The sequence below is a fragment of the Leptodactylus fuscus genome, chromosome 7 (assembly GCF_031893055.1).
Source record: "Leptodactylus fuscus isolate aLepFus1 chromosome 7, aLepFus1.hap2, whole genome shotgun sequence".
Lineage (NCBI taxonomy): Eukaryota > Metazoa > Chordata > Amphibia > Anura > Leptodactylidae > Leptodactylus > Leptodactylus fuscus.
In genome coordinates this window covers 132501837-132573925 of record NC_134271.1, presented here as the reverse complement: position 1 = coordinate 132573925, position 72089 = coordinate 132501837, and the positions used below count along the sequence as shown (strand labels likewise).

At 43.6% G+C, this 72089-nt stretch overlaps 1 protein-coding gene across 1 annotated transcript; it reads right to left on the bottom strand.

The window, feature by feature from the left end:
- Window positions 1–25052: 25052 nt before the first annotated feature.
- LOC142213358 (olfactory receptor 10A2-like) lies at window positions 25053–49508 on the bottom strand. Its single transcript, XM_075281674.1, has 3 exons — window positions 49502–49508; window positions 47187–47280; window positions 25053–25818 (listed from the first exon to the last, which is right to left on the bottom strand). The coding sequence occupies exons 1-3, from the start codon at window positions 49506–49508 to the stop codon at window positions 25053–25055; spliced, it is 867 nt and encodes a 288-aa protein (XP_075137775.1).
- Window positions 49509–72089: the final 22581 nt, after the last annotated feature.

Here is a 72089-nt window from a genome sequence, read left to right as displayed (position 1 = left end):
TCAGACAATGGCACTATATACCAGTAGCAAGAAATGAGGGTATTTGTAACTCCAATATATTCTTTGAATTCCCAGTCAGACAATGGCACTATATACCAGTAGCAAAAATTGTGGGTGCACGTAACCCCAATATATTCTTTGAATTACCAGTCAGAAACTGGCACTATATGGCAGTAGCAAGAAATGAGGGTATTTGTAACCCCAATATATTCTTTGAATTCCCAGTCAGACAATGGCACTATATACCAGTAGCAAGAAATGAGGGTATTTGTAACCCCAATATATTCTTTGAATTCCCAGTCAGACAATGGCACTATATACCAGTAGCAAGAAATGAGGGTATTTGTAACCCCAATATATTCTTTGAATTCCCAGTCAGACAATGGCACTATATACCAGTAGCAAGAAATGAGGGTATTTGTAACCCCAATATATTCTTTGAATTCCCAGTCAGACAATGGCACTATATACCAGTAGCAAGAAATGAGGGTATTTGTAACCCCAATATATTCTTTGAATTCCCAGTCAGACAATGGCACTATATACCAGTAGCAAAAATTGTGGGTGCACGTAACCCCAATATATTCTTTGAATTACCAGTCAGAAACTGGCACTATATGGCAGTAGCAAGAAATGAGGGTATTTGTAACCCCAATATATTCTTTGAATTCCCAGTCAGACAATGGCACTATATACCAGTAGCAAGAAATGAGGGTATTTATAACCCCAATATATTCTTTGAATTCCCAGTCAGACAATGGCACTATATACCAGTAGCAAGAAATGAGGGTATTTATAACCCCAATATATTCTTTGAATTCCCAGTCAGACAATGGCACTATATACCGGTAGCAAGAAATGAGGGTATTTGTAACCCCAATATATTCTTTGAATTCCCAGTCAGACAATGGCACTATATAACAGTAGCAAGAAATGAGGGTATTTGTAACCCCAATATATTCTTTGAATTCCCAGTCAGACAATGGCACTATATACCAGTAGCAAGAAATGAGGGTATTTGTAACCCCAATATATTCTTTGAATTCCCAGTCAGACAATGGCACTATATACCAGTAGCAAAAATTGTGGGTGCACGTAACCCCAATATATTCTTTGAATTACCAGTCAGAAACTGGCACTATATGGCAGTAGCAAGAAATGAGGGTATTTGTAACCCCAATATATTCTTTGAATTCCCAGTCAGACAATGGCACTATATACCAGTAGCAAGAAATGAGGGTATTTATAACCCCAATATATTCTTTGAATTCCCAGTCAGACAATGGCACTATATACCAGTAGCAAGAAATGAGGGTATTTATAACCCCAATATATTCTTTGAATTCCCAGTCAGACAATGGCACTATATACCAGTAGCAAGAAATGAGGGTATTTATAACCCCAATATATTCTTTGAATTCCCAGTCAGACAATGGCACTATATACCAGTAGCAAGAAATGAGGGTATTTATAACCCCAATATATTCTTTGAATTCCCAGTCAGACAATGGCACTATATACCAGTAGCAAGAAATGAGGGTATTTGTAACCCCAATATATTCTTTGAATTCCCAGTCAGACAATGGCACTATATACCAGTAGCAAGAAATGAGGGTATTTGTAACCCCAATATATTCTTTGAATTCCCAGTCAGACAATGGCACTATATACCAGTAGCAAGAAATGAGGGTATTTATAACCCCAATATATTCTTTGAATTACCAGTCAGAAACTGGCACTATATGGCAGTAGCAAGAAATGAGGGTATTTGTAACCCCAATATATTCTTTGAATTCCCAGTCAGACAATGGCACTATATACCAGTAGCAAGAAATGAGGGTATTTATAACCCCAATATATTCTTTGAATTCCCAGTCAGACAATGGCACTATATACCAGTAGCAAGAAATGAGGGTATTTATAACCCCAATATATTCTTTGAATTCCCAGTCAGACAATGGCACTATATACCAGTAGCAAGAAATGAGGGTATTTGTAACCCCAATATATTCTTTGAATTCCCAGTCAGACAATGGCACTATATACCAGTAGCAAGAAATGAGGGTATTTGTAACCCCAATATATTCTTTGAATTCCCAGTCAGACAATGGCACTATATGGCAGTAGCAAAAATTGTGGGTGTATATAGCCCCAATTCTATTGCTAGGGGACTTGCAGTGTATTTCTGGGGTGAAGGTGGGGGGGCACACCGTTGGAACGGGTATCGGGGGTATATATCGGGTATACGGGAATACACTGTCAGTGTATTCCATTCAGGATCCTGGGAAAGCTGGGTTGCGGCGATTGAGCCCATCAGTGCCACGTTACACTGACAAGCTTCTCCCTGGAATTGAAGTTATATGTAAGCCCAATATATTCTTTGAATTCCCAGTCAGACAATGGCACTATATACCAGTAGCAAAAATAGTGGGTGTATATAGCCCCAATTCTATTGCTAGGGGACTTGCAGGGTATTTCTGGGGTGAAGGTGGGGGGGCACACCGTTGGAACGGGTATCGGGGGTATATATCGGGTATACGGGAATACACTGACAGTGTATTCCATTCAGGATCCTGGGAAAGCTGGGTTGCGGCGATTGAGCCCGTCAGTGCCACGTTACACTGACAAGCTTCTCCCTGGAATTTAGCTCTTATAAGAGCTGTTGGTTGTCTTCTCCTTCCTATCCTAGCCTGTCCCTGCCTACCCAGAATCTAAGCCCTAGCTAGCTGGACGGAAACCTCCGTCCCCGGTGAATTGCAAGCTCAGAATGACGCGAAGCTGGGCGGCGCTGTTCTTTTAAATTAGAGGTCACATGTTTTTGGCAGCCAATGGGTTTTGCCTACTTTTTTCAACGTCACCGGTGTCGTAGTTCCTGTCGCACCTACCCTGCGCTGTTATTGGAGCAAAAAAGGCGCCAGGGAAGGTGGGAGGGGAATCGAGTAATGGCGCACTTTACCACGCGGTGTTCGATTCGATTCGAACATGCCGAACAGCCTAATATCCGATCGAACATGAGTTCGATAGAACACTGTTCGCTCATCTCTAATGCTTATGTATCTGATTTGGGTAACCAGTCCCTCTTTAGAGAGAATGTTCCTGAAGATGGGAGAATAGCCATAAGAAGGGTAGCAGAGAAGAAGGTGGAAATGATAGACCATTTAACTTGACCTAAGTAGCAGTAAAAAAAAAAATAGAAACTCATCTAAAAAAGAGGACAATCAACCACCTAAAAACCTGCAACTTGATGATGTTACATGAAGTCAAATCATGTCAAACTGATCTTATTGATTTCATTGACGAATGTCAATGAAATGTCCTGAATGTTGGATGAAAGTGAGACCATGAATATCAAACTACCTAGACTTCAGCAAGGCCTTTGACACAGTGCTTGATATACGTTATTGAAAATTGGATTTAATTAATGCCTAGATAGGTCAATGGATTCTGACGACAGACCAGTCAAAAGTGGTGGACCCTGGGCGTCTTCCCTTGGTCCTACTCTTCTTAATATTTTTGTAAATGACATAGGAGAACTTTTGGTAGGAAAGGTTTTCCTCTTTGCCAATGACACAAAAGTGTCCACTAGGGTTGATACTCCTGGAGCAGTTTTTAACATGGAAAAAGTTTTAGTTTACTGGATGAACTGTCCAATGTTGTCCCATTCCAAAAGTTTTTGTTTGGAGCATCCAGGCATCTGAAGGCCCTGACCCGAGAAAGGTTAAACATTTTTTTTTAACTTTTTAATGAGGATACATGATAGCCTGTCTAGTTAATTTTCTAAAAGCATTCTTTACCTCTCTGTTTCTAAAAGTATAGATAAATGGGTTTAGGACTGGGGTCACCACAGTGTATGTGAGGGCAAGAAACTTGTCGTAGTGGCTGCCATTAGGGTTACCATACACAATAATAGCTGAGCCATAGAACAGAGACGCTACAATGAGATGGGACGAGCAAGTGGAAAAGGCTTTTGTTTTGCCCTCTGTGCTTTTAATCTTCAATACAGTATATATGATACGAATGTAGAACCCAAATATGGCAAAAAATGGCAAAACTTCTGCAATAAAAGTTGCTACAACTGTAGCTATGTTACTAACAAATGGATCAGAACATGCTAAATTTTGCACTGCTGACAGGTCACAGAAGAAGTGGTCAATCTTGTTTGGTCCACCAAAGTCCAAAAGAAAAGTCTCAACTGTAGGAAGCAAAGGAATGGTAAAACCAAGTATCCATGGCAAGATGGCTAACTTATAACAGAACTGACTGTTCATTATAGCGGAATAACGTAATGGATTGGTAATAGCTAGGTATCGATCAAAGACCATCAAAGATAGAAGGAAGCATTCTGTTACTCCCAGACCATTAAAGGTATACATCTGAGTGAAACAACCAAAAAACGAGATGGTCTTCTCAGTCTGAATAAGGATAACCAATAGGTTTGGGACAGTTACAGAAACAAACATTATTTCCAAAACAGTAAAGATACTGATGAAAAAGTACATTGGGGTGTGAAGAGAAGACTCAACTCTTATTAACACAAAGATCATGATGTTTCCAAGAACACAAGTGATATATGCCAGAAGAACCGCGCAGAAGAGGAAGCTCTGATATTCATGAAAATTGGAAAATCCCAAGAGGACAAATTCCACCGTTATGGTTTTGTTGAGAGCTGGCATTATGAGATAAGGAGAAATGTTATATGTCCAGTTTATGACAAGATTAGATTGTAATTACAAGTGAAGAAGAGCCTCCTGCTCTCCTCAGGTCATCCAAAAAGTAAAATGCGTCAAGCTGATTCATTAGATGGATATTCATCTAGTGCTATTTTAAAGGCATTTCTATCATACAGAAATATTATTAATACATAATTACCTGTATAAAGTCTTTAACATAGCTAGCACCAATAAAATGAGTATACTATCTCCGATTGAATCATAAAGAAATATCTTGTGGGACTTTCCAAAAAGATCTGTAATTAAGTGACCCAATAAAAGTAGTACATACAGTAATCCTAAAAAAAAATAAAGTAAAAGTAGAAATTCTGTTTATGTAGTTAGATATTTTTTTATGGCATTCACTATGCTGGATAAATAATATTATATTGTTATAGGCTCAAAAGCGTTTAATGGCTTTTGATCTTAAGTGGCAATTTTAGAGTTATGTGCCTGTTAAGTGTTAATTTAAGGTTAGCTGTAAGTATTAGAGATGAGCGAACACTAAAATGTCCGAGGTTCGAAATCCGATTCGAACAGCCACACACTGTTCGACTGTTCGAACGGATTTTGAACCCCATTATAGACTATGGGGGGGAATGCTCGTTTCAGGGGTAGGCAACATTCGATAAAATTATACTTACCAGTCCACGAGTGACGGTCGGGCTGGATTCTCCTTGAAGTCTTCTCCCGACACAGCGTCCCCGCGTCTTCTTCCAGCGGGAATTCACTCTGCCTAGGCATTGGGGCCTAGGCAGAGCCGACTGCGCATACGAGGGCATGCCCGCGCATGCGCAGTCGGCTCTGCCTAGGCCCCAATGCCTAGGCAGAATGAATTCCAGCCGGAAGACGCCGCGGGGACGCTGCACAGAGAAGACTTCTAAAGGTAAGAGAAGAACCAGCGTTGATTGGCAGAATGTATAGCATTCTGCCAATCAACGCTGGTTCTGCATCGAACCTTAAACTTCGAACAGCTAATAGTGTTCGATCGAGTATGAGTATTTCGAATACCATAGTATTCGATCGAACACCTACTCGATCGAACACTGCTCGCTCATCTCTAGTAAGTATGTATTTAACAGAATAAAGCATAACTTAACTTTTTTACTCCCCCACACCTCCTGCCAGTGCTCATCCATAGACTAGTACTGCGGTGGAGGGGGGCGTTCCTCACCGCTCAGCGTCATTGGTGAGTGGTTAGGAATAGAGATGAGCAAACAGTAAAATGTTCAAGATTCGATATTCGTTACGAATAGCATCTCAATATTCGACTATTTGAATGAATATCGAACCCCATTATAGTCTATGGGAGAAAATGCTTCACTACAGGGGATCCCACCATTCGACTCAGGAGAGTCACCAAGTCCACTATCACACCTCAGGAAATGATTCCAACACCCTGGAAAGCAACTAGGACAGCAGGGGAAGCATGTCTGGGGGCATCAAGTACCTTTATTATGTCAGGATCCCCTGTCAGCTTGCGATATGCCAGAGCGGACTTTTTCCCATAGGAATGCATTGACTAGCGTTGATTGGCCAGTCTACAACATTCGGCCAATCAACGCTGGTTCTGCCTGGGGTTGAAGGGGGATTTTGGGGGTTAGTACTACTAACACGCTCAGATTGGCTATTACACTAACGGATAGCCGAGCTGAGCGTGTTAGTAGTACTAAGGAATAGCCAAGTTGAGTTAGTCGTGTTAGTACAGGAGGAGTAGCTGGAGGGATGGTTGGGTGTAGTGCAGAGCTCTTTCAACTCCAGTGTCTGGAGTAGCCGGGATAACCGCATGGCCTCTGCTATATCTCACTATAGAAATGCATTGACCAGCGTTGATTGGCCAGTGTACGGGCATTCTGCCAATCAACGCTGGCCAATGCATTCCTATGGGAAGAAGTCAGCTTGCGCATATCGCAAGCTGACAGGTATCCCGACAAGATAGAGCCCCAAAGAGCTAGGTGAGTGACATTCCTCCCTAAATAAAGGTTATCCCTAGCTAACCCTGCCTGTAGATCTGTCCCTGTCTCACATTCATATAGTTCACAGTCCCAAATTAGTCGAATGGTAAATCCACCATTCGTCTAAATTGGAGGTTATCTGTTTCCGGCCACCAATTCCCTTTTCCAATTTTTTTTCACTGCCTACATTGTCGTATTTCCTGTCTCACCTCCCCTGCACTGTTATTGGTGCAAAAAACGCACCAGGGAAGGTGGGAGGGGAAAGAAACGCCCTTCTGACACTGAAGAGCTACAGTAGCGGCACCGATAGCTAGTCCCTGCCCAACAGGGGCGGTGGCATGATGTCACCGATCATGCTCAGTATAGCCAAAATGGGACTTAGTCTCTGAGCGGACCCAAGATGTCTGAGCATGCTCAGTAGGAAGAGAATGGCACTTAGCCTCTGAACAGCTCCAAAATGTCTGATCATGCTCAGTGGGCCGAAAGCTGGACTTAGACTCCAGACATCTTACTGCACAATGCCGAGGGCAAGGATAGGATTGGCCCTAAGGTGGCACTACGCGCTGGACGGGAAGCCTGCAGGACCCAATTTGTGTATCGATAAGTTTTAGTTTTATGTATTTGTTCCTATCCCAGAAGATAACAAAAAATAATGAAAAGTCATTTCCTTAGTTTGGTTACAGACAACTCCAGCAACTTTCTCACAATGGTCAAGCCGATCTCTAGTGTTGAGGAGCTATTCAGTTGGTCGAAGAGAAACCATCACATATATTTGAAAGTTTGGAAGGTTTATTGATATCTGATCTGATGCTTTATTTTTTCCAGACCAGTCATGGCAATCCTTCTTGTGATTATTCTAATGTAAGCCAATTCCAATAAATGCAAAATAAAGCACAATAAAAAGTTTTAGAAAAATGTTTTTCCAATGACTTTTGATTGTTTATTGTTGGATTTTGTGATAAAATTTCAGTGTGGACAATTACTAACTCAGCATAATATATGGAGATAGAAGTACAGTGTTGGCCAAAAGTATTAGCACCCCTGTCAGATAATACTCGTGTTCTTCCAGAAAATGATTGCAAGCACAAACTCTTTGGTATTAATATCTTCATCTGTTTTGCTTGCAATGAAAAAAAACACGAAAGAGAATTAAAAAAAGTCAAATCATTGATCATTTTACACAAAACTCCAAAAATGGGCCGGACAAAAGTATTGGCCCCCTCAGCCTAATACTTGGTAGCACAACCTTTAGACAAAATAACTGCGCACAACCGCTCCCGGTAACCATCAATGAGTTTCTTACAATGCTCTGCTGGAATTTTAGACCATTCTTCTTTGACAAACTGCTCCAGGTCCCTGAGATGTGAAGGAGGCCTTCTCCAAACTGCCATCAAGAGATCTCTCCACAGGTGTTCTATGGGATTCAGGTCTGGACTCATTGCTGCCACTTTACAAGTCTCCAGTGCTTTCTCTCAAACCATTTTCTATTGCTTTTTGAAGTGTGTTTTGGGACATTGTCCTGCTGGAAGACCCCTGACCTCTGAGGGAGACCCAGCTTTCTCACACTGGGCCCTACATTATGCTGCACAATGTGTTGGTAGTCTTCAGACTTCATAATGCCATGCACACGGTCAAGCAGTCCAATACCAGAGGCAGCAAAGCAACCCCAAAACATCAGGGAACCTCCGCCATGTCTGACTGTAGGGGCCGTGTTCTTTTCTTTGAAGGCCTCTTTTTTTTTTTTTCCTGTAAGCTCTATGTTGATGCCTTTTCCTACTTTTGTCTCATCTGACCAGAGAACATTCTTCCAAAATGTTTTTGGCTTTTTCAGGTAAGTTTTGGAAAACTGCAGTCTGGCTATTTTATGTCTCTGGGTAAGAAGTGGGGTCCTCCTGGGTATCCTACCATACAGTCCCTTTTCATTCAGGCGCCAATGGATAGTACGGGGTGACACTGTTGTACCCTCGGACTGCAGGGCAGCTTGAACTTGTTTGGATGTTAGTCGAGGTTCTTTATCCACCATCCGCACAATTTTGCATTGAAATCTCTCGTCAATTTTTTTTTTAATGCGCGTAACACATTGAAATCAATGGGAGGCTTTTTAACCCATTGATTTCAATGTGTTACGTGCGTTAAATGGAACCCATTGAAGTCAATAGGATTCTGTTTTGCAGCGCTGATTCTTACATGAGTTATCGTGCCAGAATCAGCGCTGCATTACTCCTTGTGAATGCCCCCTTAGATCATTTTGGTAGTAGAGTCCTCGTTGAGTAAAGATCTTGCACACCCTATCAAACATTTATCATATTGCTGAATACAAATTTAAGCGTCTTCTAGAAGAAATATACAGTACTTGGTACATTGGACTAAAATAATAATAATAATAATAATAATAATAATAATAATAATAATAATAACAAAAAATAATGGCACTTACCATAAAAAAATTAAATAAGAGATAAAAGAAAATATTGTCTATAGCTAACTTGCAGAAACTGCATTTTGGCCTTCACATTGGCATAAAGACTCATTCTCTTCCTATCTAACAATTTATGCTACATTATGGACACACAAAGGAATTAGACATTACCCTAAAGGACCAACTAAGGAATTACACCATACCCTAAAGGACTAACAAAGAAAGGAATTACACAGAACCCTAAGGACCTACCAGTCCCAATACAACTAATATTTCGTGGATTCTCTAGATAATTTGTGTATATGATGTTCTAACACAATGTTTTTTTTTTGTTTTTTTGAGGATATTGAGCTTTCATGGTGACTTTAATATCACATTGTCCTTCTATACTGGAGCTGTAGTATATTAGTACAATACTGAATGTTATACTAGTAGTAATTGTCAGACATTGCGTGAACAGTTATGCTGTGTTATAAATTTGGGGCAATTTATTTTAGTAAAAATTTTTAGAATATTGTTTGAGGAAAGAACACTCTGTCACTTCAGTGCCGAATATGGGATTTCCTAGCACGTGATACGGGTGCGGCTGTCAGGGGTTGACTTGCTCTACTCACTCAATCTTGCAATCATCCTTCACTCAGTCTGCAAGATTAGCGTAAGTCCCACCCCATCACAGTCCACGCACCCCAAGTACACGCCACCACTGATTTACCGGCTCAGTGGAGACCTCACTCACGTGCATAGGCATTTGAAACCAACCTCAAAAAGTTATGGGTTCATAGAGCAACACAAAATAACCATAAATTTATCAATTTAATACCAAAAAGGTTCAGTGCTATATACATAAAGAAAATGATAACAAGGACACAATGCAGACATGGTTTTAGAAAATAAAAGGGTATAAAAATGAATAATGCCATGGTTTCCCTGGTTTTGGAGGTTGTTAAGAGTCTTTGTTGCAGAATGGACACACCTCAGCTTTTCTTAGCTGCTCCCTAAGATGTTCCCAAAAAATCTAGGTTTCAGTCTCAGTTAAGGACAGCGTCCAGCTACACCTCACTGCCAGGGTGCCCCCCCCCCTCCTCTTACTCCTCAACGCAGGATCCTGAGAAAGAAGGGTTTTTTCCCGGCTGTGGGAAAGCTGTGCCTGGTCTTGAGCTCAGGGTCATTAGTAGAGATAAGCGAACACTAAAATGTTCGAGGTTCGAAATTCGATTCGAACAGCCGCTCACTGTTCGAGTGTTCGAATGGGTTTCGAACCCCATTATAGTCTATGGGGAACATATACTCGTTAAGGGGGAAACCCAAATCCGTGTCTGGAGGGTCACCAAGTCCACTATGACACCCCAGGAAATGATACCAACACCCTGGAATGACACTGGGACAGCAGGGGAAGCATGTCTGGGGGCATAAAAGTCATTTTATTTCATGGAAATCCCTGTCAGTTTGCGATTTTCGCAAGCTAACTTTTCCCCATAGAAATGCATTGGCCAGCGCTGATTGGCCAGAGTACGGAATTCGACCAATCAGCGCTGGCTCTGCTGGAGGAGGCGGAGTCTAAGATCGCTCCACACCAGTCTCCATTCAGGTCCGACCTTAGACTCCGCCTCCTCTGCCAGAGCCAGCGCTGATTGGCCGAAGGCTGGCTAATGCATTCCTATGCGAATGCAGAGACTTAGCAGTGCTGAGCCAGTTCTGCTCAACTACACATCTGATGCACACTCGGCTCTGCTACATCTGATGCACACTCGGCTCTGCTACATCAGATGATGTACATCTGATGTAGCAGAGCCGAGGGTGCACTAGAACCCCTGTGCAAACTCAGCTCACGCTAATAGAATGCATTGGCCAGCGCTGATTGGCCAATGCATTCTATTAGCCCGATGAAGTAGAGCTGAATGTGTGTGCTAAGCACACACATTCAGCTCTACTTCATCGGGCTAATAGAATGCATTGGCCAGCGCTGATTGGCCAGAGTATGGAACTCGACCAATCAGCGCTGGCTCTGCTGGAGGAGGCGGAGTATAAGATCGCTCCACACCAGTCTCCATTCAGGTCCGACCTTAGACTCCGCCTCCTCTGGCAGAGCCAGCGCTGATTGGCTGAAGGCTGGCCAATGCATTCCTATGCGAATGCAGAGACTTAGCAGTGCTGAGCCAGTTCTGCTCAACTACACATCTGATGCACACTCGGCTCTGCTACATCAGATGATGTACATAGCTATCATAGTCATCATTGGTAGTCATGCTAGTTAGCACTGTCTAGCTAAGTTAGTCTAGTCTCACCACTGTGGGCAGGCATAGCACTTGGATACTTTAGTGTTTTTGAAAATCCCCTGATGATTGGCGCAATACGGTGCCAGGAAACGCGTAAGGATATATATTATATTATACCAGGCAACTGTAAGGGACAGCTGTGGACTGCCCTTGTCAGGGCGGGAGTTACGGGGAATTGAGGGTCATTGTGAGACTATATATAGGGAGGATTCCTGAATTAACCCTTTGTCCACAGTACTCCTGCCAGCGACTATACCTGGTAAGACCGTTTCTATTTATTACATCTGATAGACGGTTGAGCTTTGCTACATGGGTGAGGAAAGAATAATACTCATATGCTGAGTCTGAAAGCTTGACTATCTGTTGTCCTTACACAAGGATATTTTATAAGGGATCAAGGTATATTTTATATAGGAATAAATAAATGTTATGTTTTAATATTGGGCATCAGTGCTTTTGCTTTTGCTTAATTTGTACATAAAACAAGAAATATAACAGAAAAATACATAAACCGGAGTTTTCTCATCATTACATACAGCCTCCCTCATTCCTGCTTATCTGAGACACGCCATATGACAAGATCAAAACATTTGTTTTTTCAAAACGCAAGTAACCAGCAATATGTTTGTTTTTTGTTTGTTTTTTTTTTAATGTGACATTTTCACAGTTTTTTTGTGCTAAAAGGGCTCATCTTTAGAAGGATTTTGTCCTATTTCTTGATACAATTTCCATTGAGGTCTAGGACCAGGTGGGAAGCAGAAATTGGATGTATTACTGATGAACAGTAGACAGATGCCCTGAAACTTACTCCAAGGTTGTTACTGTGAAGCGCAGTGACTTTCCCACTTACTCTTTTCACATAGAGTGTATTGGACCCCCAAAATGTCATTAAGGATTGGGGTATGCCCAGTGGCGTAACTAGGAATGGCGGGGCTCCATGGCGAACTTTTGACATGGCCCCCCCCCAACCGACACCGACATCGAAGACCTCGACAGGCCCCCTCCTCTGCACTCTATTATTTCCCTTAGTGGCCCCTGCACACAGTATTATGTCCCTTAGTGGCCCCTGCACACAGTATCATCCCCAATAGTGACCCCTGCACACAGTATTATGTCCCTTAGTGGCCCCTGCACACAGTATCATCCCCAATAGTGGCCCCTGCACACAGTATTATGTCCCTTACTGGCCCCTGCACACAGTATTATGTCCCTTACTGGCCCCTGCACACAGTATTATGTCCCTTAGTGGCCCCTGCACACAGTATTATGTCCCTTAGTGGCCCCTGCACACAGTATTATGTCCCTTACTGGCCCCTGCACACAGTATTATGTCCCTTACTGGCCCCTGCACACAGTATTATGTCCCTTACTGGCCCCTGCACACAGTATTATGTCCCTTACTGGCCCCTGCACACAGTATTATGTCCCTTACTGGCCCCTGCACACAGTATTATGTCCCTTACTGGCCCCTGCACACAGTATCATCCCCAATAGTTTCCCCTGCACACAGTATTATACCGCATAGTGGACACCCATAAACAATTATGGCCGGGTTCAGGGACGTCAGGAAGGAGGCCTGGCAGGATCGTGGAGAGGTAAGTAACAGTGTTTGTTACATTCCCTTACCTCTCCCAGGCCTCCGATCATTATACTTTGCAGACCCCCGAGTATAATGATAGTATTTGTGGGGCCCGTGGTGTCACTTACCAATCCCGGCCCAGCCAGGATCAGCAAGTGAATAGGGCTCGTAATGGCCTATTAAAAAAAAAAAAAAAAAAACATGCAGCGGTAGCAGCTGTCACCGGGCCCCCTAATGGCCCGGGCCCTGTGGCAGCCGCCTCCGCTGCCTCTACAGTAGTTACGCCCCTGGGTATGCCCATGTCCCTGCTGCAGATACAATGATGCCCATCTACTTCATATGCTATGGAAATGTCCCCCCCTCCACCATTGGCCCAGTTTGGAAACGTTGGTATAAACTGTTATATGGAGTGTGGATTTATTATCTGGTGTTTGTATATTCAATTCAGTCATAATTTCTGCCCTCAAAATGTATATTCTTTTTTTGGTTAGTGCCCCTGGCATTAGGTTATTGCACACCACTATGATATTGGCTATGTTATGTCTTTTGGGTACGGTATTATTGATGATATGCTTCCTTTAGGCCAGGTTCACACGTGACTTTTTTTGGGCCGGATCCAGGTCAGAATCTGGCTCAAAAAACACCTCCCATTGAAATTAATGGTAGCTGGTCATTTCCTTTTATCGTGAGCAATTTGTTCCCGCTCGCATAAAAAAGAAGAGACCCACCCTTTCTTCAGGCAGATTCTGCAGCTGATTCAGCCATGGACATTCCCCTCGCGACACCTCCCTCTGGACTAGGCCCATTTATTTGGGCCTAATCCAAAGCAGAATGCCGCGACTGGATGCTGGTGCACTGCACCAGCGTCCATTTGCGAGTAGCCGTTTTTTGGACCGGTGTGAACTTACCCTTACATTGGTGTTCACAATAAAAACAATCTGGTTAAAAATAAAGAAATAAAAGAAACACATTTGATAGGTTGGTATGACTTTAAGTATAGAATGCCATAGTTTTTTTTGGTGTTAGGGTGGTTTCCCATTCAGGAATAGGTGAAAGACACAGATGAACATGGGTACAACTGGTGCACAGGGGAACTTTACTCACAAGGTGGTAATAAGTTTGATGGTTTACAGAGTTCTCAAATGAGGCAACAAGGTTACGGTTACAGAGATCTCTTGATGCTTCCATCAATGCATGATGATTTCCGTGGACCCCACTTGTCTACAGAGTCCCAATCACAGGTCTCAGTGGTCACCAAGAGCATCAGAGGTAATTCAGGAGGCCAGAAGAGACCCAAAGTGAAGGTATAAATGCTCCGGACTTCATGGAGCAACCCAGGAAATTTGAGTATGGCCGCTTGTTATATTTATACACCTTCCCTAGGACTCTGCTTATTATAGTCTGGAGTCTGTGTGTGATTCATGGATGGTGACCCACAAAAAATTTGGATCTCTCTACTTGTGTATGTAAAATGTATATAGTGTTTTTTTTTTGCTAATGTTAATATTCACTTTAGGGAGTAGAGCCAAATAATCTTTTTTCACACATGTTAAAACCTTGGACGGGTAAAACATTTTATTATACTAAATAATTTACCAGTTTACCTTTTTTATTTAATCTTAAATTTTTTTTAATCAAAATACAACTAAACATATTGCAGTTACTGTATAATAAAGCATTATAGTGTGGCATTTCAGCTACTAACTCCTAGGTGACCATTGTATACTCCTATTGTATACTCCATGAGTATATATTTACATTCCAATTGCCGCATGCCATTAGATTGTAAATACATATAATCATTAGAGATGAGCGAACAGTAAAATGTTCAAGGTTCGATATTCGTTTCGAGTAGCCCCTCAATATTCGACTACTCGAATCAAATATTGAACCCTATTATACTCTATGGGGGGAAAATGCGCGGTTGATCAAATTACACTTACCAAGTCCACGAGTGAGGGTCGGGCTGGGTCCTCCGAGAAGTCTTCTCCGTGCAGTGTCCCCGCGGCACCTTCCGGCTCTTCATTCACTCTGCCAGGCATCGGGCCTGGGCAGAGCCGACTGCGCATGCCTGCACTACAAGTGGACATGCGCAGTCAGCTCTACCCAGGCCCGATCCCTGGCAGAGTGAATGAAGAGCCGGAAGACGCAGCGGGGAAGCTGCACGGAGAAGACTTCTAAAGGTAGGAGAAGAACCAGCGTTGATTGGCCGACTGTATAGCATTCGGCCAATCAATGCTGGTTCTGCATCGAACTTTTACATTCAAATAGCGAGTGGTACTCGATCGAGTACGAGTATTTCGAATACCGTAGTATTCGATCGAATACCTACTCGATCGAATACTACTCGCTCATCTCTAGTAATCATCCTAAATGGCAGATCATTGTCTATAGTGGTTGGTTGTCGGCCACTCTGTAGGTCCAATCCATAGAATCAGTCAACTTATTGCAATAAATACTGTACAAGGTGATTAAATTTAGTTCAGTGTTTAAAAACAGGACTGGAATATAGGAAGCTTCCATGCTACACTTGAGATGTTCCTACAAAATTTTTGTCATTGAAACTGGTCTCCATGTTAACTCTCTGGTGGTTCCTATCAGTCTTTGTTTAGTTTTGTGCATTGATGACGTCATATAGTCACATGACGTTTGCAGACAATTGCTAGTCTCAATGACGGTGCTTGTATGTACCAAAAGTTGAGATTCTGCTTCAAACATCCCATCCAAATATCTAATCCCCGAAAGGTTGTTGAAATTGATGTAGCTTGTTAACTTTGAGACCTCATGATAACTTGTTGAGCTACTTTTCTAAAAGCGTTGTTTACTTCTCTATTTCTAAAAGTATAAATAAATGGATTTAGAAGTGGAGTCACCACAGTGTATGTGAGGGCAAGAAACTTGTCATAGTGGCTACCATTAGGTCTACAATACACGATAATAGCTGAGCCATAGAACAGAGACGCTACAATGAGATGGGACGAACAAGTAGAAAAGTCTCAACTGTAGGAAGCAAAGGTATGGCAAATCCTGGTATCCATGGCAAGACGGCCAACTTATAAGAGAATCGACTATTCATTATAGCGAAATAACGTAATGGATTGGTAATAGCTAGGTATCGATCAAGGACCATCACAGAGAGAAGGAAGCACTCTGCTACTCCCAGAATATTGAAGGCATACATCTGAGTGAAACAACCAAAAAATGAGGTGGTCTCAGACTGAATGAGGATAACCAATAATTTTGGGACAGTTACATTAATAAACATTATTTCCAAAACAGTAAAGTTACTGATGAAAAAGTACATTGGGGTGTGAAGAGAAGACTCAATTCTTATTAACACAAAGATAGTGATGTTTCCAAGAACACAAGTGATATATGCCAGAAGAACCGCACAGAAGAGGAAGTTCTGATATTCACAAAAATTGGAAAATTCCAAGAGGACAAATTCCGTCATCATAGTTTTGTTGGCAGCTGACATTATGAGATAAAAAGAAATGTTATATGTCCAGTTTATGTTCCATAACTTGCACAGATAAGATTTAATTGAGATGTGAAGAAGGTCATCAAACTCTCTTCAGTCCCTCCATTGACTTTTCCACCTCTTCTCCAGTGGTTTCGCATTATTCCACCAGAAGCTGTAGAATATAGCCAATTTATCAGATGTTTACTCAGGGATTCCAGAATTCATAGTGGCATATAGTGGCTTAGAAAAATAGTCACATTGCTTGAACTTTTTCACATTTTGTTACGTTACAACTAGAGATGAGTGAACAGTGAAATGTGCGAAGTTAGATTCGAGTAGCCGCTCAATACTCGACTGTTCGATCGAACATCGAACCCCATTATAGTCTATGGGGAATAAATACTCGTTTAGGGGAAACCACTATTCGACTCAGGAGGGTCACCAAGTCCACTATGACACCCCAGGAAATGATGCCAACACCCTGGAATGCAAGTGGGACAGCAGGGGAAGCTTGTCTGGGGGCATCTAACATGCCCAAGTCACTATATTACGTCAGGATCCCTGTCAACTTGCGACATGCGCGAGCTGACTTTTTCCTATAGGAATGCATTGACCAGCGTTGATTGGCCGAATGCCATACAGAGTACAGCATTCGGCCAATCAACGCTGGTTCTGCTGGAGGTTCGTCTGTGAGGAGGCGGAGTCTAAGATCGGACCAGAATAGAGACTGCTGTGTATTAATCTTAGACTCAGAGTATAGCATTTGGCCAATCAATACTGGTTCTGCCGGAGGAGGCGGAGTCTAAGTTCGGTCCACAGCAGTCTCCATTCTGGTCCGATCTTAGACTCTGCCTCCTCACAGATGAGCCTCCAGCAGAACCAGCATTCATTGGCCAAATGCTGTACTCTGTATGGAATTTGGCCAATCAACGCTGATCAATGCATTCCTATGCCAAGATGTAGCAGTGCTGGCCGTACGCTCAGCACTGCTACACTGGAGATGAAGCAGGGATGAGTGTGCGCTGAATCCTGCTGCACACTCAGCTCTGCTGCATCAGAGATGTTCTGAACCCTGCTGCACACTCAGCTCTGCTGCATCAGAGATCGTCTGAACCCTGCTGCACACTCAGCTTTGCTGCATCAGAGATGTTCTGAACCCTGCTGCACACTCAGCTCTGCTGCATCAGAGATCGTCTGAACCCTGCTGCACACTCAGCTTTGCTGCATCAGAGATGCGCTGAACCCTGCTGCACACTCAGCTATGCTGCATCAGAGATGTAGCAGAGCTGAGTGTGCGCTGAACCCTTCTACACACTCAGCTCTGCTGCATCTCAGCAGAGCTGAGTGTGCAGCAGGGTTCAGCGCACACTCAGCTCTGCTTCATCTCCGGTGTACCAGTGCTATTTGTTTACTAGTGTTCTCTAACAAACCAATGAGGCCTTCACAGAAAAGATGTATTTATACTGTGACTAAATTACACACAACTGGACTCTAATAACTAATTAAGTGACTTCTGAAGGCAATTGTGCACACTAGATTTTTTTTTATTTTTTTTTAGAGGTATCAGGGGGCTGAATACTTTTTCACATCACACCTTTTTAGATTTTTATTTGATTAAAATTGTGAAAACCATGTATCATTTTCATTCCACTTCACAGTTATCTGCTATTTTGTGTTGGTCTATCACTTAACATCTCAATAAAATACATTTAAGTTTGTGGTTGACCTTCATCAACTTTTTTTCACTCAAAAAGTCATTGGTTGGACGTGTATGACTTAAGACCTAATGATGTAACCTTTTTGTTACGCAGGGCAATTCTGTTTAATTTTTTTCAGGCAACTTAAAGGGGTTGTCCCATCTCAAGGAGCCTATTTATACTGCTAACTTTTGTGGATTTAAGACTTTTCCTAAATACATTGCTTCAGCAAAACTTCTTTGTTTCACCGCTGTCTAAGATTCTTCACTTCATTGTTTACACTGCTTTTCCCTAACCATGGACCTGGGGATGATCTTATCTCTCCGGCCAGGACAAGTGACATAGCTTCCTGCTCTCTGGAGGGAGAGCTGAGTGCTCAGTGCTTGTATTTCTGAGCTCTTTATCTCCCTCTTCCAGTTATCAGTCTGCTAATTGAATTTTGCTGAGAAAGGGAGGCCGTTGCCTCTGTATGTAAACACAGACCTAAAAATGGAGTTTATTGCAAGCTGACTCTTGGTCCTGTAGCATGTATGTTTGGGATTCTCATCACCTATCAAATTCAGCTCTGCTACATCAGCTTCATATTGTGCATCTGCCAGTGATACAGTGCTAATTTATTTACAACCATCCCTCGTTACTGACTGCAAACATGTACTGCTATGAAGAGAGATAGCAGAGCTGGCTTTGTCTAGGAGACAGCAAGTGAAACCCCGCCCACCAATTAGCCGAGAAAACTAGGAAGTGAACAGACCATACAGCCTGCTAGTTGATGAGTGGACAAGTTGGGAATACACCTTTAAAGAATGTATATTCTCAGGAAGGGGGAGGGGGGGGTTGGCACCAGAGGGCAGAAGGTAAGTAGGGGGGAGGGGGACCAGATTGCACATGTGCAAAGGGGGAGAGGGTAACTAGGGTCACGGGTAGGTGGTGGGGGGGGGAAAGGGGTAGATGTAAGAGGTGACTGTAATCTCTAAAGGGGGAAAGGGGGTACGGGTGGGGGAAAAGGGGAGGGCTGGAGGTGCAGCATCGGGGCCGTGGGGTCCCGGCCCACGATGCTGTGGGAGAGGCCTGCGCCGGCCACAAGGAAAGGGCCGTGGGGGGCCACGGGCCGTGCTGCAGGTGGTTCGCGCAAGGGTGTGGGGACAGCGTACAAATTTGCAGGTTATAGCTAGTGACTACATAACGCAAACATAGTTTGTATATTCAGTATTTACAAGAGAAAGAGGATTATAACCAACGGGAATAACATCTTTGGTAGATCCATATATTGACATCAATTTAAATAACATTGATGTGACCCACACCTGGAAATACACTGATAAAAATGACATTAGTAAACTGTAGGTCTAGGACCAACCAAATAATGATGGTGCTGGACCATTTTGATACTGGTCGTGAGAAAACTGTGATGAAATTGCTGTTGTTTTTTAACATTCACCCTAAGAATGGAAAGAATTTCGATCAATTACATGTTCCCCTAAATATTTGTTTGTTTTGTTGTAGCTTTTTCCACACGATGATGTTGATTTGCACCATGTCATGTAAATGCTTAGCACATTTATCATCTTTTCTTTTATATTGTCTGATAACACTTTAGTAACAAAAACGTTTAAAACATATTAAAGACATGCAAAAAAAGTTTAAATAAAAAGTTTACTTAAAATCCTTTTCATACAATTTATTTCTGGCTTATGTGTGATTTACTGGTATATGGAGGGCAAAAAAAGGCAAAAAAAGCATGTAGTGTATTAGGAGGAATGCGCACCCAGGGCAGGGAAGATTAAGAATTTCCAGTCTTCATAAATCTTGTTCTATATATTTAGTAAGAAATTACTCATATTGATTTGTCTGTGCCATGTATGGAATTGAATGAAGATGGTTTCCGATCTGTTGCAGGACAGCTTTGATGCATCATGCCTAACTAAAAAATAATGTTCGCTAACAACAGATTTGTTTCTGTAATCTGTGGTTGGGATTCCATCCACTTTGCAGGTACTGTAAAAAGCAACACGGTGCCCCTGGCCTTTAAACCATTTATCATATTACTAAATACTAGAGATGAGCGAACACTAAAATGTCCGAGGTTCGAAATCCGATTCGAACAGCCGCTCACTGTTCAACTGCTCGAACGGATTTCGAACCCCATTATAGTCTATGGGGGAAAATGCTCGTTTCAGGGGTAGGCAAAATTCAATAACATTATACTTACCAAGTCCACAAGTGACGGTCAGGCTGGATTCTCCTTGAAGTCTTCTCCCGGCGCAGCGCCCCCGGGCATGCCCGCGCATGCGCAGTCGGCTCTGCCTAGTGAATTCCACCCGGAAGACGCCACGGGGACGCTGCATGGAGAAGACTTCTAAAGGTAAGAGAAGAACCAGCGTTGATTGGCAGAATGTATAGCATTCTGCCAATCAACACTGGTTCTGCATCGAACCTTAAACTTCGAACAGCTAGTAGTGTTTGATCGAGTACGAGTATTTTGAATACCGTAGTATTTGATCGAACACCTACTCGATCAAACACTACTCGCTCATCTCTACTAAATACAAACCTAAGTTGAGTGTTCTAGAATAAATATAGAGTATTTGATGCATTGGACTCAAGAAATAATAATAGTAATAAAAACAAATTGTACTTACCCCCCAAAAAATTAAGAGATAAGAGAAAATAGTCTATAGCTCACAAGTAGAAATTGTATTTTGGCCTTCACAACGGCACACAAACTAATTCTCTCCACATCCGACAATTTATGCTACATTATGGACACACAAAGGAATTACATAATACCTTAAAGAGGACCTTTCACCATATCCGGGCACATGCAGTGTTATATACTGCCGGAAAGCTGACAGTGCGCTGAATTCAGCGCACTGTCGGCTTTCCCGATCTGTGCCCGGTGTGAAGAGCTTACGGTCCGGTACCGTAGCTCTTCTATGGTCAGAAGGGCGTTTCTGACAGTTAGCCAGAGACGTCCTTCTGCCTCGCGGCGCCTATCGCGCTGTACAGTGTGAGCAGGGAGGAACGCCCCCTCCCTCTGCTCGCAGTACTCGTCCATAGACGAGCATTATCAGAGAGGGAGGGGGCGTTCCTCCCCACTCCACAGTACAGCGCGATAGGCGCCGCGAGGCAGAAGGACGTCTCTGGCTAACTGTCAGAAACGCCCTTCTGACTGTAAAGCCCTACGGTACCGGATCGTAAGCTCTTCACACCAGGCACAGATCGAGAAAGCCGACAGTGCGCTGAATTCAGCGCACTGTCAGCTTTCCAGCAGTATATAACACTGCCTGTGCCCGGATATGGTGAAAGGTCCTCTTTAAGGACCATCAAAGGAACTACACATTACCCTGAAGGACCAACTAAGGAATTACACAGAACACTAAAGGACCAATATGCCCCAATACAACTAATGCTTTGTGGGTTCTCTAGATAATTTGTATACATGTTGTACTAACATGAACACAATGTTTTCTGATGTTGTTGAGTATTAATGTTGACTTTAATATCACAATTTCCTATATGGGACCTATAGTATATTAGTACAATACTGTTATTATAAGATCCTCATTTGAATAAAGAATAAAAGTGTTTTTTCTCTGCATCCCTGGGGCTCTGAAACTTAAGAAAGGTATAGTTTTTATTCTGCTATCAACATCTACAGCACTATGGGAGCGGTATAAAGTAGCCGGGGGCAGTGATAGGCTCCCTGTAAATGCGGCACTCCTTTATTGTTTTTTTTTGTTTGTTTGTTTTTTAGACACACCATATGACAATACCAAAACATTTCTTTTTTTTTTTTACATTATCTAAAACACCAGTACAAAGCAATATGATTTTTTGCTAATGTGACATTTTCAAAGTTTTTTTTTTTTTTTTTTTTTGTGCTAAAAGGTATTTCCCATCATATAAACGTATCCAAGGAATAGGGGATAAGTTGTAGATTTGTTGAAGACCAACCACAGGGGTCCTCTCATGAGCACAATGGTGTTTTGCTCCCCATTATGTATGGGGCAGTGGTTGATCATTACTACTCCACACTGTAGTTCAACGGTCCCAAAGAAATGAATGGAGCAGAGGCAAACCTTTCTGATCACTTCTACATTTTGATTCTGAAAGAGCAAAACACCTCATTTTACTGGGAACTAAGTGCTTGGACCATCACAATCTGAACTTATCCCCTATACATAGGATTTGCAAGATGGGAAAAACCCTTTATATGTTTATTATCTGGAACAGTTGTGGGGAGGGTAACTCGGTAAAAGCAATGGTGTGGACCTGAATAGTCAAGACAGGGACACAAAATATGCAGCAAACTGGTATATTTAAAAAATAAATAAATAAATAAATAAACCTCGACTTCAGGCGCAAATGAACAAAACAAAATACAGCCTTAACTTCAGGCAAAAACAAAACAAATTCCTACTCGTCTGAGCAACTAACTAAACAGAGGTAATAACTTAACTATACATGTGGCTTACTACCAGCCACACGAAAAACACAAGCACAAATTGGTCTCACTGGACTCAGGGTTACAGGACAGACCCAGCTGCCTTCTCACTTCCTGAATCTGCCCAGAAGTGCAGGCTGTGTAACCTATATATGGGCTAGCAACGAGTCTATGACCCATAACTGAGGCTGAAACCTATTCTAGACCCGCACTGGACCACACAGAAGTCAGGAATCCGGGGCTGATATAGCGGGACTCCAGCACTTTGCCTGTCACCTTCTCAGACAGTGTGTCAAGTTAAACATTAATATATCTGGACAAAATAATTCAACTTTTCTATAAATTCAGTGTTCTTATTTTTTTTAAAGTCAAATATAAACACAACATAGTAAGGCAAATTTAAGAAGACTAGGGTATTGTATTCCATTCTTAAGAAATGGCCTTACTGGCACTGGAAATGGAAATTTATGAAGAGACTGTGGCTTCTTTCAGATTTCCCTGCTCTATTATGGAAATCCATCAGAGGTAGGGGTTACAACAAATATGCGAGTCAATCCTCATCCCGCACCTTCCACATTTGCAAAATGTATCAGGGCTGGTGTGTATGGGGCTTGTGGAGAACTCAAGAAAGGGTCTTGTGGTAAACGTTCGCTTCAATATCATCTTCAATATCATCCCTCTGTGCCAGTTTTATGATCATTTCTCTCATTGTAAAAAACAAAAAAAACAAAAAAAAAAAAAACAAAAAAAACAAACAAAAAAACAGTGTAATCTTTCTGCAGCTCATGAAGTAATATTGAGTTGGGTGACCTCATGGGTGGAAGCAATGATCAGATTTTACCAGGCATGTAGAGTTACAAATGTGATGGATTTGTCATTTTGTTGACATGCGGTCTCTATCCTAGTAGCAGACACCCACGAAGGACTCATCGATAGAGGGATTTGTCCTATTACTTATTGCAATTTTCATTGAGAGCTAGGACCAGGTGGGAAGCAGAAATTGGACCTCTTACTAATGAGACTTCTGGTCTCCGCGGCAAAACTGTTTTTTTGGGGTTTTTTTTTAACTGGACACAAAGTCCTGCATGTCCGACTTTGAGACAAGTTAAAAAAAAAAAGCTGTTTCAATGCGGAGGGCAGAAGATGCTCACGGGTGCTCAAGAGTGGATGCTTTGTAAACCCATTCAAATTAATGGTTTGAAAACTGACTGCTGGTTTCTGTCTCCTGTCCAGGTTCTTGGGCAGAAGACGAAAACCTGAAAACCTGAGACTGGGTGTGAACCCACCCTCACTGTCTCATAGTCTATAGGGGTTGGCTGTCAGCCACTCTGTCAGTCCAATCCACAGAATCAGTCAACATGTCCCAATAAATGCTATACATGATATATGGAACCAGGACTGGAATACAGGACGCTTCCATGCTGTACTCAAGATGTTTCCGTAAAAATTATTGTCATGGAAACAGGTCTCCAGCAATGCCTTGGGAGAGAGGAACACACTGGAAGGACATAACATGTGATCTCTATGTAGACCACTCTGTCTAGAAATCTAATGGACAACAAAAATTAAAGGGGTTGACTGCACTTTTACAAAAAAAGTAACCTGATAACAAAAAATATGATAAAATAAAAGAATAGCCATAACTTAGTTGTTATATTCCCAATCACTTTGTTAACTCTCTGGTTCTCCCTGTGAATGGAGGGAACTGAAAAAAATGTTGACATAAAAAAAAAAAAAAATCTAGGAAATACCTGCAAATTCCCACGTGGCAAGGGAAACTGAGTAAATGACTGAGCAGAAATTTTTGGGATTAGGGATTAGAGATGAGCGAGTAGTACTCGATTGAGTAGGTATTCGATCGAATACTACGGTATTCGAAATACTCGTACTCGATCGAACACTACTAGCTGTTCGAAGTTAAGATTCGATGCAGAACCAGCGTTGATTGGCAGAATGCTATACATCGCCAATCAACGCTGGTTCTTCTCTTACCTTTAGAAGTCTTCTCCCTGCGCAGCATCCCCGCGGTGTCTTCCGGCTCTGAATTAACTCTGCTTAGGCATCGGGCCTGGGCAGAGCCAACTGCGCATGTCTGCTTGTACTGCGGGCATGCGCAGTCGGCTCTGCCCAGGCCCAATGCCTAGCAGAGTGAATTCAAGGCCGGAAGTGGACGCTGCGCAGGGAGAAGAATCCAGCCCGACCATCACTCATGGACTTGGTAAGTAGAATTTGATCAAATGTTGAGTACCCCTGAAATGAGCATTTCCCCCGTCGACCATAATGGGGTTCGAAACCCGTTCGAACAGTCGAACAGTGTGCGGCTGTTCAAATCGGATTTCGAACCCCGAGCATTTTAGTGTTCGCTAATCTCTATTAGGGATGTACCTACTGCTTCTCTTATTAGATATACGCTATCTGAGGTCTACATTTATAAAGAATTTGCAATATGCTGTGCCAAAAGTTGAGTATTTGCTGCAAACAACCAAATACTGTATCTGATCCCTGAAAGATTATATATGTTTTGTAGCTTGTTGAGATTGAGACTTCATGATCACCTGTCTAGTTACTTTTCCTAAGGCATTTTTTACCTCTCTATTTCTAAGTGTATATATAAATGGGTTTAGAAGCGGAGTCACCACAGTGTATGTGAGGGCAAGAAACTTATCATAGTGACTACCTTTAGGTCTACAATACACAATAATAACTGAGCCATAGAACAGAGACGCTACAATGAGATGGGACGAGCAAGTAGAAAAGGCTTTTGTTTTACCCTCGTTGCTTTTAATCTTCAACACAGAATATATGATATAAATATAGAACCCTAGTATGGCAAAAAATGGGGAAACTACCGAAAAGAAAGTTGTCACGACTGTAGTGATATTTCTAACAAATGGGTCAGAACATGCTAAAATTTGCACTGCTGACAGGTCACAGAAGAAATGGTCAATCTTGTTTGGTCCACAGAATTCCAAAAGATAAGTCTCAACTGTAGGAAGCAAAGGCATGCCAAATCCAGGCAGCCATGGCAAGATGGCCAACTTATAACAAAACTGACTGGTCATTATAGCGGAATAACGTAATGGATTGGTAATAGCTAGGTATCGATCAAAGACCATCAAAGAGAGGAGGAAGCATTCTGTTACTCCAAGAGCAAGGAAGACATACAACTGAGTGAAACATCCAAAAAACGAGATGGTCTTGTCAGTCTGAATGAGGATAACCAATAGGTTTGGGACAGTTACAGAGACAAACATTATTTCCAAAACAGTAAAGGTACTGATTAGAGATGAGCGAACACTAAAATGTTCGAGGTTCGAAATTCGATTCGAACAGCCGCTCAATGTTCGTGTGTTCGAACGGGTTTCGAACCCCATTATAGTCTATGGGGAACATATACTCGTTAAGGGGGAAACCCAAATCCGTGTCTGGAGGGTCACCAAGTCCACTATGACACCCCAGGAAATGATGCCAACACCTCTGGAATGACACTGGGACAGCAGGGGAAGCATGTCTGGGGGCATCTAACACACCAAAGACCCTCTATTACCCCAACATCACAGCCTAACAACTACACACTTTACACACTCAATACCACCTCTCTGACAGTAGGAAAACACCTTGAAACATGTGTATTTGGCACTTGCAGTGAGGAGAGCTTGTCACCAGCAGTGAATTTGGCCCTTGTAGTAAGTTGAGGTTGGCACCAACATTTGTTTTGAAAATCAGGGTGGATTGAGCCTCTAACCAGCAGAGTTTGGGCAAATTCATGGTGGAGGGAGCCTCTAAAAACCCCAGTTTGGACCAATTCATGGTGGAGGGAGCCTCTAAAACCCCCAGTTTGGACCAATTCATGGTGGAGGGAGCCTCTAAAAACCCCAGTTTGGACCAATTCATGATGGAGGGAGCCTCTAAACAGCCCAGTTTGGACCAATTCATGGTGGAGAGAGCCTCTAAAAACCCCAGTTTGGACCAATTCATGGTGGAGGGAGCCTCTAAACAGCCCAGTTTGGACCAATTCATGGTGGAGGGAGCCTCTAAAAACCCCAGTTTGGACCAATTCATGGTGGAGGGAGCCTCTAAAAACCCCAGTTTGGACCAATTCATGATGGAGGGAGCCTCTAAACAGCCCAGTTTGGGCAAATTCATGGTGGAGGGAGCCTCTAAAAACCCCAGTTTGGACCAATTCATGATGGAGGGAGCCTCTAAACAGCCCAGTTTGGACCAATTCATGGTGGAGGGAGCCTCTAAAAAACCCAGTTTGGACCAATTCATGGTGGAGGGAGCCTCTAAAAACCCCAGTTTGGACCAATTCATGGTGGAGGGAGCCTCTAAAAACCCCAGTTTGGACCAATTCATGATGGAGGGAGCCTCTAAACAGCCCAGTTTGGACCAATTCATGGTGGAGAGAGCCTCTAAAAACCCCAGTTTGGACCAATTCATGGTGGAGGGAGCCTCTAAACAGCCCAGTTTGGACCAATTCATGGTGGAGGGAGCCTCTAAAAACCCCAGTTTGGACCAATTCATGGTGGAGGGAGCCTCTAAAAACCCTAGTTTGGACCAATTCATGATGGAGGGAGCCTCTAAACAGCCCAGTTTGGGCAAATTCATGGTGGAGGGAGCCTCTAAAAACCCCAGTTTGGACCAATTCATGGTGGAGGGAGCCTCTAAAAACCCCAGTTTGGACCAATTCATGGTGGAGGGAGCCTCTAAAAACCCCAGTTTGGACCAATTCATGATGGAGGGAGCCTCTAAACAGCCCAGTTTGGACCAATTCATGGTGGAGAGAGCCTCTAAAAACCCCAGTTTGGACCAATTCATGGTGGAGGGAGCCTCTAAACAGGCCAGTTTGGGCAAATTCATGGTGGAGGGAGCCTCTAAACAGGCCAGTTTGGGCAAATTCATGGTGGAGGGAGCCTCTAACCAGCCCAGTTTGGACCAATTCATGGTGGAGAGAGCCTCTAAAACCCCCAGTTTGGACCAATTCATGGTGGAGGGAGCCTCTAAACAGGCCAGTTTGGGCAAATTTATGGTGAAGGGAGCCTCTAAAAACCCCAGTTTGGACCAATTCATGGTGGAGGGAGCCTCTAAACAGCCCAGTTTGGACCAATTCATGGTGGAGGGAGCCTCTAAAAACCCCAGTTTGGACCAATTCATGGTGGAGGGAGCCTCTAAAAACCCCAGTTTGGACCAATTCATGATGGAGGGAGCCTCTAAACAGCCCAGTTTGGGCAAATTCATGGTGGAGGGAGCCTCTAAACAGCCCAGTTTGGGCAAATTCATGGTGGAGGGAGCCTCTAAAAACCCCAGTTTGGACCAATTCATGGTGGAGGGAGCCTCTAAAAACCCCAGTTTGGACCAATTCATGGTGAAGGGAGCCTCTAAAAACCCCAGTTTGGACCAATTCATGATGGAGGGAGCCTCTAAACAGCCCAGTTTGGACCAATTCATGGTGGAGAGAGCCTCTAAAAACCCCAGTTTGGACCAATTCATGGTGGAGGGAGCCTCTAAACAGCCCAGTTTGGACCAATTCATGGTGGAGGGAGCCTCTAAAAACCCCAGTTTGGACCAATTCATGGTGGAGGGAGCCTCTAAACAGCCCAGTTTGGACCAATTCATGGTGGAGAGAGCCTCTAAAAACCCCAGTTTGGACCAATTCATGGTGGAGGGAGCCTCTAAACAGCCCAGTTTGGACCAATTCATGGTGGAGGGAGCCTCTAAAAACCCCAGTTTGGACCAATTCATGGTGGAGGGAGCCTCTAAACAGCCCAGTTTGGACCAATTCATGGTGGAGAGAGCCTCTAAAAACCCCAGTTTGGACCAATTCATGGTGGAGGGAGCCTCTAAACAGCCCAGTTTGGACCAATTCATGGTGGAGGGAGCCTCTAAAAACCCCAGTTTGGACCAATTCATGGTGGAGGGAGCCTCTAAACAGCCCAGTTTGGACCAATTCATGGTGGAGGGAGCCTCTAAAAACCCCAGTTTGGACCAATTCATGGTGGAGGGAGCCTCTAAACAGCCCAGTTTGGACCAATTCATGGTGGAGAGAGCCTCTAAAAACCCCAGTTTGGACCAATTCATGGTGGAGGGAGCCTCTAAACAGGCCAGTTTGGGAAAATTTATGGTGGAGGGAGCCTCTAAAAACCCCAGTTTGGACCAATTCATGGTGGAGGGAGCCTCTAAACAGCCCAGTTTGGACCAATTCATGGTGGAGGGAGACTCTAAAAACCCCAGTTTGGACCAATTCATGGTGGAGGGAGCCTCTAAAAACCCCAGTTTGGACCAATTCATGATGGAGGGAGCCTCTAAACAGCCCAGTTTGGACCAATTCATGGTGGAGAGAGCCTCTAAAAACCCCAGTTTGGACCAATTCATGGTGGAGGGAGCCTCTAAACAGCCCAGTTTGGACCAATTCATGGTGGAGGGAGCCTCTAAAAACCCCAGTTTGGACCAAATCATGGTGGAGGGAGCCGCTAAACAGCCCAGTTTGGACCAATTCATGGTGGAGGGAGCCTCTAACCAGCAGAGTTGGTGGAAATCAGGGTGGAGGGAGCCTCTAACCAGCAGAGTTGTGGGAAAGCAGGGTGGAGGGAGCCTCTAACCAGCAGAGTTGGGGGAAATCAGGGTGGAGGGAGCCTAGTATTAGCAGAATTGTGCAACGCTTATGGTGGATGAGTATGAGGATGCGGAGGAATTGGAGAGGTTGAGTACAGACATGGAGTTTCATGTTGGGGTGCTTTACACAGGTGGGCCCAAAAATGAAGGCTCTATCCAGTGGTGGTTCATTTTTATCAAAGTGAGCCGGTCGGCACTCTCAGCTGACAGACGGGTGCGCTTGTCAGTGATGATGCCACCGGCTGCACTGAACACCCTCTCAGATAGGACGCTGGCGGCAGGACAGGACAGCACCTCCAAGGCATATAGGGCAAGTTCAAGCCACAGGTCCAACTTCGACACCCAATACGTGTAGGGCGCAGAGGGGTCGGAGAGGACAGGGCTGTGGTCGGAAAGGTATTCCCGCAACATGCGCCTATACTTCTCACGCCTGGTGACACTAGGACCCTCCGTGGCGGCACTTTGGCGAGGGGGTGCCATCAAGGTGTCCCAGACCTTAGACAGTGTGCCCCTCGTTTGTGTGGACCGGTGAGAACTTGGTTGCCTACTGAAGGAACTGCCCTCCCTGCTGCCAACGTCACATGCTGGAAACATCTCCATCATATTCTGCACCAATTGCCTGTGGCAAGCATTGATGCGATTGGCCCTCCCCTCTACCGGAATAAAAGACGAGATGTTGTTTTTATACCGGGGGTCAAGGATAGCAAAGATCCAGTACTGGTTGTCCTCCATGATTTTGACAATACGCTTGTCGGTTGTAAAGCACCCCAACATGAACTCAGCCATGTCTGCCACAGTGTTAGTTGGCATGACTCCTCTGGCCCCACCGGAAAGTTCAATCTCCATTTCCTCCTCATCCTCCATGTCTACCCATCCGCGCTGCAACAATGGGACGATTCGAAGTTGCCCGGAAGCCTCCTGTATCACCATCACATCATCGGACAACTCTTCTTCCTCCTCCTCCTCCTCCTCCTCCTCCATTAAACGCAGTGAAGCGGACAGATGTGTGGACCTACTCTCCAGCTGTGACGGATCGGATGCTATCCCTAACTCCTCTGTGTGATCTGAGTTATCCCTGATGTCAATCAGGGATTCTCTCAGAACACACAAGAGCGGGATTGTAAGGCTCACCATCGCATCCTCAGAGCTCACCCTCCTTGTGGACTCCTCAAAGACCCGTAGGATGTCACAAAGGTCTCTCATCCATGGCCACTCATGGATGAGAAACTGAGGCAGCTGACTTTGTGGCACCCTAGGGTTTTGTAGCTGGTATTCCATCAAAGGTCTCTGCTGCTCAACCACTCTATTCAACATCTGAAACGTTGAGTTCCAGCGTGTGGGGACATCGCACAAAAGCCGGTGTTGTGGCACATGCAGGCGTTGCTGGAGAGATTTTAAGCTAGCAGCGGCTACTGTCGACTTGCAAAAGTGGGCGCACATGCGCCGCACTTTCACCAGTAGCTCTGGAACATTGGGGTAGCTCTTTAGGAAACGTTGCACCACTAGGTTGAAGACGTGGGCCAGGCATGGAACATGTTGGAGTCCGGCAAGCTCCAGAGCTGCTACCAGGTTCCGGCCGTTATCACAAACGACCATGCCTGGGCCCAGGTGCAGCGGCTCAAACCATATTGCCGTCTCATCGAGGAGGGCATCCCTCACCTCGGAGGCAGTGTGCTGTCTGTCCCCCAAGCTGATCAGCTTCAGCACAGCCTGCTGACGTCTACCAACGCCAGTGCTGCAACGTTTCCAACTCGTAGCTGGGGTCAATCTAACAGCGGAGGAGGAGGCGGTGGCGGAGGAGGAGGCGGTAGAGGAGGAGGAGGAGGGGGGTGTTCTTCTCGTGTCCCTGCCAGGAATGTTAGGCGGGGAGACGAGGTACACCGGGCCAGTTTGGGAAGCAGTCCCAGCCTCAACTACATTCACCCAGTGTGCCGTCAGTGAAATGTAGCGTCCCTGTCCGCATGCACTTGTCCACGCGTCGGTGGTCAAGTGGACCTTTGTGCAAAGCGCGGAACTAAGGGCCCGCCTGATGTTGAGTGACACGTGCTGGTGCAAGGCGGGGACGGCACAACGGGAGAAGTAGTGACGGCTAGGGACGGCATAGCGAGGTGCCGCAGTTGCCATCAGGTCCAGGAAGGCGGGAGTTTCAACAAGCCGGAACGCCAACATCTCCTGGGCCAGCAGTTTAGCGATGTTGGCGTTCAAGGCTTGCGCGTGTGGGTGGTTAGCAGTGTATTTCTGCCGCCGCTCCAATGTCTGAGAGATGGTGGGTTGTTGTAAAGAAGCGCCTGATGGTGCCTTTGATGGTGCAGGAGAAGGAGATAAGACAGGACCAGGGGAGGATGAGGTAGAAGTCAACAAAGTGGCGGAGGCAGATGAAGTGGTGTCCTGGCTCGTCCTCTGGAGTGCATCGCCAGCACAGTCAGCAGTGGCAGTGTCAGAGGCAGAGGCAGTGGCAGAGGCAGTGGCAGTGGCGTGAACGGCAGGCGGCCTTTGTCCTGCCGTTGCTGCCTGCCACTGATTCCAGTGCTTGGATTCCAAATGACGGCGCATTGAAGTGGTGGACAGGTTGCTCTTCTCAGAGCCCCTAATCAATTTCGAGAGGCAAATTGTGCAGACAACACTATATCTGTCCTCGGCGCATTCCTTGAAAAAACTCCACACCTTCGAAAAACGTGCCCTCGAGGTGGGAGTTTTTCGGGGCTGGGTACGAACTGGAACATCTTGGGAGATTCCGGGTGTGGCCTGGCTTCGCCTAAGCTGCTGACCTCTGCCTCTGCCTCTAGCTACCCTTTTTGGTGCTGCACTTGCCTCAACATCCACACTACTTTCCCCGCTTGACATCCCCCCTGTCCAGGTCGGGTCAGTGTCCTCATCATCCACCACTTCCTCTTCCAACTCCTGTCTCATCTCCTCCTCCCGCACAATGCGCCGGTCAACTGGATGCCCTGACGGCAACTGCGTCACATCATCGTCGATGAGGGTGGGTTGCTGGTCATCCACCACCAAATCGAACGGAGATGGAGGAGACTCTAGTGTTTGAGCATCTGGACACAGATGCTCCTCTGTTAAGTTCGTGGAATCGTGACGTGGAGAGGCAGGTTAAGGGACAATGAAAGGAGCGGAGAACAGCTCTGGGGAGCAGGGACATTTGGGGTTATTGTTCTGTGAAGCTTGGGAATTTTGGGAGGAAGGAGGACAAGACTGTTGGGTAATAGGAGGAGAGGAGGCAGAGTCTGACTGGTGCTGGACAATGTGCTGTAAGCGTTCTCTGACAGCCATTGCAAGACCTGTTCCTGGTTCTCGGGCCTACTAAGGTTTGTACCCTGCAGTTTAGTTAATGTGGCAAGCAACCCTGGCACTGTGGAGTGGCGCAATGCTTGCTGCCCCACAGGAGTAGGCACGGGACGCCCTGTGGCTTCACTGCTACCTTGCTCCCCAGAACCATTCCCCCGACCTCGCCCACGGCCTCGTCCACGTCCCTTTCCGGGAGCCTTGCGCATTTTGAATTCCCAGGTAGAAATTGGCACTATATACCAGTAGTAAAAATTGTGGGTGCACGTAACCCCAATATATTCTTTGAATTCCCAGTCAGAAACTGGCACTGTATACCAGTAGTAAAAATTGTGGGTGCACGTAACCCCAATATATTCTTTGAATTCCCAGTCAGACAATGGCACTATATACCAGTAGCAAGAAATGAGGGTATTTATAACCCCAATATATTCTTTGAATTCCCAGTCAGACAATGGCACTGTATACCAGTAGTAAAAATTGTGGGTGCACGTAACCCCAATATATTCTTTGAATTCCCAGTCAGACAATGGCACTATATATCAGTAGTAAAAATTGTGGGTGCACGTAACCCCAATATATTCTTTGAATTCCCAGTCAGAAACTGGCACTGTATACCAGTAGTAAAAATTGTGGGTGCACGTAACCCCAATATATTCTTTGAATTCCCAGTCAGACAATGGCACTATATACCAGTAGCAAGAAATGAGGGTATTTATAACCCCAATATATTCTTTGAATTCCCAGTCAGACAATGGCACTGTATACCAGTAGTAAAAATTGTGGGTGCACGTAACCCCAATATATTCTTTGAATTCCCAGTCAGACAATGGCACTGTATACCAGTAGTAAAAATTGTGGGTGCACGTAACCCCAATATATTCTTTGAATTCCCAGTCAGACAATGGCACTGTATACCAGTAGTAAAAATTGTGGGTGCACGTAACCCCAATATATTCCTTGAATTCCCAGTCAGAAACTGGCACTATATGGCAGTAGCAAGAAATGAGGGTATTTATAACCCCAATATATTCTTTGAATTCCCAGTCAGACAATGGCACTGTATACCAGTAGTAAAAATTGTGGGTGCACGTAACCCCAATATATTCTTTGAATTCCCAGTCAGAAACTGGCACTATATGGCAGTAGCAAGAAATGAGGGTATTTATAACCCCAATATATTCTTTGAATTCCCAGTCAGACAATGGCACTGTATACCAGTAGTAAAAATTGTGGGTGCACGTAACCCCAATATATTCTTTGAATTCCCAGTCAGACAATGGCACTGTATACCAGTAGTAAAAATTGTGGGTGCACGTAACCCCAATATATTCTTTGAATTCCCAGTCAGACAATGGCACTATATATCAGTAGTAAAAATTGTGGGTGCACGTAACCCCAATATATTCTTTGAATTCCCAGTCAGAAACTGGCACTGTATACCAGTAGTAAAAATTGTGGGTGCACGTAACCCCAATATATTCTTTGAATTCCCAGTCAGACAATGGCACTATATACCAGTAGCAAGAAATGAGGGTATTTATAACCCCAATATATTCTTTGAATTCCCAGTCAGACAATGGCACTGTATACCAGTAGTAAAAATTGTGGGTGCACGTAACCCCAATATATTCTTTGAATTCCCAGTCAGACAATGGCACTGTATACCAGTAGTAAAAATTGTGGGTGCACGTAACCCCAATATATTCTTTGAATTCCCAGTCAGACAATGGCACTGTATACCAGTAGTAAAAATTGTGGGTGCACGTAACCCCAATATATTCCTTGAATTCCCAGTCAGAAACTGGCACTATATGGCAGTAGCAAGAAATGAGGGTATTTATAACCCCAATATATTCTTTGAATTCCCAGTCAGACAATGGCACTGTATACCAGTAGTAAAAATTGTGGGTGCACGTAACCCCAATATATTCTTTGAATTCCCAGTCAGAAACTGGCACTATATGGCAGTAGCAAGAAATGAGGGTATTTATAACCCCAATATATTCTTTGAATTCCCAGTCAGACAATGGCACTGTATACCAGTAGTAAAAATTGTGGGTGCACGTAACCCCAATATATTCTTTGAATTCCCAGTCAGACAATGGCACTGTATACCAGTAGTAAAAATTGTGGGTGCACGTAACCCCAATATATTCTTTGAATTCCCAGTCAGACAATGGCACTATATATCAGTAGTAAAAATTGTGGGTGCACGTAACCCCAATATATTCTTTGAATTCCCAGTCAGAAACTGGCACTGTATACCAGTAGTAAAAATTGTGGGTGCACGTAACCCCAATATATTCTTTGAATTCCCAGTCAGACAATGGCACTATATACCAGTAGCAAGAAATGAGGGTATTTATAACCCCAATATATTCTTTGAATTCCCAGTCAGACAATGGCACTGTATACCAGTAGTAAAAATTGTGGGTGCACGTAACCCCAATATATTCTTTGAATTCCCAGTCAGACAATGGCACTGTATACCAGTAGTAAAAATTGTGGGTGCACGTAACCCCAATATATTCTTTGAATTCCCAGTCAGACAATGGCACTATATATTAGTAGTAAAAATTGTGGGTGCACGTAACCCCAATTTATTCTTTGAATTCCCAGTCAGACAATGGCACTGTATACCAGTAGTAAAAATTGTGGGTGCACGTAACCCCAATATATTCTTTGAATTCCCAGTCAGAAACTGGCACTATATGGCAGTAGCAAGAAATGAGGGTATTTGTAACCCCAATATATTCTTTGAATTCCCAGTCAGAAACTGGCACTGTATACCAGTAGTAAAAATTGTGGGTGCACGTAACCCCAATATATTCTTTGAATTCCCAGTCAGAAACTGGCACTATATGGCAGTAGCAAGAAATGAGGGTATTTATAACCCCAATATATTCTTTGAATTCCCAGTCAGAAACTGGCACTGTATACCAGTAGTAAAAATTGTGGGTGCACGTAACCCCAATATATTCTTTGAATTCCCAGTCAGAAACTGGCACTATATGGCAGTAGCAAGAAATGAGGGTATTTATAACCCCAATATATTCTTTGAATTCCCAGTCAGACAATGGCACTGTATACCAGTAGTAAAAATTGTGGGTGCACGTAACCCCAATATATTCTTTGAATTCCCAGTCAGACAATGGCACTGTATACCAGTAGTAAAAATTGTGGGTGCACGTAACCCCAATATATTCTTTGAATTCCCAGTCAGACAATGGCACTATATATCAGTAGTAAAAATTGTGGGTGCACGTAACCCCAATATATTCTTTGAATTCCCAGTCAGACAATGGCACTATATACCAGTAGCAAGAAATGAGGGTATTTATAACCCCAATATATTCTTTGAATTCCCAGTCAGACAATGGCACTGTATACCAGTAGTAAAAATTGTGGGTGCACGTAACCCCAATATATTCTTTGAATTCCCAGTCAGACAATGGCACTATATACCAGTAGCAAAAATTGTGGGTGTATATAGCCCCAATTCTATTGCTAGGGGACTTGCAGGGTATTTCTGAGGTGAAGGTGGGGGGGCACACCGTTGGAACGGTGATTTGGGGTGTATATATGGGGTATACGGGAATACACTGTCAGTGTGTTCCATTCAGGATCCTGGGAAAGCTGGGTTGCGGCGATTGAGCCCGTCAGTGCCACGTTACACTGACAAGCTTCTCCCTGGAATTGAAGTTATATGTAAGCCCAATATATTCTTTGAATTCCCAGTCAGACAATGGCACCATATGGCAGTAGCAAAAATAGTGGGTGTATATAGCCCCAATTCTATTGCTAGGGGACTTGCAGGGTATTTCTGGGGTGAAGGTGGGGGGGCACACCGTTGGAACGGGTATCGGGGGTATATATCGGGTATACGGGAATACACTGACAGTGTATTCCATTCAGGATCCTGGGAAAGCTGGGTTGCGGCGATTGAGCCCGTCAGTGCCACGTTACACTGACAAGCTTCTCCCTGGAATTTAGCTCTTACAAGAGCTGTTGGTTGTCTTCTCCTTCCTATCTAGCCTGTCCCTGCCTACCCAGAATCTAAGCCCTAGCTAGCTGGACGGAAACCTCCGTCCTCGGTGAATTGCAAGCTCAGAATGACGCGAACCTGGGCTGCGCTGTTCTTTTAAATTAGAGGTCACATGTTTTCGGCAGCCAATGGGTTTTGCCTACTTTTTTCAACGTCACCGGTGTCGTAGTTCCTGTCCCACCTACCCTGCGCTGTTATTGGAGCAAAAAAGGCGCCAGGGAAGGTGGGAGGGGAATCGAGTAATGGCGCACTTTACCACGCGGTGTTCGATTCGATTCGAACATGCCGAACAGCCTAATATCCGATCGAACATGAGTTCGATAGAACACTGTTCGCTCATCTCTAGTACTGATGAAAAAGTACATTGGGGTGTGAAGAGAAGACTCAATTCTTATTAACACAAAGATAGTGATGTTTCCAAGAACACAAGTGATATATGCCAGAAGAACAGCACAGAAGAGGAAGCTCTGATATTCATGAAAATTGGAAAATCCCAAGAGGACAAATTCCACCAATACAGTTTTGTTGACAGCTGACATTTTGAGAGAGAAAGAAATTTTATATGTTCAATTTATGTTCCATAACTTGTACAGATAAGATTGAATTAAGAAGATCATCCATCTCTCCTTAGGCCCGCCATTGACTTTTCCACCATTACAATGGTTTCTACTCATTATTCCACCACAAGCTGTAGAATGTATGAAGCCAATTATTCAGTTGGATACTTAGGAGTTCCAGACTTTATAGTGACATATTAAAAGCATTTGTGTACCATATGAATATTAGTAATACATACTTTTTTCTATATTTTTTAAATAACTAAACAATATTTTTTCTTAATTGATCCTATTAAAAAAAAAAAAAGAATATTGATCTCCATTAACATTTTTCACTGAAAGAGTCATTAGTTGGACCAAGTTTGGCTTAAAAACTAATAATTTAACCCTTTTGCCATGCAGAACAATTGTATATACTTTTTCAGGCAATTTAAAGCACACATTCTTAATGGTATTATGACAAGGGCACAAAATTCAAAAAAGCAAAGAAAACTCTTGGATCTGGTCACATATTGTGGAAGCAGAAGAGTTTTTTTTTTCATAATCTAGGACATAATAACATATAATTACATCATAGATGACGTTGGGTGAAGACATCAGTCCATCAAGTCCAACCTATAACCTTACAGTCCCCTGATCCAGAGGAAGGCAAAAAAAAAAAAAAACCATGAGGATTATGCCAATTGCCCCATTTCAGTAGAAAAAAAATTCCTTCCCAACCCCAAACTGGCAGTCAGTATAAAACCTTGGATCAACTTGTCCTTAAAATCTAGAATCCATAACCCTTAATATTGTTTTCTTCTAGAAAGGCATCCAGACCCTTATTGAACTTGTTCAATGAATCCACCATCACCACTTCCTGGGTAGAGGGTTCCATAGCCTCGCTGTTCTTACTGTAAAGAATTCCCTTCTAAACCCAATGAGGGATCAGAACTACTTATGGAGTTTTTGAGAAGAATAGAGAGTAACAGAAATGTTATTTAGCTGGATGCCGCCAGTGATCTTGTGGATGGTCTCTATTACCTTAGACCATCATGGACGAAAAACCGGACATCCCACCAAATGTGTGACACCCCCCCCCCCCCACACACACACACACTCAGTCATATCTCCAACATAAACAAGAGGTATTTGGACACATGGAGCAGAGGATCTTGTAGCAGATGTAACCTGAACTTCTGCAAATGTTTAACTTGCTTCAGTGTGATATCTTAGAGAAGACAATAAAAAACAATTGAATAGTCATTCCCTTATTTTGGCTGTAGACAACTTCACCAACTTCCTCACAATAGGCTGCTAACGGAATGCAATAAAAATGCAAAATAAAAAAAATATATATATATAGTCATTGTTTATTGCATTCTGTTATAAAATTGTACACTGCAGCAGAAGTTTGGGCAAATACTAACTAAGCCTGATAAATGGTGTGAGAAGGTAACAGGCGGGGTGGTGCTGGAATCTCGCTATATCTCCCGCAGATTGGTCCAGTGCATGTCTTATGTAGGTGTCAGCTCGAGGCCTGAATTACTTGGTCAGAAAAAGGTTGCAGATTCTGCACTCCAATGCAGATCCATGGAGAGAAAAGAGGTGTGTGGGTCTGTCCTGTAACCCAGAGTCTGGTGAGACAAAGTTGTGATGGTTTTGTTCATGTAGCTGGAAGTAACCCACACGTATAGTTAGGTTAACATTTCTGTTTAGTTAGTTGCTCAGACGAGCAGGTTTTATTTTGTTTTTGCCTGAAGTTAAGGCTGTATTTTGTTTTCTCATTTTATGTCTGAAGTCAAGGTTTATTTATTTTCCTGTTTTGTTTTTTTTCTAAATAAATATTTTGCTCCACATTTTGTGTCCCTGTCTTGACTGTGTGGGACCTCAGCACTGCTTCTACCGAGCTAACTTCCCCACAATGGAGATAAACATGTTTCTCTTTATTAAAATATATTACAATATTTCTTATATACACTTTCACTATTTATTTATTAAAACTTATTTTATAATTGGTTGTAAGCTTTAAAGTGGCCACATAAGTACAAAGGCATACATAACTGGCAATGTATCTTACCGGGGCTACATAGCATGTTGCACATGACTAGAGATGAGCGAACAGTAAAATGTTCCATATTCGATATTCGTTTCGAGTAGCCCCTCAATATTTGACTACTCGAATCGAATATCGAACCCTATTATAGTCTATGGGGGGAAATGCTCGTTTCAGGGGTAGGCAACATTTGATAAAATTACACTCACCAAGTCCACGGGTGAGGGTCGGGCTGGATCCTCCGAGCAGTCTTCTCCGTGCAGCGTCCCCGCGGCAACTTCCGGCTCTGAATTCACTCTACCAGGCATCGGGCCTGGGCAGAGCCGACTGCACATGCCCGCACTACAAGAAAATGGCCACTTACAGTGAAAGCGGCCATTTTCTTGTAGCGCGGGCATGCGCAGTCGGCTCTGCCCAGGCCCGATGCCTGGCAGAGTGAATTCAGAGCCGGAAGACGCCGCAGGGAAGACTTCTAAAGGTAGGAGAAGAACCAGCATTGATTGGCCGACTGTATAGCATTCGGCCAATCAATGCTGGTTCTGCATCGAACCTTTCCATTCGAATAGCGAGTGGTACTCGATCGAGTATGATTATTTAGAATACCGTACTATTCGATCGAATACCTACTCGATTGAATACCACTCGCTCATCTCTAAACGTGACATACAGTATACACAATATAATGCAAGTATATGGCATAACACAGAAAAACATGTCAAACAAGGCAATATGAGCCAGGTGGAACACAGCAATGTAAAGGATTCAGTGCAAGTTCATTTTGTCAGTAGAGTCCTTTTTGAGTAAATTTTACACACCCTATCAAACATTTATGATGTTACTCAAAAATCTAAGCTAAGGGTCTTCACAAAGAAATATACAGTGCTTGGTACCATATACTATTTGTATACTATAACAAAAATAACACTTACCAGAAACAAATTAAGGAAGAGATAAAAAAAATATTATCTGTAGCTATTATCTATTTTGGCCTTCATATTGGCATAAGGACTCGTTCTCTTCATCTCTGACAATTTATGTTACATTATGGACACACAAAGGAATTATACCGTACCCTAAAGGACCAACTAAGGAATTACACCGTACCCTAAAGGACCAACCAGTCCCAATACAACTAATGTTTTGTGGTTTCTCTAGATAATTTGTATGCATGTTGTTCTTACAAAGACACATTGTTTTCTTAGGATGCTGAGCTTTAATGGTGACTTTAATATCACAATTTACTTCTATACAAGAGCTATATATTAGTTGAATACTGTATAGTATATTAGTAGTAATTGAAAGCATTGCAAAAAGATTTATACTGTTACAGTTTTTTCCAAATTATTTTAATTTAATTTATAGAATATTGTTTCAGGAAAGAACTTTCTGTAACTATAACATTCCTATTTTTGTGCTGATCTGAAATACACCATAGGCAATACCAAAACATTTCTTTTTTTACATTATCTAAAACACCAGTACACAGCAATATGTTTTTTGTTAATGTGGAATTTTAAATGTTTTTTTTAAAAGGTATTTTTAATCTTATCAACATATCTAAGGGATAGGGGATGAGTTGCAGATTGATGGAGGACCAACCACAGGGCCCACTCCAATCATGAACACAACTGTGTTTTGCTCCCCGTTCTGTATTGGTTGAACATTACTACTCCCCGATGTACTTTTACATGCCCAGCAATCCCCAAAAAATTAATGGAGCAGAGGAGCAACTCTCCACCTCTCCATCCTGAACAAGCAAAACACTACAATTTACTGGGGCCTCAGCTAGTGTCAAGTTAAACATTGCTATATGTAAAAAAAAATAATTCAGCTTTAGAGATGAGTGAACAGTAAAATGTTCGAGGTTCGATATTCGTTTCGAGTAGCCCCTCAATATTCGACTACTCAAATCAAATATAGAACCCCATTATAGTCTATGGGGGGAAAATGCTTGTTTCAGGGGTAGGCAACGTTTGATCAAATTACACTTACCAAGTCCACGAGTGAGGGTCGGGCTGGATCCTCCATGTAGTCTTCTGTGCAGCTTCCCTGCGGCGTCTTCCGGCTCTGAATTCACTCTGCCAGGCATCGGACATCACACTACAAGCGGACATGCGCAGTCGGCTCTGCCCAGGCCCGATGCCTGGCAGAGTGAATTCAGAGCCGGAGGACGCTGCGGGGAAGCTGCACGGAGAAGACTTCTAAAGGTAGGAGAAGAACCAGCATTGATTAGCCGACTGTATAGCATTCGGCCAATCAATGCTGGTTCTGCATCAAACTTTTCCATTCGAATAGCGAGTGGTACTCAATCTAGTATGAGAATTTTGAATACCGTAGTATTCCATCGAATACCTACTCGATCGAGTACTACTCACTCATCTCTATTCAACTTCACTAAAAAATCAGTGTTCCTATTTTTAAAAAAAAAAAAAATTAGAGAACAGGCCATACTCACCCAATTGGAATCCCTGCACAGACTAAATAAGTCCTCACCATGTCCTGGTAGGTCCAAACAAATTTCTACCCTGCCTACTCAGCTGCATGACCTTAATGTATATAAATGTGTATATATATATATATATATATATACAAATTTAAATGGATGTACTATTGGCAAAGTCATAAGCCCAGTGCAGCTCTAACCAAAAGCTTAAAAACCCACATGACTAAGTCACATTCCCTTTATTTTTAATTAATCAGGTCAAAAAGTACTTGACCCCAAAGGCATAGTTGACCTCTTAGTGCAGTACAATTCAAGACTATATAATTTACAGTCAGACTCCTCTACCCCCAACCTACACCAAATGCTTTTGCTACTTATCTAAACTTCATTTCTCTTCCATCTATTTCAGACACTCAAAAAGCCACCTTTCTCTCCTCTTTTTCTCAAGATGAGGTCATCCAGGCGATCAAATCCCTTGAAAAAGGAACTTACTGTTCCAAAACGCGTTGGCGTTTTTTTAAGGGCATTTTGTATATTTTTTTGTTTATTTTCTTAATAATTTAAATTAAAAGTTAAATTTTATATATATATATATATATATATATATATATATATATATATATATATATATATATACACACCTTCGGAAGAGTAGACGGGTTTTTTTGGCGTTTTTGCAAATTGTTGTTCACATACTACTTTCCTGCCTGCATGATTCATGTGGGCAGCACACGGCCAGCACATGGACCCCATTATAGACTATGGGGTCCATGTGCTTTTACTGCACAGCGCCTGCAATTGCATTTGGTATTATGTTGAGGGGGTCCCCATATGGACTCCACTGGACGAAATACCAACGCAGATGTGAATGAGGGGTAAGTGGGAGATCTTAGTCTACAGTATAGGGGTTGACCTCAGAATCAGTCAACTTATCACAATAAATGCTATTCATGGTGCTTAAATTCAGTCCTGTGTTTGGAACCAGGACTGGAATAGAGGGAGCTTCCATGCTGTACTCGAGATGTTCCCATAAAATTCTCATGGAAGCAGGTCTCCAGCAATCCCTTGAGAGAGAGAGGAGCACCCTGGGATGGCATGACACCTGTTCTCTATGTAGACTCTGCCTAGAAATCTAATGGACAAGAATTAAAGGAATTGTGATTTTACAAAAAAAAGCAACCCAACAGCAGAAAATAAAATCGAGCCAAAACTCAACTATTAAATTCACAGTCACTTCCGTGTTGACTGTCTGGTTGTCCTTGTCCTTCTTTGTTTAGTTTTCTGCAATGATGACATTTCATATATTCATAACACGTTTGCAGACAATCGGTGACCTCAATGATGATGCTTGTATCGGCTGCAGCGCTCTTAGAAGTATATGATGTCATTATTGCAGGACAAATAACAAAAAGACTGGTGGGAACAACTGAATAATGGTCTTTCTTTCTGTTATTACCTTTGCTACTTTTAGGTAATAGTGATTTCATAGGGTGCCCAGACTTTTTATTTTTGTTTTATTTTTTTAAGTAGTCTGTGATATACGTACATAAGAATATTCAGATAAAACAGCTCACATTGGCATAACTCCCTCCACCCTAGAGGGAAAAAAAGGTTGAAGGAACGAAGAAAAATCTAGAAAATGCCTTAAAATTCCCATTTGGACAGTGAGGCTGAGTAAATAACTGAGCAGGAATTTCTGGGGATTGAGGATTTGACTACTGTTTCTCTTATTAGCTCAAAGGTCTAAATTTATTAAAGGGATTCTATTAGAGATGAGCGAACACTAAAATGTTCGGGGTTCGAAATCCGATTCGAACAACCGCACACTGTGCGACTGTTCGAACGGGTTTCGAACCCCATTATAGTCTATGGGGGGGAAATGCTCATTTCAGGGGTACGCAACATTCAATCAAATTCTACTTACCAAGTCCATGAGTGAGGGCCGGGCTGGATTCTTCTCCCTGCGCAGTGTCCCCGCGTCCTCTTCTGGCCTTGAATTCACTCTGCTAGGCATCAGACCTGGGCAGAGCCGACTGCGCTTGCCCGCACTACAAGTGGACATGCACAGTCAGCTCTGCCCAGGCCCGATGCCTGGCAGAGTGAATTCAGAGCCGGAAGATGCCGCGGGGATGCTGCGCAGGGAGAAGACTTCTAAAGGTAAGAGAAGAACCAGCGTTGATTGGCAATGTATAGCATTCTGCCAATCAACGCTGGTTCTGCATCGAATCTTAATTTCGAAAAGCTAGTAGTACTCGATCGAGTACGAGTATTTAGAATATTCGATCGAACACCAACTCGATGGAGTACTACTCGCTCATCTCTAGATTCTATCATTAAAATCACATTTTTTCTCAATCACATGTAGGATTAGCCTTTAGAAAGGCTATTCTTCTACTACATTTAGATGTCTTCTCTGCGCCGCCGTTCGGTAGAATTTCCAGTTTTCGTCTGTATGTAAATGAGTTCTCTCGCCATACTGGGGGCGGTCCCTAGCGCTCAAACAGCATTGGGGGTGTTCCCAATGCTGTTAGAGAAATTTCCACTGCCACCTTCATATTTTCTGCCCATCTTCTTTTGGAGCTGGATTCAAGCCCTTACACATGCGTAGTCAGCTCTGCCGTCGGGCCTCGAGCAGAGCCGACTGCGTATGCCTGCCTGGTGTAAGCGGCCATTTTCTTGTGGCCGCTTATACAGTAAGCTGCGGTAAGCGGCCACAAAAAATGGCCGCGCGCAAGTGCAGTCAGCTCTGCCCGAGTCTCGATGGCAGAACTGACTGCGCATGCGTAGACATTTGAATCCAGCTGCAAACATCCAACCAGTTGAACACTGGAAGGTTATATATGTTTATGTAGCTTACTAACATTGACACTTCATGGTAACTTCTCTAGTTACTTTTCTAAAAGCAGTTTTTACTTCTGTATTTCTAAAAGTATAGATAAATGGGTTTAGGACTGGGGTCACCACAGTGTACATGAGGGCAAGAAACTTGTCGTAGTGGCTGCCATTAGGGTTACCATACACAATAATGGCTGAACCATAGAACATAGACGCTACAATGAGATGGGACGAGCAAGTAGAAAAGGCTTTATTTTTGCCCTCTTTGCTTTTAATCTTCAACACAGTATATATGATATGAATATAGAGCCCCAACATGACAAGAAACGGTGACACTACTGAAAAGAAAGTTGTCACGACTGTAGTGATGTTACTAACAAATGGGTCAGAACATGCTAAATTTTGCACTGCTGACAGGTCATAGAAGAAGTGGTCAATCTTGTTTGGTCCACAGAAGTCCACCTGAAAAGTCTCAACTGTAGGAAGCAAAGGTATGGCAAATCCAGGTACCCATGGTAAAACGGCCAACTTATAAGAGAATCGACTATTCATTATAGCGGAATAACGTAATGGATTACCAATAGCTAGGTATCGATCAAAGACCATCACAGAGAGAAGGTAGCACTCTGCTACTCCCAGAATATTGAAGGCATACATCTGAATGAAACAACCAAAAAATGAGGTGGTCTCAGACTGAATGAGGATAAACAACAGTTTTGGGACAGTTACATTAATAAACATTATTTCCAAAACAGTAAAGTTACTGATGAAAAAGTACATTGGGGTGTGAAGAGAAGACTCAATTCTTATTAACACAAAGATAGTGATGTTTCCAAGAACACAAGTGATATATGCCAGAAGAACCGCGCAGAAGAGGAAGTTCTGATATTCCTGAAAATTGGAAAATCCCAAGAGGACAAATTCCACCAATATAGTTTTGTTGGAAGGTTGCATTTTGAGATAAAGAGAAAATTTATACGTTCAGTTTAAAATAGTTTCCATAACTTGTACAGATACAACTACAATAGAAAGTGAAGACGATCATCAATCTCTCCTCAGACTCTCCATTGACTTTTCCACCACTTCTCCAATGGTTTCTACTCATTACTCCTCCACAAGCTGTAGAGAGTATCAAACCAATTCATCAGATGGATTTTTCTGGAGTTCTAGACTTCATAGTAATGTATTAAATGCATTTTCTGCAACATATGACCATTAGTAATACATAAGTCTTGATAGATTTGTTTGTTAAAAACTAGAAACAAATAAATTATATGAATATCGACGTACACTACTATCTCATGAATCATACTGAAACTCGACAGACTAGGAGATCTATCAAAGATAGTAAATATAGTAACATTAGTGATGAGCGAGTAGTTTTCGATTGAATACCTCACCGGCTGTTACGGTTCTGTGTATATATATATAAATAATATTTTAAGTAACAGAACCTCTAGTCTGCAAGACACTGCAGCGAGGTCCAATGGTGGGCGGCTTTATGTCTGAATAGTCCTCTACCAGTTAAGCTGCACTGGCAGATATGTGACGCGATACTTAATGTGAACAAGCTGCAAGAAAGCCCTACCAGTTAACCTCACTGGACAGGTGCACAGTACAGCTGAAACAGCAAGGCTGCCAAGGGTTAACAGTCACCCCAGATCAGCAACTAAACATGCTCCTGCAACAGCCAGGAGAATAAAGGAAGTTTGACAGTAAAGAGGCTATCTGAGAGCCCAAACTGATGTTGCAGTCCATTTCGAGACATATATCCATTTCTATCATTGTCTGAAAGCCAAAAGTAACCAATTAATAACCACTGATGATTGTTTTACACCTGTCCATAAAGGACCTTAAACATTAGAAAAATCTATACTTTAGCGGTACCACTGTGTGCATACTGAGCTATAAAATAAAGTTGATCTTTCCACTACAGGTAGACAAAATTGCGGTGAAATTTCCAAGAATGGAAAGAATCTCGATCAATCAATTATAGGTTTCCCAAAATTTGGCCTTTGCAACTTGCACTGTAAAAGTAAACCCTCATATAACTTTAGAAATTAAAATGATAAAAGTATGAAATGCAACAATGGTCCTTTAGCGTCTTTATGGTCCAAAACGTGTGTGATAGTAGGGGGTTAAAGCCCCATTCACATACAGTTAAATGAATGCGGCTGTGTGATGGCTGTGTTTGTATATTGTGAATAGAGGGTAACTAAGATCAGATGCATCTACTAAATCCACTCTATAAATTCCTAAATATCCCCCCAAAAAAATTTCTTATGTAAGTGAGCTGGGTGTGCCCGTCCATCAGATAGATCCTCCGGCCCATCATCAGAGATCCTCCAAGCTCCATGGAACCAAATGACTCTCGATTATTAGGTTCCTCATTTTTAATTGTGTATCACTTGATAAAGGGGATTGTTAGTCCCGAAACGCTAGTGGAAGCGTTGTGTTAATACGTGAATTGAAATCAGTCCAGTCGGCTCCAGCGCAGTGTCTACTTTGGGCATACCCCTATCACTAAGGGACGCCCTGCTGGTCTACTTATTGGTCTATCTTCTTCCTCCCAGGTCCGGGGGTGACAAGACGACTGCTACGGACCATAAACCCAACTAATATAGGGCAGTTTCCCTACACGGAGACTCCACTAACAAACTGAACCAACACTACATTGACCTGCTCGGTGCACATTTCATTTGCCTTCACAATTTCTTTATTTTGACGGTTCATTTTCATAAGGAACATCTGTCTAGAGTATAATGTTCAGCATTGGGATTACTTACAGAAAATCCAGAAATATCCCTGCTGCAATCTCACTTGTCTGTGGATCTGTGAACCTCTAGAAATCTAGTAAAATCTTCAAACCAGAGAGTTGCCGCAAAGAACGGTAAAATACATGTGAAATCTCTACCTGGGGAATGAAATTCAGAAATTGTTTGTAAATTTACAAATCTGCAGAATTTTATATTCAGATGTACGGTTGGTCCGGATTTTTTATTGCAAAAGGTAAAATCCAGGGGCAAAATCTACTTGTTACCAGCACCAAAAATAAGATTTTAGAAAGAAAATATTTGCCTTTATTTTTAAAATATTTCCTATAGTAAAGGTAGTATTGCTTATTTCCTGAGCATTATCTTCTGTCAGATCACAAGTGAATTAAAGCTAAGATGAGATACAGCAAAGATCCGCGCTTTATATAATAAGCATAATTGGGAAGGGATTCTCAATAACTGAAACCAAAGGGAATATGTCCCTGTGAGACTTCACAACCTGAGCATGTTACTAAAGATAATGTACAACCTGGTGGACCTTGCCTATCAATCTGTCCACATTATAGATCTCAGGGGTAGATATTGATTTTAGGCGGGGGGCCCTTGTCCATCCCCTAAAAAAGCTACAGTATATACTCGAGTATAAGCCGAATGTTTCAGCACAGTTTTTGTGCTGAAAAAGCCCCCCTCAGCAAAAAAATAAATTAAATAAATAAATAAATAAATAAATAAATGAAAATTAGGGGGGGGGGGTGTCTATGACCGGCCGCAATATCAATGTATAAAATCTCCCATAAGATAGTGGGGGGAAAAAAAGCTTTAAAAAAAGTTGTAAATCCCTCTTTCCCTAGAATACATACAAAAGTAGAGAATTACTATGAAACACAAACACATTAGGTATCCCTGTGTCTGACAGTGCCCGGTCTACTGAATATAGGGGATCTGCAGTGCTCCTGTTCCGTCAGGAAGGGGTTAATAGGAGCACTGCAGATCCCATATATTCAGCCAAACTGAATTCCAAGTGGGGAGGGGGGGGCAGTCCTCAAGCTCAGGGAAGGGGCAGACAGACAACCAAAATACCCCCTCCCCTTCCCCAGCACCCAGCATCTACTGCACCCAAAAACTTCGACTATTTTAATTTTTGAAATTTTCCAGTAGTTGCTGCATTTCCCCCCCCCCCAGGCTTATACTCGAGTCAATAAGTTTTCCCAATTTTTTTGTGGTAAAATTAGGGGCCTCGGCTTATATTCGGGTCGGCTTATACTCGAGTATATACGGTACCTAAAAAATACATGCACAAACATTTGTTTGTTGATTGTTGTAGCTTTTCTGATTTTTAGACCAGATATACCTGCCGGATAAACCATATCCTAGTTGCAAAGTTTAGAATCAGAAATCACACCTAAGATTGGACAACTAAAATATTGTATTATTCATGTAAATGGGTATAGCAAATGATTATACATGAAGAGATTTTACTACATACTACAGATTTTCTTAAGTTCCCATCATGTCCTATATGTATGCAGTTTTGCTTTAGTCTTAGTATTCTAAATAATTGTATAAGCCTAGCAGATGACCCACGAGTCATGGAGCAATAGATGCTTATTGGGTGTCTGTTTCCCATACATTACTTACTGACTTATTCTAAGATATATCTATTTTTACTCTATTTTGTCACAATGGGTAACTGTTTCATACCTTATTAAAAGCTTTGTTATTAATGTTATTGGTCTGAGCTTTGTTTTGCCATGATATATACTTTATTGTAGATGGGCCTACACTATACATACCATAGACTATGTCCATATTACTATGAGAAGGTAACACTCAGAGTGCTGGAGTCCAGGTATATCAGCCCAAGGTTTCTAACGTATGTGTGGTCCAGGGTAGATCTGAAGTAGGCCTTAGCCCAGGTGTAGATCCTGGGCTCATTACTGACCCATAAAAAGCTGTAGAGCCTGCATTTTGTGGCAGTTCCATAATGGGAAAGGAGGTGTATGGTTCTGTCCTGTATTCCTTAGTCCGGTGAGACAATATTGCTCCTGTTCTGTTCATGTGGCTGTTAGTAACCCACACGTATAGTTAGGTTATTAGTTCTGCTTAGCTAGTGGATGTGTGTCCCCCACCTCTGCAAAAAAAAAACACAACAGTTTCTGCCTGTTATATCTACATGCTGTGACCCCCCTCCTCGTGCCCTCCAACCACAGTCAGGCTGTATTATCAACATCACTCCGCACAGAGAACTAAATGATCCTGCAGTGTGTCTGTGTTTCTTTCTTTTTAGTTGCTATGATTCCTAGGATTTCTCTATCTACTATGAGCTTGAATGTGTTTTTCTCTTGCTATATACTACTGTACCATCCATGATGCTGTTTCACACTGGATTTCTCCATTGTGGGACTATTTAAGGATTATCTTATCTTATACCAGCACAGAGGCCTTTGTCTGGGCCTCAGCAGTGACATAGGTCCACTAAGAGTCATGACGTTACACAAGGATCCTTACACTGGACAAAACAAATCTTCGAAGGTTTGCCCATCATTCATGAATAATACATCATTTCCAATATAAAATTATTATATTTCTAGCAGCATGAAAATTATATCTATATCTATACATACTATTATCTCATGAATAAAAAAAAAAAAAAAAAAAAAATCAACAGGAACTCTAAGGGTATGTTCACACTGAGTTTTTTGCAGGCAGATTTTGACACGGAATGGGAGTGGATTTTTACTTCAATGGGAGCCGCTCACTTTTCTTACACTAGGTAGTAGCAGAAAAAAGAAGCGAGATTACTTATCTTATCACGGATTCTGCGGCTGATTCAGCTGTGGTGTCCATGGCTCAAGACATTCATTTGGGCTTAATCAGGAGCGGGATCCTGCAAAGGAATGCCGTTACTGCATCGGCATCCCGTCTCAGCTAGCCGTGCGGAATGTTCACAAGGTTTCCACAACATATTCCTCTGTGTGAACATACCCTAACATACCCTAAAAAGTTTAGTTGCAAGTTAAGTTAAACTCATTTTCATGAGTCATAAATTCAATACCTGTGATAAAAAAGGAGCCTGATTTCTGTAATTTTAATAATTGTTAGAGGTTAATGTCATCTTAGTCGCAGTGTTTACCAGAATTTACAAATTGCATATGTGTGTCATGTCTTTTCCACCATAATCCCCTCACTATAGACTTACTGTCATGAATCGGGGTTTAAATTGATTATAACAGAATCCTTGGAGCACTGACAGTGTCATGCACTATATCTATTCCATTCTTTGCTCTAATGCTAAGGCCCCACATACAGTAGCAGGCCACAGCAAAAAAAAAAAAAAACGTGGCGGAAACGCAGTATGATTTTTCCCGCAGTACTTTACGCAGAAAGTCTGTAGAGGTTTCATTTGTGGCTCATTAGACACTGTGTTCCAAGTATACCAATTAAAGTCCATTTGTCAATACAGTTGAGGCAAAAATCAATAATTCATAGCCACTCATTTCTGCAGTTAGCGGATATTCTAATGCTTATTTAAAAGTGTTTATTAGTGGGGAAACAGACAAGGGGCATATTTGATGTTCTGTTCCATGTCTAAAATTACAGGCCATTTTGCCCTATAAAAATTTCCTGTATCAATTAACAGCATGTCAGACAGAAGCAGCAGGCCATGCACAGGAGAGGGAAACAGGCCCCAATGTTTCTGGTGCAGGCACAGGTTGCAGCAGAGTAAGGAGCCTTGGCAGCAAGGGTCACTCACAGAGGTCTGAGCTCCAAATGTCAAGTAGCGGTCTTGTTTTGACCAGCAACCCAATGGTTGTAGACTGGTTGACTCAGTCATCCACTTCATCCCAAGTTACATCAGACACTCCCAGCCAGGAGGAGGTGGCCCTGTACCCTTACGTGTCCTCAACCAGCCTTTTTCCTTTTCTGCTCTCTCAGTTAGGGAATTACTCTATGCTGTGAGCTCAGAGCCACTATTCAGTGAGGAAGACCTACTACAGGGGAGTGAGCAGCTAGTGCCCAGCCAAGATATAGAGGAGACATTCGCAGCTTCCTCCAGTAGCGATGAGGAGAGTGGGGTGGCAGCTGGTGTTTCAAGCAGTCAGGCTCCTGTCTTAGAGACAGTTGAGGAGGACATCAGTGACCTGCAGACATTAGTGGATGATGATGTAGTTGATCGCAACTGGGAGCCAGATTGCGAAGCGTCTTCATCATCATCGAGAGAAGACGTTGGCAGCATAAACATAAGGCAGCGGTGGAGCCAGCAGGATGGCAGCAGTGAGAGGTTGGGAGTCAAATAGACCCTGGGGTATACAACCCACTTTGAAGCAGCCTACCTGCCTTGAAAGCAGTGGTGCAGGGGTTCACAGAGGCAGTGGTGGTAGCAGTCACTTAGTGCGGAGTGTTGGGGGTAAAATCACCTAGTCGGTGGTGTGGCAGTTTTTTTGTTAGGCCGCCGGAGGCCACCATATGTTCAATCTGTGGGCAAAAGGTGAAGCAGGACCAGGGTGCCAATGTTGGCACCAAAGCCCTGCATCAACATATGCAGAGGCACCATAACATGGCCTAGGAGAGCTGGGTCTCCAATGTGGTGATGCAGCCTGCCACAGGAACCATTGCATTACCCAGTGGCTCACACCCCATTTCAGGCAGTAAAGGCTCCACCACCTCCACTGAAGGCAGTTATGTGTTCTTTCCATCATCTGCTGGTCATAATGCTCCTGCTCTTCTCTTCTCCTCCTTCTAGGAGCAGTCCCGATCATAGAATCTATATCTGAGAGAGAACAGTATGTGTGCACTAAACCAACAGTGAAGAAGCCGAACGTGCTGTTAGGAGTATTTAGGTTCTTTACTTTCTATTTTTCTTACCTGGGGAGTTTTTGGCTGCGCAGTGTCTGGGGTGGCATCCTGGCGCTGCGGGGTTGTCCTGTCGTGAGTATTGGTGCACACCTTCTGACTTGCATGCGCGCACTGCTGGTAGGCAGCTTTATCTCCTGGTTGATTAGTCTGTCCTCCCATTTGCACCTGGGAGGAGTGGTCTCTACTCTGTATTTAAACCCATGCCTCCCATGGTTCTGTGCTGAGTGTCGCTTTTACAGAGCTAGGCCTTAGCAGGAGGAGTAGGTGGTGTTCTGGGATAGAGGAAGTTCCGTGGTTGATTTTTTGGGAGGTTTGGGTGAACGAGTTGGTTTGTGTGTTTTCCCTTCTGTGTTCACCAATCCTCCCTCTGTGTATAATTGACTGTGTGAGTGAATTGCCTTATCCTTTGATTTCTACTCTGTTTCCCTGTGTTTGTTTCCTAGTGTAAGGTTCCTTCCCATATTGGTTTGGGGGAATCCTTTCCCACATTTTTCCTGTGTGCTGCTTGTGTTGTTAGTCAGTGCACACCCTTGTCAGTCCCTGTCAGTAGCAGCTTCACTTGTTCGTTAGGGGTGACCCCCTTTAGTCTCCAGTCCCTAGAGGTCTTATAGGGCATTCCTTCTCCCACTTCCCTCTAGGCCTACGGAATCAGTGAGAGAGGAGCTGTCGGGGTCAGGCTTAGCCTAAGAACAGCCGACCCACACCCGTGAGGCAGGGACCGGGATAGCTAGTGGGAGTAGTGCAGGGCGAGATTCCCTACTGCTATCCCTTAGCCCCGTTGCAGCTACCTGGACTGACATAACAGTACACTCAGCCGGTAAAAAAAAAAAGGGGTTCGTTTGCATTATGACGGACCTGAAACAGTTGTACCAGGCGGTGCAGCAGATTTCCACTGAGATGGAGGGGATCAAGCTACGAATGGATGCCATCCAAGCTTCTGGCGTATCTCAAGTACAGCAGTTGGCTCAACACACAGCCTCTCAGGTGGAGGGCATACAGAGGCAGGTGAGTAGCGCCCCTGTGGGTCGGCCTCTGGAGCCAAAAGTCAGCTTACCTGAACCCTTCCGAGGTAAGAGGTCAGATTTTTTCCGATTTCAAAAGGACTGTCTTTTGTATTTCCAGCTACGGCCGTTTTCCTCCGGTTCTGAGGTACAGAGAGTTGGGATTATTATTACTTTATTGAGAGATGATCCCCTCATCTGGGCACATTCGTTACCAGCCGACTCAGCTTGCTTACTAACTGTAGAGGCGTTTTTCTCCACAATGGGGTTACTGTATGACGACCCAGACAGGGTACGCACGGCTGAGTATAACCTACGACGTGTGGTGCAAGGGGATCACGCTATAGAGAAATATTGCACAGAGTTTCGTAGGTGGGCAGCAGAAGTACACTGGAATGACCCCCCTCTACTTAGTCAGTTTGAGACAGGGCTCTCAGACCAGGTTAAAGACCATCTAGTTTCTCACCCTGTTCCGGGAGATCTAGATGAGGCCATGCAGCTGGCAATTAGAGTTGGACGGCGCCTCCGGGAGCATGGAAACAAGAGTCCTGGGGGGCTTAGCCCTCCTCAATTCTCTGTTTTTAGAGAGGACCCGGGGGACCAACCCATGCAGATTGGGGCCACTGTGCGAAGTGCAAGACCCAAGAGTGAAGGGTCCCGCACAGTACGCTGTTTTGTGTGTGGAGGGATGGGACATGTAGCAAGGGTATGCCCCTCCAGAGAATGGTTCGCCAAGGAGAGTAATAGCCCCAGGTCTATTGAGGGTAAAGGGAGAAAACCTACTAAGGAGGGAGGTGTGCATATTTCCTGTACTCAGACTGCCGGGTTGACCCTTGAAGGATGGGTAAATGGGCAGAAGTGCAGGATTTTGGTTGATTGTGGTTCGGCAGTCAACCTTATTGACTCAGAGTTTTGTGAGCAATTAAGGGTGAGTCCTTTGGTCTTGGAGTCTCAGATACCGGTGTGGGCTATTGATAAGACCCCTCTACAGCAAGCTGTCATCTCCAAAGAGGTGGAGGGTTTGGAGTTTATTGTGGGTGGCCACAGGGAAGAGATTGACTTGTTCTTGTTGTCAAAGTTACCAGCACAAGTAGTTTTGGGGTGGCCCTGGCTGAAGCAGCATAACCCTATTATCAACTGGGAGACCGAGTCAGTAGTTTCTTGGGGGCAGGGGTGTAATGGTCGATGTCTGCCCATATCCGTTATGTCTTTGTCTATAGACAATTTGCCTCAAGAAATATGTGAGTTCAGGGAGGTCTTTGAGGAAAGGGCAGCCAAGACATTACCACCACATCGCACCTATGATTGCTCGATTAAATTTATACCAAATGCAGTGTTACCCAAGACAAGGTTGTACAATCTCACTATTCCGGAGAGGGAGGTGCTCAAAGAGTATATTGAGGGGAGTCTAGAGGTGGGGCATATTCGCCCATCTAAGTCCCCAGTAGCAGTGGGGTTTTTCTTTGTAAAGAAGAAAGATGGAGGGTTGCGCCCTTGTTTGGATTTTAGGGAGATTAACAAAATCACGGTGCGGAATCCCTATCCCATTCCGTTGATCTCGGATCTATTCAGCCAGATTACGGGAGCTCGCTGGTTTAGTAAAATAGATTTACGTGGGGCGTATAACTTGCTGAGAATCAAGAGGGGGGATGAGTGGAAAACAGCATTTAACACACCCCTAGGACACTTTGAGAATCTTGTGATGCCTTTCGGTCTAACCAATGCGCCTGCGTTTTTTCAGAATTTTATTAATGATGTACTAAGTGCCGTCATAGGGAGGGGGGTTGTGGTCTATCTGGACGATATACTCATTTACACCCCGGATTTGGAGACTCATTGGGAGAGAGTGAGAGAGGTTTTAGATCTCCTGAGGGTTAACCAATTAAGTGCTAAGCTGGAGAAATGTGTGTTCGCGGTCAATAAATTATGTTTCCTTGGCTATATCCTATCGGACAAGGGGTTCGAGATGGACCCTGAGAAGGTCAGGGCAGTCTTGGAGTGGCCGCGACCCGAGAACCTAAAGGCGGTCCAACGGTTCTTGGGATTCTCCAACTATTATCGCCAGTTTATCAAGGGATTTTCTGAGGTTGTGAAACCTATCTCGGACTTGACTAAGAAGGGGGCTGACTGTGCTAAGTGGTCGCCAGAGGCACTAGCTGCGTTTGAAGAACTGAAGAAGCGATTCTCGTCCGCTCCCATTTTGAGACAGCCGGATGAGAGGTTGGCCTTCCGAGTGGAGGTGGATGCCTCCTCGGTGGGGGTGGGAGCAGTACTTTCTCAGGAGTTCAAGGAGGGTACGCATCCCTGTGCCTTCTTTTCTAAGAAATTCTCTGCCTCTGAACGGAATTATGACATCGGAGATAGGGAACTACTAGCAATAAAACTAGCGTTTGAACATTGGCGTCATTTCCTGGAGGGGGCCAGAAGGCCAGTCCAGGTATTTACTGACCACAAGAATTTGATTTATCTTGGGTCGGCGAAGAGATTAAATGCACGGCAGGCCAGATGGGCTCTATTTTTTGCGCGGTTCCATTTTAACGTGACTTATGTGCCGGGTTCAAAGAATGTTAAGGCTGATGCTTTATCCCGGTATATGTCGACTGAGGAGGAACGAGAGGCGCGTGCCACTAATCTTGGGGATGGAGTGGTGGTAGCAGTATTGGGCGCGAAATTGGAGAAGGCCTTGATCGAAGCGCAACACGCTGCACCTTCCAAGATACCTAGAAACAAGCTTTTTGTCCCAACTACTCTCCGACAAAGTCTCCTGAGGGAGTGTCACGAGTCGGTTCTTGCTGGTCACCCGGGGGTTTCAGAGACCATGAGATTGGTGTCTAGGAATTTTTGGTGGCCAGGGTGGAGTAAGGAGGTCTTGCAGTTTGTTCAAAATTGTTCGGTCTGTGCAAGAGCCAAGGCGTCGCATACCCGTCCCCACGGTCTTCTACATCCATTGGAACCTCCTAAGGCACCTTGGACTCATCTGTCTATGGATTTCATCACGGGCCTTCCGGTGTCTAAGGGTTTCACGGTCATTTGGGTAGTCGTTGACCGCTTCACGAAAATGTGCCATTTGATCCCGTTTTCCAGGCTGCCATGTGCCAAGACACTATCAGAGGCGTTTATTAAAGAAATTGTAAGGTTGCATGGTCTTCCTGAGGAGATCGTTTCGGACAGGGGACCGCAATTTGTGGCTAAATTCTGGCGGGCTTTTTGCAGCAGGTTGGGAGTTACACTGTCGTTTTCCTCCGGGTTTCACCCAGAGTCTAACGGACAAACAGAGAGGAAGAATCAGGATGTGGAACAGTTTTTGAGGTGTTTTGTTCGAGAGAACCAGAATAATTGGGCTGCCTTTCTCCCCCTGGCAGAATTTTCCCTAAACAACCATGATTCCAATGCCACAGGTCCCACACCTTTTTTTTGCTCCGGTGGTAGACATCCTGTTTTCGGAGTATTTTCTTCCATTTCTTCCCCAGTTCCGGAGGAGGAGCTATTTTCTAAAAAGCTGCAAGGGGTATGGTCCCGTATCCGAGAGAATCTGGTGCGGGCGTCGCACCAGGCTAAGGTCCAGGCGGATCGGAAGAGAGGAGAGTTGCAGTTCTTCCCTGGTGAGATGGTTTGGTTGTCCACCAAGAATATCAGGTTGAAGGTTCCTAGCAAGAAGCTGGGTCCCAGGTTTGTGGGTCCTTTTAAGATCATCAAGATGGTAAATGAAGTGGCGGCGCAGCTGCAACTACCTAAAAGGTGGAAGATAAACCGGGTCTTCCATGTCTCCTTGTTAAAGAAGGCCAAGAAGGGAACTTCTCCAGTTAAGGTTCCACCAGTTTCTGAGTCCGGGGAGTATGAGATATCCCGAGTTCTGGATAGCAAATATGTTCGGGGGAAGCTACGGTATCTGGTGGCATGGAAGGGATACGGTCCTGAGGATAATTCTTGGGTCCTGGAGTCGGATATGTCAGCTCCCAGACTCATGGAGAAATTCCACAAGGAGTTCCAGAAGAAGGATGCTCCTAGAGAATCCGGAGTCTTCTCCTTGAGGGGAGGATCCTGTTAGGAGTATTTAGGTTCTTTACTTTCTATTTTTCTTACCTGGGGAGTTTTTGGCTGCGCAGTGTCTGGGGTGGCATCCTGGCGCGGCGGGGTTGTCCTGTCGTGAGTATTGGTGCACACCTTCTGACTTGCATGCGCGCACTGCTGGTAGGCAGCTTTATCTCCTGGTTGATTAGTCTGTCCTCCCATTTGCACCTGGGAGGAGTGGTCTCTACTCTGTATTTAAACCCAAGCCTCCCATGGTTCTGTGCTGAGTGTCGCTTTTACAGAGCTAGGCCTTAGCAGGAGGAGTAGGTGGTGTTCTGGGATATAGGAAGTTCCGTGGTTGGTTTTTGGGAGGTTTGGGTGAACGAGTTGGTTTGTGTTTTCCCTTCTGTGTTCACCAATCCTCCCTCTGTGTATAATTGACTGTGTGAGTGAATTGCCTTATCCTTTGATTTCTACTCAGTTTCCCTGTGTTTGTTTCCTAGTGTAAGGTTCCTTCCCATATTGGTTTGGGGGAATCCTTTCCCACATGTTTCCTGTGTGCTGCTTGTGTTGTTAGTCAGCGCACACCCTTGTCAGTCCCTGTCAGTAGCAGCTTCACTTGTTCATTAGGGGTGACCCCCTTTAGTCTCCAGTCCCTAGAGATCTTATAGGGCATTCCTTCTCCCACTTCCCTCTAGGCCTACGGAATCAGTGAGAGAGGAGCTGTCGGGGTCAGGCTTAGCCTGAGTACAGCCGACCCACACCCGTGAGGCAGGGACCGGGATAGCTAGTGGGAGTAGTGCAGGGCGAGATTCCCTACTGCTATCCCTTAGCCCCGTTGCAGCTACCTGGACTGACATAACACGTGCTCCTGTTAAGTTGCTGGTGCTGCAGTCACTCCCTTTCCAATTGGTGGACTCTGCACCTTTCAGAGATATGATGGCTTATGCCAAACCAAGGTGGAAAGTCCCAATCCTTCATTTCTTTGCCAAGAAGGCAGTACCAACCCTACACAAATATGTAGAACAGAAGGTGAGCCAGTGTTTGAGCCTCTCGGTGTCTGCCAAAGTGCATGGCACTGATAATATATGTCATTTACAGCCCAATGGAGTAATATGACACACCAGCAACTTGGACAGGTGATGCAGCTTGCACCTCCACGTTCTCATGCTGTTCTGCAATGTCCGCTTCATTCTCCACTCTGTCCTCAGCTGCCACTGCAGGGACAACTCCTAGTCCTCCAGCATACCACATGTGCAGGACATAGTGGTGTCATTCTGTTCTACACCTTGTTTGCCTGGGAGAACTAAGTCACACAGGGGAGGAACTCCTCCGTTGTCTCTATCAAGAAAGCGAATCCTGGCTTTCTCCAATCATTGTTTGGCCTCATAAGTAGAGATGAGCGAACACTAAAATGTCCGAGGTTCGAAATCCGCACACTGTTCGACTGTTTGAATGGATTTCGAAACCCATTATAGTCTATGGGGGGAAATGCTCGTTTCAGGGGTACGCAAAATTCAATAACATTATAATTACAAAGTCCACAAATGACGGTCGGGCTGGATTCTCCTTGAAGTCTTCTCCCGGCGCAGCGCCCCCACGGCGTCTTCCGGCTGGAATTCACTCTGCCTAGGCATCGGGGCCTAGGCAGAGCCGATTGTGCATGTGCGGTTGGCTCTGCCCGGCCCGACGCCTGAGCAGAGCCGACTGCGCATGCGAGGGCATGCCCGCGCATGCACAGTTGGCTCTGCCTAGGCCGGATGCCTAGGCAGAGTGAATTCCAGCCGGATGATGCCGCGGGGACGCTGCACAGAGAAGACTTCTAAAGGTAAGAGAAGAACCAGTGTTGATTGGCAGAATGTATAGAATCTGCCAATCAACACTGGTTCTGCATCGAACCTTAAACTTCGAACAGCTAGTAGTGTTCGATCGAGTACAAGTATTTAGAACACCGTAGTATTCGATCGAACACCTACTCGATTGAACACTACTCGCTCATCTCTACTCATAAGGCTTCTGCAACCTCCACACTCTGCCACTGGGTCACTGAATGTCCACATAAGGCTGCTGTAGCCTTCACACTCTTCCACTGTGTCCAAATAAGTGATGTGTTCAGCAGTTCTAAGAGTGAAGCCTGTCATGTGCGTGTCATACTCACTCACTGTATTGTTTGACTACCACAGCAGACTCCCCATGTGTGTTACTTCAAGGCACAGTGTCCTACACTACTGTACAGGCTCTCTGCAGCTGTTTTTTTATGTTATTCACCGTGAACCAAGTTGTAAATAATCAAATCTTTTTCTGGAATCGCACAAATCAAAATTTCCAAGACTTCGCTCATCTCTAATTTTAATTTATTGAGATGCACTTGTATGTGCTGTAATGTCATTAGTAGAGATGAGCGAACAGTGTTCTATCGAACACATGTTCGATCGGATATCAGGGTGTTCGCCATGTTCGAATCGAATCGAACACCACGTGGTAAATTCGATTCCCCTCCCACCTTCCCTGGCGCCTTTTTTGAACCAATAACAGCGCAGGGGAGGTGGGACAGGAACTACGACACTGGGGGCATTGAAAAAAATTGGAAAAAGTCATTGGCTGCCGAAATCAGGTGACCTCCATTTTAGACGAATAGTGGATTTCAAATCCGGGTCATATGAGAATGTGAACTTTGTGACTATGAGACAGGGATAGCTGTACAGGCAGGGATAGCTAGGGATAACCTTTATTTAGGGGGGAATGTTATTAAAAATAACTTTTTGGGGCTCTATCGGGTGTGTAATTGTGATTTTTGTGAGATAAACTTTTTCCCATAGGGATGCATTGGCCAGCGCTGATTGGCCGAATTCCGTACTCTGGCCAATCAGTGCTGGCCAATGCATTCTATTAGCTTGATGAAGCAGAGTGTGCACAAGGGTTCAAGCGCACCCTCGGCTCTGATGTAGCAGAGCCGAGGCTGCACAAGGGTTCAAGCGCACCCTCGCTCCACACCAGTCTCCATTCAGGTCCGACCTTAGACTCCGCCTCCTCCGGCAGAGCCAGCGCTGATTGGCCGAAGGCTGGCCAATGCATTCCTATGCGAATGCAGAGACTTAGCAGTGCTGAGTCAGTTTTGCTCAACTACACATCTGATGCACACTCGGCACTGCTACATCAGATGTAGCAATCTGATGTAGCAGAGCCGAGGGTGCACTAGAACCCCTGTGCAAACTCAGTTCACGCTAATAGAATGCATTGGCCAGCGCTGATTGGCCAATGCATTCTATTAGCCCGATGAAGTAGAGCTGAATGTGTGTGCTAAGCACACACATTCAGCACTGCTTCATCAAGCCAATACAATGCATTAGCCAGTGCTGATTGGCCAGAGTACGGAATTCGGCCAATCAGCGCTGGCTCTGCTGGAGGAGGCGGAGTCTAAGGTCGGACCTGAATGGAGACTGGTGTGGAGCGATCTTAGACTCCGCCTCCTCCAGCAGAGCCAGCGCTGATTGGTCGAGTTCCGTACTCTGGCCAATCAGCGCTGGCCAATGCATTCTATTAGCCCGATGAAGTAGAGCTGAATGTGTGTGCTTAGCACACACATTCAGCTCTACTTCATCAGGCTAATAGAATACATTGGCCAATCAGCGCTGGCCAATGCATTCTATTAGCTTGATGAAGCAGAGTGTGCACAAGGGTTCAAGCGCACCCTCGGCTCTGATGTAGCAGAGCTGAGGGTGCACAAGGGTTCAAGTGCACCCTCGGCTCTCCTACATCAGAGCCGAGGGTGCGCTTGAACCCTTGTGCACACTCTGCTTCATCAAGCTAATAGAATGCATTGGCCAGCACTGATTGGCCAGAGTACGGAATTCGGCCAATCAGCGCTGGCCAATGCATTCTATTAGCCCGATGAAGTAGAGCTGAATGTGTGTGCTAAGCACACACATTCAGCACTGCTTCATCACGCCAATACAATGCATTAGCCAGTGCTGATTGGCCAGAGTACGGAATTCGGCCAATCAGCGCTGGCTCTGCTGGAGGAGGCGGAGTCTAAGATCGCTCCACACCAGTCTCCATTCAGGTCCGACCTTAGACTCCGCCTCCTCCAGCAGAGCCAGCGCTGATTGGTCGAGTTCCGTACTCTGGCCAATCAGCACTGGCTAATGCATTGTATTGGCTTGATGAAGCAGTGCTGAATGTGTGTGCTTAGCACACACATTCAGCTCTACTTCATCGGGCTAATAGAATGCATTGGCCAATCAGCGCTGGCCAATGCATTCTATTAGCGTGAACTGAGTTTGCACAGGGGTTCTAGTGCACCCTCGGCTCTGCTACATCAGATTGCTACATCTGATGTAGCAGTGCCGAGTGTGCATCAGATGTGTAGTTGAGCAAAACTGACTCAGCACTGCTAAGTCTGCATTCGCATAGGAATGCATTGGCCAGCCTTCGGCCAATCAGCGCTGGCTCTGCCGGAGGAGGCGGAGTCTAAGGTCGGACCTGAATGGAGACTGGTGTGGAGCGACCTTAGACTCCGCCTCCTCCAGCAGAGCCAGCGCTGATTGGCCGAATTCCGTACTCTGGCCAATCAGCACTGGCTAATGCATTGTATTGGCTTGATGAAGCAGTGCTGAATGTGTGTGCTTAGCACACACATTCAGCTCTACTTCATCGGGCTAATAGAATGCATTGGCCAGCGCTGATTGGCCGAATTCCGTACTCTGGCCAATCAGCACTGGCTAATGCATTGTATTGGCTTGATGAAGCAGTGCTGAATGTGTGTGCTTAGCACACACATTCAGCTCTACTTCATCGGGCTAATAGAATGCATTGGCCAATCAGCGCTGGCCAATGCATTCTATTAGCGTGAACTGAGTTTGCACAGGGGTTCTAGTGCACCCTCGGCTCTGCTACATCAGATTGCTACATCTGATGTAGCAGTGCCGAGTGTGCATCAGATGTGTAGTTGAGCAAAACTGACTCAGCACTGCTAAGTCTGCATTCGCATAGGAATGCATTGGCCAGCCTTCGGCCAATCAGCGCTGGCTCTGCCGGAGGAGGCGGAGTCTAAGGTCGGACCTGAATGGAGACTGGTGTGGAGCTATCTTAGACTCCGCCTCCTCCAGCAGAGCCAGCGCTGATTGGTCGAGTTCCGTACTCTGGCCAATCAGCACTGGCCAATGCATTTCTATGGGGAAAAGTTAGCTTGCGAAAATCGCAAACTGACAGGGATTTCCATGAAATAAAGTGACTTTTATGCCCCCAGACATGCTTCCCCTGCTGTCCCAGTGTCATTCCAGGGTGTTGGTATCATTTCCTGGGGTGTCATAGTGGACTTGGTGACCCTCCAGACACGAATTTGGGTTTCCCCCTTAACGAGTTTATGTTCCCCATAGACTATAATGGGGTTCGAAACCCATTCGAACACTCGAACAGTGAGCGGCTGTTCGAATCGAATTTCGAACCTCGAACATTTTAGTGTTCGCTCATCTCTAGTCATTAGTATAGGACAAGTAAATAAAGACTGGACCTCGACCCCTGAAAGATTAGATATATCAGTGTAGTATATTATTATTGAGACCTCATGATAATCTGTCTAGTTACTTTTCTAACAGCTTTTTTTACCTCTCGATTTCTCAAAGTATAGATAAATGGGTTTAGGGCTGGTAGCACCACTGTATCCATAAGCGCAAGAAACTTGTCATACTGGCTGCCATTTGGTCTGGCATACACAATAATAGCTGAGCTATAGAACAAACACGCTACAATGAGATGGGACGAGCAAGTAGAAAAGGCTTTCTTTTTGCCCTCGTTGCTTTTAATCTTCAACACAGTATATATGATATGGATATAGAACCCCAATATGGCAAAAAATGGCAAAACTTCTGAAATAAAAGCTGCTACAACTGTAGACATAATAATGGCAAATGGGTCAGAGCAGGCTATATATTGTATTGCCGGCACATCACAGAAGAAGTGGTCAATCTTGTTTGTTCCACAGAAGTCTAAACGAAAAGTTTCAACTGAGGGAAATAAGGGTAAAGCAAAGCCAAGTACCCATGGCAAGACGGCCAACTTATAACAGAATTGGCTTGTCATTATAGAAGAATAACGTAATGGATTGGTAATAGCTAGGTATCGATCGAAGACCATCACAGAAAGAAGGATACATTCTGTTGTCCCAAGACCATTGAAGGCATACATCTGAATGAAACAACCACCGAACAAGATGGACTTCTCAGTCTGAAGAAGAATAGCCAATAGGTTTGGGACTGTTACACAAGCTAAAATTACTTCCAAAACAGCAAAGATACTGATGAAAAAGTACATCGGGGTGTGAAGAGAAGATTCAATTCTTATTAACACAAAGATAGCAATGTTTCCAAGAATACAGATGATATATGACAGAAGAACAGCGCAGAAGAGGAAGCTCTGATATTTGTTAAAATTGGAAAATCCCAAGAGGACAAATTCCACCAATATAGTGTTGTTGACAGCTGACATTTTGAGATAAATAAGAATTTTATATGTCCAGTTTATGGGCCACAACATTACCAGCTAAGATGATTATTAGAAGTGAAGAAAATCCTCAAGCTCTCTTCAGTGTTTGACACTCTATATTCCACCACAAGCTAGAAAATGTATCAGATACTCAGGAGTTGCAGGCTTCACAGAGACATAAAGGCATTTTCTGTAATATGTAAACATTAGTTATATTGTTATTGTGATATTACATTATATAAATTATTATACTCTGATTACTCAGGTCTATGATAGGTGTTAGGAATCTGTAAAAAAAAAAAAAAAAAAAAACCCATTTATACTCACCTTCCCTCAACGTTTTTGGGCCTCCTTGTGCCATTCAGCGATCTTTTTCTTCCTCCAATGGACAAGTGATGTCTCAGAAGAGTGCTAGAACCTGTGTCTGGTGCTTTTTAGTGACACGATGTATACATATCTCCACAGAGGCCTTTGTCTGGGCCTCAGCAGTGACATGGGCACGGCGAGCATCATGACGTCACATAAGGATTAGAGATGAGCAAGTAGTACTCGATCGAGTAGGTATTCGATCGAATACTACAGTATTTGAATACTCGTACTCGATCGAGTACCACTCGCTGTTCGAATGTAAAAGTTCGATGCAGAACCAGCATTGATTGGCCGAATGCTATACAGTTGGCCAATCAACGCTGGTTCTTCTCCTACCTTTAGAAGTCTTCTCCTTGCAGCTTCCCCGCGGCGTCTTCCAGTTTTTCATTCACTCTGCTAGGCATCGGGCCTGGGCAGAGCCGACTGCGCATGTCCACTTGTAGTGCCTGGCAGAGTGAATTCAGAGTCGGAAGATGCCGCGGGGATACTGCAAGGAGAAGACTTCTCGGAGGATCCAGCCCGACCCTCACTCGTGGACTTGGTAAGTATAATTTGATCGAACGTTGCCTACCCCTGAAACGAGCATTTTCCCCCCATAGACTATAATAGGGTTCGATATTCGATTCAAGTAGTCGGATATTGAGGGGCTACTCGAAACGAATATCGAACCTTGAACATTTTACTGTTCGCTCATCTCTAATAAGGATCCTTACACTGGACAAAAGAAATCTTCCGAGGTTTTCCCATCTTTTATTAATAATACATAATTTCCTATTAGGGTTGAGCGATCGGGATCAGAAAAGATCGGATTTCGATCGGCGATCGAGTAAATTTCACGATCGAGATCAGAATTCCGACCCGATCTTTTCCAGCGGGATCGAGATCGGAGGTTATCTCAAGATCGGCTCAACCCTAAAAGTGACTTTTCCCATAGAGAAGCATTGACTAGGGTTGAGGATCAGGTTCGGAAAGGATCGGATTCCGATCGGCGATTGAGCAAATTTCATGATCGCGATCAGGATCGAGATCGGCTGGAAAATGATCGGAAATCGGATTTTAAAATTGATCTTGAAATCTCAAGATCGGCTCAACCCTATTTCCTATATAAAATTATTATATAACTAGCAGCAATAAAATTCTATCTATATTTACACATGCTATTTTCTCATGAATCTAAATGAAAAAAAAAAAAACAAAACATTTCATCAAGATCTCTAACTTGGAAAGCCAACAAAGATACTACATACAACATGTAAAGATAGAGTTCTCAGTAGTTTGATATATTTTTTAATAGCTAACAAAAAATTATGACATATTACAAGCTTTCAGAACTGTAAATCCTTCATCAGGCTGGTATAACACAACATCTGAAGGCAAGCACATTTATACAGGAATACAGTGTTTGATGCACAATTGATGGAAAGCAGTACAAGCAAATGAACACATAAGTCCAAAATGAAGTCAGTTCACAGGAAGGCTCTCTGAGTTTTATGATCCTTTGATCAGTGACGTGGTGTCTAGTTATTGTAAAAGGACATAAAACCATGTGACTGGTTTAACCCCCCTTGGAGTGTGTCAAAGGTCCTCACTAGTTTATATTCACACACATGTTGATATTTTTTGCTTTGAAATTTCCTTTTAAAACCAGGGGAGCCTGTATATAGGGGAGACAGGCCAGACACTTAGGATGAGGATGAACTCACACCGCTATACGATCACTGAGCAAACAATGGACCTCCCTGTGCCAAAACACTTCTGCAATCAAAATCATAATATCATCAATGACATGAAGATCCTGATACTAAGAGGAAATCTCAAAAGCAAAAAAGATCGAACGGAGGAAGAGGAAAACTCAAATCAGAGAGACATTCGCACTATAGAGTATGGGGAAGTTAGCTCGGTAGAAGCAGCGGTGCCAACCCAAACAGTCAAGACAGGGACACAAAATATGTAGCAAATCGTTTATTTAGGAAAAAACTAGAAAAATAAATAAACCTCGACTTCAGACACAAAATGAGCAAGACAATTACAGCCTTAACATCAAGCAAAGACAAAATAGAAACCTGCTCGTCTGAGCAATTAACAGAACGGATAACCTAACTATACATGGGGCTATCTTCCAGCCACATGAACCAAACAAGCGCAATATTGTCTCACCGGACTCAGGGTTACAGGACAGACCCATACACCTTCTTTCACCTCATGGAACTAATAAAAAGCTATTCAGTATAAAGTCACCAGTAAAAGAAAAGAGAACATTCTCATGTAGAAAATTAGGATTTATATTTGTACTATGCGTGATCACATGACTGTTAAAGGCAAAGATGTGTGAGATCAATAAAGGGTTAAAATGCACGTACAGCACCACAGGTATATGCAGCTATATTTTGATGAGTCATAATTTCAATACCTGTAATAATAAAAAGTGGCCGGATGTCTGTAATTTTAATAATTGCTAGAGGTTAATGTCATTTTAGTTGCAGTGTGTACAAGAACATAGAAGTTACATAACATGTGTGGCTCAAATATTGCAGCAAAATCAGTAACAAAAAAAAGCCATGTTTTTGCAATAAGGTCCTCAGCCGTAAAGTGACACCACAAGACGAGAACTGATGTGTACCTAGCTGTCATGACATCTTACTGGTACACAACATGTCAGGGCTCGTTCACATCTGCGCCCTGGGTCTCCGTTTAGAAGGTTTCCGTTTCCTGCCCGAAACTGGGCAGGAGACAGAAACCTGCAGTCATTTTTCAAACTCATTCATTTGAATGGGTTTGAAAAGTGTCCGGCCATGAGCGCCCGTGAGCGTTTTCTGCTCTCCACGGTGAAACTGTTTTTTTTTTTAACTGGACACAAAGTTGGACATGCAGGACCGGTGCACATGGCCAGACACGGGGGGACAGGTTTCCGTCTCCTGTCGGTAGAAGATGGAAACCTCAAAACGTAGATGGGACGCTGGTGTGAACCCAGTGTCAGAGTAAACATAACATAACATGACAATATGGACCAGGTAAACCAGAATCTCATGTAAATCAAAGCAATGTAAAGGAGTCAGAGCACGTTCCATTTTGTAGTGTGATCTTTTTGAATTTTAATTTTTTTTAAATTTAAATGACATCTCCTGTAAAAACATTACAAATCTAAGCTATGCGTCTTCTAGAATCATAATGTAGTACTTGATACATTAAAGTCAATTAATAACATTAACAATAAAAATTGCACCTACCGGAAACAATAAATAAGGAAGAGATCAGAGAGATAAGATTGTCCACTTCACTTCAGTCACGTGCAGAAACTGTATTTTGGCCTTCACGTTAGGACAAATCCGATCTTCTTCACATCTGATAATTTATACAACATAATGGACACACCAAGGAATTACACAATACTCTAAAGGACCAACTAAGAAATTGCACAGCACCCTAAAGGACCTACAGGTCCCAATACAGCTTGTGTTGTGTGGATTCTCTTGATAATTTTTATCCATGATTTTTTCTAATGTTAACCCAATTTTTCCCATAGTGTTTTTAATACCAATATTTTCTGCTATACAGTATCTATTGTATATATTGTACTTGTCAAAATGATAAGTGAATGAACAGGTTTACTGTATTACAATCTGAATTAAATTTTTAACATCCTGTATATTGATGAAATAAAATGTTATATCACTCTATAAATACAGCATTTTTGTCTTCTTTTCCTTATAAAAAACACTTTAGGATTAAGACTGAGGTCCCACACAGTTGAAATGCAGCTATTTTCTTCTTTTTTTTTTTTTTTTTTTTTTAATGTAGATTGTGAGCCCCATATATGGACCACAATGTACTTTTTTTTTTTTTTCCAATCAGTATGTCTTTGTAGAATGGGAGGAAATCCACGCAAACACGGGGAGAACATATAAACTCCTTGTAGATGTTGTTCCTAGCGGGATCTGAACCCATGACTGCAGCTCTGCAAGGCTGCAGTGTTAACCACTGATCCACCACCTGGAAATTTTTCTACCTTTTTGTTCGGCCATAACGAAGAAGGAGTACAAAGGGAATGAAAAATTCAAAAAGTTTTTATAATTCTACCTTCTACCTAATTCACTACTGACTTTGGCTCAAAAACTACAGCCAGTTTTGAATAAAAAAAAAAAGCTGAGTTCAATTATACATATAAGGAAACCGCCGGCAATTCTGTAGGTATAATTAATATGCTTCACTTTCCAAAAACACAACGGTTTTGTAAATCTCAGCATTTCCGTTGTGGGTATTTCTCTGCAATGTGTGGATGGGATCCACTAGAATCCAATCCACTTTGCAGTGACTATAAAATGATGCATTTTGCTGCGGTGTTTCCACCATGGCCAATCCATGATGTTTAAGCCACGTGTGGCTCCGGTATAAGGCAAACACAGCCAAATTTATGTCGAAGTGAACATGACATGTATGTCTATGGAATAACAGAAGGTAAGCAGTCTATACAAACTCAGTGTTTATTTTTTTAGTTTTCAATATTAGCCATCTTCATGTAGAAGACCACCTCTCTAGAAGACCACTTTTACATTGCATTAACCCCTTCCCACCGCAGACATTTTTTATTTTTGTTTTTGATTCCCTCTCCCTCCCCCTTCCAAAAACCATTACTAGAGATGAGGAAAGATTTTGAAAATTTGATTCGGCCACTTCTCTGGATTTCCCAAAAAGACTTGATTCTATCTGAATTAGTTTGTGGCGAATAGATTAAAAAAAAACAGCTATTTCCTGGCTGCAGAGAGCCTCTACAGTGGTGTAGAACACTGTGCCTTGAAATAATACACATGGGGAGTCTGCTGTGATAGCCAAAAACTACAGTTAGTGAGTATGACACACACATGACAGGCTTCTCTTTTAAAAACGCTGCACACTTCACTTATTTAGTCCGTTACTGGACCAAAATTGACCAAATAGCAAAAACATGTGGCCGCAAGATGTTGGCACCACATCTCCAGTCCCCTGACCAGCCAGATTGAAAAGAATCTTTTCCAGGATGTGAATCAGTGGAACGATGTTGTTTATCCCTTAATCCTGGCGACTAACAAAGAGAAAGCCAGGTCAGACGAGCCAGAGGTCAAACCAGGAGATAAGAGTAAAGTACCGAATCAGAAGACAAGGAATAGTCAAAATACAAGCCAAGTATACAATAACCAAAACACAGACTGAAAGACTCTCAGACAGGAAAACTGACAGAGCAGGAGACCAGGAAAACACAAAGTGAATGGCTGGCAAGGATCCATGCCTGGGTGGGGTTTAAATAGCAGCAGAGAAAACCACCCACAACACCTGTGATGACTAATGGCATGGAGAACTGAGAGCAAGGAAAAGATTAACCCATAATCACCTAAGCACAACCAATAGAACTCTTAATAAGTCTCCCGGGGAGGCGCCGCGCCGCAAGGAGACCACGGCGACTCCGTATCCTGACACAACCAGACTGAACATGTGTGCCATGCAAGGCGCATGGCTGATCCCTCCTTGATGCAGCACCAACATCATGTTTTTGCTACTGTCGGTCACCATGGTTCTGATTTTAAGTTCTCTTGGAGAATGCCAGGATTCAATTTCTTGATTGAGAGTTCCTCCCCTGTGTGAATTTGTTTGCCCAGGCAAATGAGGTGTAGAACAGCATGACACCACTATGCCCTGCACATGTGGTATGCTGAAGGAGCACTGGGAGTTGTCCCTGCAGTGGAGGCTGAGGACAGAGTGGAGGATGAGGCGAACATTGTAGGACCAACAGCATGAGAACCTGGAGTCAGAAGCTGTGTCACCTATCCAAGTTGCTGGTGTGTCTGGGCCGGCACAACATTAACCCAGTGGGCCTAAAATGACATATAACATCCTTGACCGTAGTTACAAAATCCACCAATAAGAAAGGGAGTGACTGCAGCACCAACAGGAGCATGTTCAGCTTCTGCATGATTGGATGAATGAATGCATGCATACTGTTGTCTCTTAACTATAGATTCTATGATCGATTGCTGATGCAATGATGGATGAGTAGGGGGAGCATCATGACCAGCAGTGAGGTCAGGTGAGGACACACAGCTTCCTTCAGCTGAGGTGGTGGAGCCTTGACTGCCTGAAATGAGGTGCATGCCACTGGGTGATGCGCCAGTTCCTGCAGCAGGATGGACCACCATATTGGAGCCACAGCTCTCCCAAGCCACTTTATGGTGCCACTGCATATATTGACGCATGGCTGTGGTGCCAACATTGACACACTGGCCACGCTTCACCTTCTGCCCACAGATTGAACATATGGCCATGTTCACCTCTCCTGGCAACTTAACAAAAAACTGTCACACTTACGAGTAGGTTATTTTACCCCCAACACTCTGCAATAACTGACTGCTACCGTCTCTGCCTCCATGAACCCCTGTACCACTGCTTTCCGAGCAGGTAGGCTGCTGCGAAGCAGGTGGTCTACCTCGGGCACGTTTGGCTCCCAACCTCCAACTGCTGCCACCCTGCTGAATTCGCTGCTGACTCATGTTTAAGCTGCCACCCTCTTCTCCCGATGATGATGAAGATGAATACCCTTCATCACTCAGTTTCCCAACTAATAAACACATTTAAAATAAGGGTAAGAATAACAGGTAACTGTGGAGATTAGTGGCTACAATTATTGATTTTTGCCACAACTATATTGAGAAATGGACAGTAATTGTATACTTTCAAAAGACATGAGAAGAACTGAATGCAGGTATTAGTGTATCACTGTTTTTGGCTGTAAAACGCTTGTTGTGTTCCACCTTGAACACACAGGTATGAATAATGAGCAGCAGTATAACAGAAGTGAGCGCTGCAATGTGTATTAAAAGAAATAAACAGAACAAAGCACTGCCTGTTTGGAACCTTTTTTTAGGATTTAATGAAGGGCCAATATCCCTGTTCCATTAAGGTTTGGTGCTCACCGTATGTGGTTGTGAAAAATCACAACCACTATCTGTCCATATCTCAAAGGAATGGTGAAGGCTGTTCCGATGTATCTCTCCTTGGGGATCCTCAGGATTCCAAGCCAACTCGATAAAAAATTATAACCATAATATACAGACTGTATTGTTGAAAATAGATATGGCCAATGGCGGTCCTCACCGATATAATTGAGGAAAGTCCTTCTGTTGGTATTGCAGTGTAATAGACATGCAAACCAACTTAGATAACAGTGGTTGATTAAATGAATAAAAAATAAAACATAAAATACAAAATATTAAACGTGCAATGGTACTGCGTCTCGGCGTATGAGGACTCCTTCTTCAAACCAAGCATGCAATGCATTACCATTGTACTTTTATTACTTTCTATTTTATGTTTACCATAATACAGTCTCTATATTGTGGTTATACATTTTAGCAATATGTATTAAGATTCTTTCTTTTAATGACGCTGCAACCACCCCAAATTCATCTGTGATTTCTTAACTATTAGAGATGAGCGAATAGTAAAATGTTTGAGGTTCGATGTAAAACCATCTGCAAGGAGCTTGTATGTTCTCCCCGTGTTTGCATGGATTTCCATTTCCATATTCCAAAGACATACTGATAGGGAAAAAAAAAATGTGCATTGTGAACTCTATGTGGGGCTTGCAATCTACATTTAAAAAAAAAAAAAATATTCGACTACTCGAATCGAATATCGAACCCTATTTATAATCTATGGGGGAAAATGCTCGTTTCAGGGGTAGGCAACATTTGATCAAATTATACTTACCAAGTCCACGAGTGAGGGTCGGGCTGGATCCTCCGAGCAGTCTTGCCCTTGCAGCGTCCCCGCGTTGTCTTCCGGCTCTGAATTCACTCTGCCAGGCATCGGGCCTGGGCAGTGCCGACTGCGCATGCCCGCACTACAAGCAGACATGCACAGTCGGCTCTGCCCAGGCCCGATGCCTGGCAGAGTGAATTCAGAGCCGGAAGACGCCGCGGGGAAGCTGCACGGAGAAGACTTCTAAAGGTAGGAGAAGAACCAGCGTTGATTGGCTGACTGTATAGTATTTGGCCAATCAATGCTGGTTCTGCATCGAACTTTTACACTCGAATAGTGAGTGGTACTCGATCGAGTACGAGTATTTCGAATACCGTAGTATTTGATCGAATACCTACTTGATCGAGTACTACTCGCTCATCTCTATTAACTATAATTTCCCTTCACTTGAAAAAAATCCTTAGATGAGTAAACCATTTTAATTTGCAAAATAATTTCCA

Coding starts and splice junctions, on each gene's coding strand:
- LOC142213358 (XM_075281674.1), bottom strand. Junction 25,819..47,186: donor GTTCACAGATCCACAGACAA/GTGAGATTGCAG, acceptor ATCTCTAATCAG/TACCTTTACTGTTTTGGAAA.